We start from the raw sequence: 72089 nt of genomic DNA, 5'->3' as shown, positions 1-72089 counted from the left end.
ATAATAATAATAATAATAATAATAATAATAAAAGATAGGGAAGAAAGAGATAGAATCAGAAGTTTTAGACGATGGACATGAGAAGAGATCAGAACAGACTCACCTGATCTGTCCTCATATCCAGTGCGGAGAGTGAAGATCGAACACGTAATATTTAGATCTGGACGTGGTTCCATTGCGTCATAGACCAATATTTTTTTTTGGTTGAGCCTCGTCATGGGCTCGCGATTTGGGTTCCATGGCCGATCCCCTGGAATGCTTCGGTAGCTTCAGGCGATTGAAGATGGTCATCATCTTCGTCTTCATTTTCGTTTAAATCTCTTTCGAGCATAATCAATAAAACCGGATTAACACCTTTGGATTGGCTTGATCAAGATCTATTTTTCAAACTCTTCTTCTTCTGCAAATACCTTAACAGAAAAGATAATACCTTAAGAGAAGGTTTTAACAAAACCTTTGTCTTCTCATAAAAAGCTAATAAGATTTTTTTTTTTTTTTTATGTATGTTAGTACATCATAGTTTGATGCAAAACTGATGTTTGTTGTTATAGAACTGAGTTCAACAGAACTCTATTTTGTTGAAATAATGAATAAGTTTTTCTTATATACAACTGTAGTTGCATAACTAATCTATACTAAGTTCAACAGAACTCTATAATTATTGAAAAAAATGCATTGAATTGGGATTTTTTTAATATACAACAATAAGTTGTATAATAAATTGCATTGAGTTCAACAGAACTCTATATTTGTTGAGATAATGGATTGAAATGGGTTTTTAATATACAACAATAGGTAGTATAGTTAAATAACATCAGTTATAAATATAGCGCACCAATTTTATATTGATTATTATAAGGTGTAGCCTTAGAGCAATTTTTAATTCTAAGATTTTTTTTTGTACATCACCCTTCAAGGAATTATATAGATGCACTTTAAAATAACTAAAAGTGTTTGCTAATAATGTAGCACATACCATACAAATGTATATCTATGTATATATTTGTGATTAATTGTTTGATTATAATTGTTGAATAACATGATAACAATGATTTTATTGGCGAATTCGAGGTTATCAAATAGCCAAAGATATATGAGATGCTTTGAAACTATCTTTTGCGAGTACTTCAACCACCAGATTGCGCGCATAAACGTTTAAATTTAACTCATATAAGAAGGCTCCCAATGAAATCATGGTCGAGCATCTTAGGAAAATGTCTCAAATGATACGCGATCTAAAAATTGTTGGAAATATTCTAACAGATGAGCAGCAAATCCTTGTTGTTTTGAGATATTTACCAGATTCTCAGGAGCAGATGAAACTCAATACGACACACAATAAGAGTATTACCAACTTCTCTCAGTTATCGCAACATCTTGAATTAGAAGTTGAATGTCAGTCTACAAGGACTAACAGTGTCGTTTTCACTATTGAATCCAAAAAGCGTGGGAACTTCAGATCCAAGCGTAAGCCAAAGAAAAGAGCTCAGACTAACGAAATTGCACATAAGAATAACTCAAATTTCAAATGCTATAAAGGAAAACGTGGTGGAAAGAAAGACAAATCTAAAATGGCATGCCACAATTGTAAGAAACTAGGACACTTCGCTTGTAAATACACTAAATCAAAAAAGGTAAATACCAACTCTAAAACCCCCTTTCACTGTTTTGTTTGCACAAAAATGCTTGTTTTTTATTCTTATGATCCTGATTGGATTGTAGATTTCAGAGCAACCAAACATATAGCAAGCGATAGAGTAGGGTTCGTAGAGTTTCGTCGAGTCCTGCATGGTAACATGAAGATTTTCATAGGAAACAATTCCAATGAAGACGTAGTGGGAGTAGGAACCTACCAACTACGGATGCGCACAGGACACACATTATTACTTCACGATTGTCAATAATAAATTTCAACAGATCTACCTCGAGATTCGTAAAATAAAATCGTAAATGATTTTATTCATTTTTGATAAAAAGGAGATACAGATCTCAATATTTCCTCTGATTAACAGTCAAATACAAAAATAGTGATGATGATGTATATAATTTTTCTTCTCTCCGAGCTTCGTGTTTTATCGGTTGAGAAGGATGCTTTGATATTGGCTTTACGTTGTGCTTGATCTTCTGTATAGGCTTCTGTAGATCTTCTTCTCTCCGGACTTCGTGTTTTTATCGATTGAGAATGTTTTCTTGACTTTCGGAGAAGGGTTTTATGCTTGATCTTCTTTTTATTTAGAGTCCAGATCTCTGAAGAACCTTGTTTTGTCTCTGGAGGAGGGCTTGAGAGGTCTTCGTATCTAGAGGGAGAGCTTCTGTCTTCTGAGAGAAAGTGATCCAGATCCCCTCTCAATGAGAAAAGCTCTTGTATTTATAGACTTAAGGGTAATTTAGCTTTTCAATTATACCCTCAACTTAAAGGGGTTTAGTTGATTTGTTTAAAAGGTTAAATTTGTCCAAATCCAATTTTAAGAATTCTATGGATCATTATTGGGCCAAACTCATTTATTTAGGTGTAAGGCCCAATATTTAATATGGATCACTTGGATTTACTGGATCATGGGTTTTATCTGCGAAATCCAAATCCAAACCATATGAGGCCCGTCCCGATTAACGGACACCCGATTTAGATTAGGCCCAATTTTGATTTGGTGGGCTTTTTGGTTAACTTAGAAGGCTGCAGGGTCCGTTTAAATTTTGATGCCTACAAATGCCCCCTCAAGGATGTGTTATTGAAAACATAGTTAAAGATGATACATCCTTGACTATGTTAACAGATGTGTGAGTGCCTTGAATTCAGAGTGATTGGTTAATCATTAAAATTGACGTTCTTGATCATGATGTTGTTTGATTAAACAGATCAAAAACTCACTCACTTAGGCCCCTTTTTTTTAACTTCTCTTCACAAGCAGTACCAAAAGATAACAAGGCCATTCATCATATGATTCTGTCTATGTGAGATGTATGGGATCGCACACTCATCTCTTCATTTCCTTTGACTAGCAATATTTCCATGTGTATTGAGATGTATGAGATCAACCCTTAAAAAAAAATTCAAATGAATTGGTTTAGTTGCGAACACCATCTTTGGTGTGTGTGAGAAGCATGGGAACAAACCTATGTACTTGAATAAGCAACTTTTCTTTTTAACCAAATTTCATTAGAACTTCTAATTTTGTTAAGCCGTGGTGTGTGTGTTGTATAGGATCATGTCCCCCCAAAAATATCCATGAAATCCTATTCTGTTGTGGTTAACATATATATTCAAAGTTTAACTCATTTAGGATGTATGGGATCGATCCCCAAGATATACTCAAACGCAAGAATTTTGTCTTGAGCAACATGGGATCAAAACCGTGCTTTTCTTTTTGAACGTCATTCTTAGAATTGTTTTGAGGCTTAAGGAGTCTGACCGCGACGTGAATTTTGGTGCCACGCTGGATAGAGGCTGATTGAAACTCTATGTTTTTTTTTTTTTTCAAAACACCCACAGACGAGTTGAAGAAGGACTCTCCTTCTATAAATCGCTCGTACAAGTTTGGTGAAGCTTTCCAATCCTTCTTAAACACCAATAGCTAATTTCAAGAAGGGTTCCTCTCCAATAAACAGAGCACAAGACTGCTACTATTGATGCTTGATTCTCAAAGGGATTTGCAGCGAAAATCGTTTCTTGGAGTGTTACATGCCTGCCGTTAATGGCTGATCGTTGAAGTATAACCCTCAACGTTTGATGTTACTGACACTGTCAGGTAAAAAAAAAAATTTCTTCTTTAAATTTTCTTTACGGCTATTCCTTTCTTCCAAGCTTTCTTCTTTCTCTCTCTTACCCTCTTGGTTGGAGGATGGTCTTCAATCGATGTGAGCCTCGTTTATTTATTTATTTTTTTTTCAGATTTCTTGTTTTTTTTATAATATATATACATATATAACAGGATTGGTAAGGCTGGGCCTTAATTCTTATTAAGCCTTAAGAGAGACCGCAATGGGCTCGGTAAGATTGGGCCTTAAACTATGATAAGGAAACTCATGATTAGATCCGACTTCTTTCTTGGTTCATGTATTAGATTTCTGAACCTTGGGTTTATTTTAATAGAAACGCACGTGAAGAACTTTAGTTTTTTTCAGCCCAACGTGTTTGAGAAGGACTTCCCAAACTTGAATGTTGCTTTAACAAGTCACAAGAGAACAATTCTCATTCTTCAACTCGAATTCTACAATCTGATCAAGGAAGATTCTCATCACCCTTTTATAAATAGCTCCCGCAGCAGTAGTGGGTTTTGCGATTAGGTGCTTCAACGCCTTGGCATTTCATCTGCAGACCATTGGCCCTCCGATCAGGTAAAACTTCTTTCTTCCCTCTTCTTGATTTTTTTATTATTATTATTTGTTTTTTATAAAAGACATGAATCGATTCTCATTACTATCTTAGTTCTCAACGGATTTAGATATTGTATCTAATGCCATGGAGTCTGTTTTTCATTTCATACTAGGAAATAGAAGTTTGAGAGAGGGAAAGTAAGGAGGGAGAAAAGGAAGATGGTCCCTCGTTCTTGTTTTGTTTCTTCTTTAGATAAACAAATCGGCCGAATGCTTTTCTTCTCTTCTGATCTTTCTCTCTTTTTCTTTTTTATGAACTTTAATAGTTCGAACAACATCATCCTTTGTTATCACGATGATCCAAGATTTTCATCTATTTTTTTAGTAAAATCTGCAAACTCCTCAATAGAAGGCCCCCTTTTTTTTATAGCAGTTCTATTAACGTACCGACCTTTATTTGTAACACACCAAAAGGGGTGGCTGCTTGCACACCGACTTTTACTTGTAACAAATCACATATTCTATTTTTTTTACTTAGGAAACCTTTAGGATACCTCATTGATTTAAATAGGACTCTTGAATTGGAATCCTTTCATTATTTCGATTTGAACCTTCTTATTTGTAAGAAATATTCTTCTCAATTGAAATTAAAAATTTTCGGGCATCATAAACTTGAAGATGTTGTTCCCTTTCTTTCACTTTGTTTATACACATTTATTTTTTGCTTGATTCAAGTTCTCTCTTGATTTTTTTGGAACGTGAATGGCAACTAAGAGCTTTAATCCTTGTTATTGCTTCTCAGTCACTTAGAGTTTCTCAGCAACTTAAAGCTTTAGCCTTTGTCATTACGAAAACAAAGTAATCTCCCAAACTTGAAATCTTTAATACATTTTATTTCTTGTATACAATGATTTGAAACAGGGTGCATTGATTAAGAAATTAAGAAACCATGCTCGTCCGCTAATTTTTATAATGACTATATTTGTTAATCATGCTTGAGGTGAACATTATTGACTTGTCAGAAGCATTACATGATGTGAAATATGTACCCGTAGAAGAACCATGTGACGAGGAATTTGTCCAATCAGTTGGCCAATCTCTAAAGCAACTGTTCATCAGTAGTGCTTAGGAGGTGACAACGCCAACTGACTGACAAACGTCAACTGGCTTGCAGAATCACAGGACGCAAGATTTGTATACACAGAAGAACCATGCGAAAAACTATTTGTCCAGCTAGTTGGCCAATCTCTAGTACAATTATTCATCAGTAGTGCTTAAGAGGTGACGACGTCAACTGGCTGACAAACATCAACTGGCTTGCAGAATCACAGGACACAAGATTTGTATACGTAGAAGAACCATACGACGAACTATTTGTCTAACTAGTTGGCCAATCTCTACCACAGCTATTCATTAGTAGTGCTTAAGAGGTGACGACGTTAACTGGCTTGCAAAATCACGGGACACAAGATTTGTATATGTAGAAGAACCATGCAACAAACTATTTGTCCAGCTAGTTGGCCAATCTCTAGCACAACTGTTCATCAGTAGTGCTTAGGATATGATAACGTCAACTGGATGACAAACGTTAACTGGCTTGCAGAATCACGGGATACAAGATTTGTATACATAGAAGAATCATGCGACGAACTATTTGTCTAGCTAGTTAGCTGATCTAGCGCAGCTGTTCATCAATAGTGCTTAGGAGGTGATCACGCCAACTGGCTAAGAAACGTCAACTGGCTAAAAGAATCACGAGACTCTAGATTTGTATACGCAGCAAAACCATGCGACAACCTATTTGTCCAGCTAGTTGGCCAATCTCTAGCGCAATTGTTCATCAGTAGTGCTTAGGAGGTAGATGTCAACTAGCTTATAGAATCACGGGATGCAAGATTTGTATACACAGAAGAACCATACAACGAATTATTTGTCCAACCAGTTGGCCAATCTCTAAAGCAACTATTTATCAGTAGTACTTAGGAGTGGATAAAGTCAATTGGCTGACAAACGTCAACTGGCTAGCAGCATCACAACGTCAATTGGCTAACAAACGTCAACTGGCTAAAAGAATCATGCGACGAACTATTTATACAGTCGGTTGGTCAAACTCAAGCATCAGAGCATTATTGAGCATGATGAATTTTTTAGATTGATGTGGTTGAACCTGAGTAACTTTATAGGCTACCTACGTACCCAAAATGAATCAAACCATAATGTAGTTCAGATAGATAATGCTCTAAGTTTTGCCTAGATCGTCCTCTCAGGTTTTCAATCTAGCGAGCTCAAAATTTTATTTATTTTTTTTGTGGACCGTTCACAGTTTTAAATCATGCGGGTCAGGAGTATCATGTAGTTTAAGCTCGTACGATAAAGAACATTGTCAAATAGTTTAGGCTTATGCCGAGGAGCATTATCAAACAGTTTAGGTTCGTGCCGAAGAGCATTGTCAAACAGTTTAGGCTCATGCTGTGGAGCATTGTCAAACAGTTTAGGCTCGTACTGGGAAGCATTGTCAAACAGTTTAGGCTCTTGCCGAGGAGCAACATTATTTTAAGCATAGTATCTGTTGAGGAATTTGCTGTTGATTGGACCAAGACGTAATCCTTCTAGAATTACGAGAAGGTATGCACCATTAGTGTATACTTCTTTCACTACATGAGGCCCATCCCATTTGGATCAAACTTCTTTCCAGAACGGTGTGAGAGGATGATTGGTCGTTGTACAGCGAGAACTAAATCGCCAACTTGAAAAGAACGTGGTCGAACTTTCTTATTGAATGCACGTGACAGACGAGCTTGGTAACATTCTAGTCGTTATTGTGTTTCCAATCTCTTTTCGTCCAATGCTTCAAGTTCAGCCAAACGTAACTTGGCATTCTCATCGCAGGTTAGACCTTCTTGGATCGCAATCCTTAAGGAAGGTATCTGACGTTCCAAAGGGAGAACAGCTTCAACTCCATAAACCAATGAGTAAGGTGTGGCTTGCATGGGGGTACGGTATGAGGTTTTGTATGCCCATAGTACTTTCCCAATTCATTATGCTAATCTTTTTTCGATTTTGAAACAACTTTCTCAAGAAACTTACAAAGAGTTTTGTTGAAGGCTTCAGCGAGTCCATTTGCAGTAGCGTTTTACATTGTAGAATGTCTCTGCTTAATGTTAAACTTCATGCAGAATTGATCCATCAGCGTATTGCTAAAAGATTTCCCATTATCTGTCATGATATATCGTGGAATACCGTAACGGAAGACGATATTATTTTTGAAGAAGTCGACTATCATTTCTTTTTTGACCTCTCGAAAGGGAATTGCTTTAGCCCACTTAGAAAAGTAATCAGTTGCAGCAAGGATATAAAGATATTGTCTTGAGGATTTTGAGAGTGGTAACGACATCAAGTCCCCACCCGTCAAAGGGCCAAGATGCGATTGTAAGATGCAATAGTTCCGGTGGTTGACGAATGTAATCCCCATGAAATTGGAAAGCTTTACACCTTTTTGCATGGTCTAAAAAATCTTTCACCATAGTAGGCCCGTAGAATCCCATCCTCTTCAGACTGTGATGGAGTTTCGGCCTTGACTGATATGAATCACACACTCCAGAGTGTGCTTCTTCTAAAGCATCTTAGATTTCATCATCTCCAAGACATCTCATTAAGATGTCATCGAAAGAGTGGCGATATAACTTATCGTTGAAATATAAAAAATCAAGGTGTCCTACGACATATTTCGATTTTGTGCTTTAGGTCGTCTGGCAGCTTTCCATACTGTAGATAATCAATAAGTGGCTTTCTCCAATCTTTGACTTCTACTATTTCGACGGTGTTTGCTTCGTGAGACTCACAATTTTCATCTATCAAATGAGGTAGTACCCACCTATGGCAGATAGGGATATTCATTGTCTCTCCTTCTGGCATAGCCAAATTTGCAACAAGACTAGCTAAAGTGTCAGCCTGCTTATTTTCAACTCTTGGTATATGCCTAATGATGACGTCTTCGAATCGACTTACAAGTTGTACAGCATAGTAGTGATAAGGTACTAACTCATACTTTCAAACGTCATACTCTGTTGAGAGTTGGTTAATGACAAGTTGCAAATCCCCATACACATAGAGTTGGTGTAACTTCATCTCTAGCCCGAGTTCTAAACCAATGATCAGAGATTGGTATTCTGCAACATTGTTTAAACATAGCTTCATCAAGGTAAACAAGAATGGCAATACTTTATTTTGTGGGGTGATAAAAATTACACCTGCCCCCCCTCCATCATTTCTAGCGATCCCATCAAAGAACATTCTCCAAGCTGGAAATATATCAATAGAGAATACTTCTTCATCAGGCAAGTCGTGAGACAATTCTCATTCAGCCGGAATAGGATGATCAGCAAGAAAGTCGACTAACGCTTGCCCTTTTACAGCCTTTTGAGAGTTGTAAATAATCTCGAATTCTGATAAGAGAATTGCCCATTTAGCAAGTTTTCCTGACAAGACTGGCCTTGTCATAATGTACTTGAGTGGATCAGCTCGCACAGTGAGTCAAACTGTGTGCGATAACATGTAATGTTGAAGTTTCTTTGTGGCAAAGATGAGTGCTAAACATGTCTTCTCGATGGGTAAATAGTTTACTTCTGCTCCAACAAGAGTTCGACTCAAGTAGTAAAGTGCACCTTCTTTTCCTTCGGCATTTTCTTGAGCCAACAATGCTTCGAGTGACATTTTTTGCGCACTAATATGGAGAATCAGTGGCTTCTCGGGAATTGGTGCAAAAAGAACATGAGGCTTGAGAAGATACTCCTTGATACTTTTCAGAGCATTCTCACAAGTTTCATCCCATTCAAATGATGTATCTTTCTTCATCAATCGACTGAAGGGATGACAACGCCCAGCTAAGTTTAAGATGAATCTCCGAATGTAGGCAAGTCGACCTTGTAAACTTTTGAGTTCATGAATGTTCTTTGGTGCCAGCATTTTTTGAATGGCTTCAATCTTGTTTCGATCGATTTCAATACCGTGATGCCAAACCATGAATCCCAAAAATTTGTCTGAGGTAACTCCAAAAGCACATTTTAATGGATTCATCTTAAGTTAATACCGTCGTAATCTGTCGAAGGTATCACATAGATGTTGTAAGTGATCTTCCCTTTTCTTGGACTTTACTGCTAGGTCGTCAACGTAACATTCGACTTTGTCATGTAGCATATCATCAAAGATCTTTCGCATAGCTCACTGGTAAGTAGCACCAGCATTTTTAAGTCCAAAAGGCATAACTTTGTAACAATATATACCTTTTGGGGTACGAAAGACTGTAAGATCCTCGTCTTTTGACGACATTCGAATTTGATTGTAACCAGAAGATCCATCCATGAAAGACAAAGCTTAATGTCCTGTGGTCGCATCTACCATAAGTTCTATGATTGGGAGTGAAAAATCATTTTTTGGACATGCATTATTCAAGTCACGAAAATCGACACATACTCGAATCTGTCCATTCTTCTTTCTTACAGGAACTATGTTGAAAATCCGGGTTGGATACTTTACTTCTCGGATGAAGCTAGCTTCTATCAAATTGTTGACCTCTGTCTCAATCTGTGGTATCAACTCTGGCCAAAAATGACGTTGTACCTATTTTATTGGGCGAACTCCGTCTTTAACTACGAGCTGATGAACAGCGATCTTCGGGTCAAGTCCTGATATTTCTTTGTAAGTCCAAGCAAATATATATTTGTACTCTTGTAGCAACTTGAGGTACTTGGATTCTTCATGCTGGTTTAAAAGAGTACTGACGAATGTGGGTCGTGGCTCTTCAATTGTCCCAAGATTTATTTTTTTCAAGTCATCGACAGTGGCTTGTTCGTCTTCTTCAAAGATCGGTGGAGCATTTTCGAGTTCTTCATCTTACGACGTAAAATATTCTTCAGGGAATTCATCAATGGTAATATGATTTACCGAAACGACATCTTCAGAATTGTCTGTTCCAACAGTTGAAGCTCAGTTGTTGCTCGTTTGGTTTGTGAGGATGATGGTGCATCGCTTCACAATCAATGCATTTGATATCGAGACCTCTAAAGCTGCTTGTTGTTTCATGCAAGATAGAATAGTGTTTTGCAAGCCACTCGATCCGCGGGGTGCGCGGATCCGCTTTTGACCTTTGAGGTTTGGGAGTCGCCACCTAGTTGTTAAGGTCTAGGAACCAAACTGACTCTAAAAAAGACAAACCAATCTACGAAAGAGAAAAAGAGTCCGGGGATCACGTTACGGGGTTGGAAGGTGTTAGGCACCAACCCCGCCAGGCCAAAGCCGGTCTCTACTAACTTCCCAAATAAATCACATTGCTAAAAACCTAGATAAAAATAAAAATAAAAAATTTCATACCTTTCCGATTGCAAGGATTTTGCTCCCTCAGATCTGACAAAAATAGCTTCTTGTACCGTACTCCCTTGCTTCGTTCTGTCTCCGGATTTGATTTCGGATCTCCGAGGCAAGGTATCTCCTTATTTTTGGATCTGAACTCTTCAAGTCTGTTACGGATTTTGGGATGTTTTTGGAAGGCTTTTAGGCGTTTCTTATGCTAAAATCAAAGGAGGGATGTTAGGTAAGGAGTTGAGGCTCCAAAACTGGGGTTTATGGGAGGCTAGGGGGCTTTTAGACCTACTTCTCTTAGGGTTTATGATTTTATACGAAAATAGGGTGTGAGCACCTCTATTTATAGATGTTTTTAGGGGTTGATTTGGATAGAGTTAGTATTTAATTAGAGTTCTTTTAATTAGAGTTGTGTTTTAGTTAGACTTGTTTTAGGTAGAATTGTGTTTTAATTAGAATTATTTTAGGTAGAATTGTTTTTAAGTTAGAACTCTATTAGATTGAGTTATTATTTAATTAGAACTCTATTATGACTTTTGGTCTTATTTGATTGACTTTTAATGTTTTGACTTTAGTCTTAATTGATTGACTTTTAATATCTTGACTTCAGTCTTGCTTAATTGACTTTAATTTTGACTTCAGTTTCACTTGATTGACTTTAATACCTTGACTTCAGTCTTTCTTGATTTACTTTTAATTTTTGGAGAACCCCCCTCTAAAATATCTTTAATTCTTTGGACCCCCAAATGGAGGGGTCCTTAAAGAAATATCTCACGAACCCTCAACAATTTTACTTGAAACCCGATTGATCAATTTTTTTAATTCAAAATTTTAAATTAATTTCATCAATGTTTCACTTTAATTATTTAATTTTTTATTTATTAATTTCGAAATTTTTAATTATGAAAATTGTGAAATTACCGTTTTACCCCCAGAAAGGACTTTTCACGTTTTAAGTCGGTTTTTTATGTTCCAAGATGTTTTAGAATCGATTTTTCGTAAGGAATTCAATGGAAATATTAGTTTGTGTCATTTATAAAAATTTTTGTGTGAAATGGTCATGAACTTTATGAGGGGCATTTTCGTAATTTTGTCGAATTCTGTTAAAATTGGCGAAATGATTTATTTGGTTCCGATTTGTTATTTTATGTGTTCGAGAGAGTTTTTCTAAGCGTAACGTATGCTCTAGGGTTATTTTGAGGTTAGGGGTATTTTGGTAATTTGGTCAATTTTTAGTGATTTTTATCGTGAAACTTCTTTTTGCTTTGCAAGATGATGATTTCTATATTTCTGGGGTCGTATTTTCCTAACGTAGCGTGGTTTCTAAGGTTTTGTCAATTCGAGATACCTCATCCGGATTTCTGAAACATATCGGGTAACAAAATAAAGCAATGGAATACACATCCATCATTGGGAATCATTGCGATCGGGTTGACGAGTTGATTAATCAGGCGGATGCAAAAATGGGGTGTCTACAGTAGTATGTTGTGAAAAAACCGTCTTCATCTTAGAAATTTTGATTGGAGCCTCTAACGTATACCCTAGCCCTGCTCGTGTGAATGAAACTATTTCTCTAGCTCGACCGAGTTTGACTTGTGTTGCAGTTAAATCATAAATTTGATCAGTTTGTGGTAGTTCACCCAATCGCACAGGTTCACTTTTTTCATAACCGACAATCTTGAATAACTTTGAGATTTTAGGACCGAACTAACTTTTGGACTCTACTTTTGTGAGGTTATCTTCATGGTACTTCGCGATTGATGTAGTTGAGACAACGTTTTCCACGGGTGTCCTTACTATATAAGATTTTTATAGAGGTGTAACCGAAAAGGTTAACACTTCTTTCAATATCTCCAATTTGACTTTAGAGATAGAAAGCTTGGTTTCTGAAGAAATCTTTTCGAAAGGTGATTGTCCCGGCTTCCATCGTGATTGCGGCACCTAACGAAGCATTGGGGTTGGCAACACAATTGTGGATGACGCGTGCACTATTGATTGACTCACCTTAATCTGTTGAGTTTCTAGTTCTTACTTGTTTACTTGTTCTTTCTGAAGTTGAAGACCAGGAGAAATCTTTTCGACATAATTCGTAGTATGCTTTCATTTGTTGGGTTTTTTCTTACTAGAAGGAGGTACCAAAATTGGAAGTGCTTCTTGAATGACGTCCCCTCCAAAATAAAATTTCGCATCTACAAAATACGCTTCTGCCTTGTCAAACGGTTGATCTTTGGCTATTACATGTTTCTGCCCACCATCTTGGTAATACTTGAAGCATTGATGTAACGTGGATGGTACTACTTCAGTTTCATGTAGCCATGGTCAATCGAGAAGCAAGTGATATGAAATTTTACAATCAATCACGTGGAAGAGTGTTGTTGACTCCAAATCTGCGATAGAAAGCTTGACTTTTATCTTGTCGATAGCTCTTTGACCTCCTAAGTTGAAATCCTGAATCATCAACTTACTACGAGCAAGTTGATCTGATGAGATGCCAACTTGTTTCATAGTACGAATTGGCATGATGTTGACCGCAGAACCACAATCCAAGAGGATTCTTTGAATTTTAGTTTCCTTCACATAACCTGTAACATAAATAGGCCTATTGTGAGGTCGAGACCCCAATTGGAGATCCTCATCAGTGAAGGTGATTGTGGTCATGCACAGACCATCTTCTCGTAGATCTATGTTAGGTTGAACTTCCTGTTTTGAATCAGTTGAGCTTTGCTTTGAACTGGACAAATCCAAGTCAACCTGCGAATCTTCTATTTTCGAGGTGTTATTGTCTTTCTCAAGTCGTTGATCTCCATCATTAGAAGTAGTAAGATGTTCTTTGGACCTATCATCAATATTATCTTCTAGCACTTCCGCTTTCACTTGATGACATAACACCGTACAGACTTCCTTTAAGAGCTTCTTGGGTAAGAATTTTAGAAGAGTAACCGGCACACGGGGCGGTTGTTGAAAGATGTCTTCAGGGTCTGCGGGCGGAACTCGGTAAACCTTCTTCTTTGTTACTATCATTCGTTTCTTTGACCCTATACTTGGTTTTGACTTTCTTCTCTTTCTCTTTGGCTTCGAAATAAAAGGAGCTAGCACATATATAGGGCATCTTTTTCGACGAGTAACAACTGTCCACCCTTCGTCATCAACTGAAGCAGACTTTGAGATGTCTGACTTTGAATTTGAAGTCAGATGAGATTGTGGTCCTTGTTGAAATGAAGTGGGAAATGTGATGATTCTTCTTTGATTTGGTATTGCCCCCAGCGTGGGATGGGCCTTTTAAACATCGGAATGTACGGATATGAGTAGTGATGGTTTAAGTAAAACTTTGATGATCTGAGGAGATGGAGTCTGCGTAGCATACTGACTTGCCAAGAGTATTGGATCAAAAGATCCAAAAGTGACAGAGGTCATGTTGGAAGTAACAACATTTTCAACACAATCAAGTTCAATTTTTCCTTGACGTGCCAAATCCATAATCTTCTCTTTAAAGACGAAGTATTTTTCAATTGGGTGACTAATCACCCTATGATAGCGATAATATTTCGGATCATTGTTAGACCTGCTTCCTCGGGTCATTTGGGCACTGGAAGTTCAATGAGCTTTAATTTTAACAACTCTTCGAACTTTAAATGAACTTGCAGTTGTTGAACAGAAAGCGAAGCAACAGACCCCTGTGGTGGATCTTGAGTAGCTTTTCGTGAACCAGAATAGTATGCTCGTTGTTTTTCTTCATGCGGAGCCGTGTATGCTTCAGGGTGAATCCTGGAGGATGTGAGGGTCCAGCACTCGATTTATTCTCTTTGTTTTTCTACTCCAGACGGCTGACAAGAGTTGCAATTTGGATATATTTGTCTTCTGTTACTTTTGTTAACTTGTTGATGGTATCTGCCATCTGAGCAACTTGTTCCTCCATCGTTAGCGTTCCAGCTGTCATCACTGCTCTGATGGATGTGTAAGTTTGTGACGGAGAAGTGATCCATAAAGATCTAGACGATCCCTCGCTTGACTTCGAATCAAATCCAGAATCTGACGAGTCATCTTCTACCATGTCCGTCCACGATTCCTTCATGGAAAGTATCGTTTTTGTGGCCCATTTCTTGGAGTGATGCTGGAGAGCCTCCATTAGCTTGATTCCACCAGTCTTTGTCATTGTTCGTGTCACATGATGATCACAACTAATAACCTGAATAGATTCAAAATTGGAAAAAAGAATTTTCTTACATTTCTCAGTAGCGGCAGATGCGATAGCGTTGACATTGCGAGATGCCATCAATGCTTTAGTTGATGTTTTTGCAGTTGACTGAAAAATGAGAGGTTGAGATAGTCCCACCGGGAGTGCCAAAAATTTGTCGACAATAAATTTCAACAGATCTACCTCGAGATTCATGAAATAAATTACAAATGATTTTATTGATTTTTGATCAAAATGAGATACAGATCTCAATGTTTCCTCTGATTAACAGTCAAATACAAAAATAGTGATGATGACGTATGTAATTTTTCTTCACTCCGAGCTTCGTGCTTTATCGATTGAGAAGGATGCTTTGATGTTGGCTTTACGTTGTGTTTGATCTTCTGTATAGGCTTCTATAGATCTCCTTCTCTCCGGGCTTCGCGCTTTATCGGTTGAGAATGTTTTCTTGACTTTTAGAGAAAGGCTTTACGCTTGATCTTCTTTTTAGTTGGAGTCCGGATCTCTAAAGAACCTTGCTTTGTCTCTGGAGGAGGGCTTGAGAGCGTCTTTTTCTCTAGAGGGAGAGCTTCTATCTTCTGAGAGAAAGTGATCTAGATCTCCACTCAATGAGAGAGGCTCTTGTATTTATAGACTTAAAGGTAATTTAGCTTTTCAATTATACCTCCAACTTAAAGGGGTTTAATTGATTTGTTTAAAAGACTAAATTTGTCCAAATCCAATTTTAAGAATTCTATGGATCATTATTGGGCCAAACTCATTTATTTAGGTGTAAGGCCCAATATTTAATATGGATCACTTTGATTTGCTGGATCATGGGTTTTATCTACGAAACCCAAATCCAAACCATATAAGGTCCCGTCCCGATTAACGGACACCCGATTTAGATTTGTAGGCCCAATTTTGATTTTGTGGGTTTTTTGGTTAACTTAGAAGGCTGTAGGGTCCGTTTAAATTTTGATGCCTACAACGATATTCTTAATGCGTTAAAAGTTCGACGTAGTTTACTTTCAGTTACATCGCTATTAGATTTAGGTTTTGATTTCCATTTTTCGTTAAAAATAGTTAGCATTTCTTTGGATTCAATTGTTTATAGATACACTTTTACTTCAAATGGTTTGTTTAAATTAGATGTTAATTTTAGTAATTTAAACCCTAATGCTTATTCAATTTCCAATGATATTGTTTCTGATTATGTGAAATGACATGCTAGATTAGGCGATATTAGGCAAGATAGGATGAAAAGACTAGCGAATGATAGATTATTAGGTCCACTTTCAAAAGTTGATCTTTCGATCTGTGAACATTGTCTAGCCAGAAAGTCGAATAGGAAATCATTTGGAAATGTGGTATGTGCGTCAATTCCTTTAAAGTTAGTCCATTCTGACATCTACAGACCACTTAATGTAAGGGCACGCCATGGAGTGACCTATATTTCATCACATTTATTGATGATTAAATGTAATTTAGATATATTTATTTGATTTCACATAAATCTAAAGTATCAGATTGCTTTAAGAAATTTATGTTGGAAGTTGAAAATCAATTGGAGAGGAAAATTAAGACTCTCAAAATTGATCGAAGACGTGAATATTTATTAGAGACTATGAAGAGGCTCTATGAAGAAAAAGGTATCTGTAGGCAATTAACAATTCCTTTTACTCCGCAACAAAATGATGTAGTAGAAAGAAAGAATAGAATCCTTTTAGACATGGTGAAACCGATGATGACGCAAGCAAACCTTCCTATTTCTTTCTAGAGAAATGCTCTTTTGACTGCAGCCTACATCCTCAATAGGGTACCTTCCAAATCTGTTACATCTACCCTTTATGAGTTATGGACAGGTAGAAAATCTGATTTGAGTCATCTACATTCATGGGGATCATCTGGTTTTATTCATATTCCTTCCCATCAGATTGAAAAGTTAGACATGAGAGCTAAGAAATGCACGTTTATAAGATATTCTGAGCATTCTAAAGACTTTGTGTTTATTTATGAACGAGACAATGGTGGAATGGTATAGATTGAATCGCGAGATATGAATTTCATTGAGAATGATTTTTCAAGCAAAAAAGAAAGTTCATATTCTATGAGATGATAGAACCAAATCCGAAATCAAAAGAGGAACCTCTACCTATTCTCGATGAAGGTGGGATAACTAAACCTTCTGATGATCCGATGATCGTCAAAGATAGTGGGAATGTACCACTAGATATTACTAATAATGATCTTGAGTTACGTAGGAGTAAACGTGGAAAAATACCCCATCGTTGATTTGAGATTGAAGGGGAATCATTCATGTCTGCTCTACTAGATAATGATGAACTTAGGAATTACTAGGAGGTATTTTCATCATCTACTTCTAAAGAATGGATAATTACTATGCTATATAAATTAGTTCTATGATTAAGAACCAAGTTTGGAAACTTGTTGATCTTCCACCTAGACGCAAGATTGTTGGAAACAAATGGATTCTAAAAGTCAAGTAAAAAGTCGATGGAACTATTGATAAGTATAAAGCCCGTCTGGTTACTAAAAGATATACCCAAATATAGGGTATTGACTATGATGAGACTTTCTTACCAGTAGTGAGACTCACATCTGTTCGCCTCATTTTAGCCATTGTCGTATATTTAGACTCATATATTTAGACTTAGAATTCTTCTAGATGGATGCTAAGACAACATTTCTTAATGGAGATTTGGATCAAAAAATCTATATGGATCAACCTATAGGCTTCAAAATAAAAGGACATGAGCACAAAGTTTGCAAGCTTAAAAAATCCATCTATGGTTTGAAGCAATCATCTAGGCAATGGTACTTTCGTTTTCATTGAGCCATTACTACAATTTGGTTTACGATGATGGAAGAGGACCATTGTGTGTACGTTAAATGGAGTGGAAAGGATTTCTTGATATTGTCTTTGTATGTTGATGACATTTTGTTGGTTGAAAATGATTTGGAGTTGATTGTCGCCATTCAGAAGTGATTATCCTCAAATTTTAAAATGAAGGATACGGGTGAAACGAATTTTGTACTTGGAATTAAGATCACTCGTGATCGCTCCAAGAGACTTCTTTGTTTGTCTCAAGAGACTTATATTAAAAGAGTGCTCTTGATCGCTCCAGAATGGGCATTTCTTACATCTTGGTCTTTGCCCTATGACGGATGCAGAGAAGGAAAAGATGACACAAGTGACCTACGCAAATGCAATTGGGAGTCTAGTGTATACTATGATCTGTACTCGACCGGATATTTACTTTGTAGTAGGATTAGTCAGTCGTTATTAAAGTAATCCAAGAACTGCTCATTGGAAGACGATAAAAAAAAAATTTCGATACTTACAGGGGACTACAGATTATTCACTATGTTACTAGGGAGTAGATTTACGAATACAAGGCTATAGTGATGCAGATTGGGCTAGTGATCTAGATGAGCGTAGATCCACATCAGGTTATGCATTCTTGCTTGGAGGTGGTGGTGTTTCTTGGTCTAGCATGAAACAGTCTTGTGTTGCATTATCCACGATGGAGTCAAAATACATTGCATGTAATGCTGCAGGTCAAGAAGCTGTCTAATTAAGAAGGTTCTTTATTCAGCTCAGTATAGTGCATAGTGCCTCACATCCTGTATTATTGTATTGTCATAGCATGGAAACACTAGCATATACAAAGGATCTTAAATACCATGGAAAATCGAAGCACATCGACATTCACTACCACTACATTCGAGATATGGTTGCATAGAAGGAAGTAGCCTTATCACATATTACTTCAGGACAGATGGTAGCTGAAAGCACCCTCGATCCGCGGGGTGCGTGGATCCGCTTTTGACCCTTGAGGTTTGGGAGTCGCCACCTAGTTATTGTGGTCTAGGAACCAAACTGACTCTAACATGGATAAAAAGAACTAATCTACCACAAAAAATCTGAATTCGGGGATCATGTTACGGGGTTGGAAGGTGTTAGGCACCAACCCCACCCGGCCAAAGCCGGTCTCTACTAACTTCCCAAATATATCACATTGCTAAAAACCTAGATAAAAATAAAAAAATTACATACCTTTCCGATAGCAAGGATTTTGTTCCCTCAGATCTGACAAAAAGAGCTCCTTGTACTATACTCCCTTACTTCGTTCTGTCTCCGGATTTGACTTCGGATCTCCTAGATCAAGGTATCTCCTTGTTTTTGGATCTGAACTCTTCAAGTTTGTTGCGGATTTGGGGGTGTTTTTGGAGGGATTTTAGGTGTTTTCTAGACTAAAATTGAAGGAGGGATGTTAGGTAAGGAGTTAGGACTCCAAAACTAGGGTTTATGGGGGGCTAGGGGAGCTTCTAGACCTACTTCTCTTAGGGTTTATGATTTGATACGAAAATAGGGTGTGAGCACCTCTATTTATAGAATTTTTTTAAGGTTGATTTGGATAGAGTTAGTGTTTAATTAGAGATCTTTTAATTAGAGTTGTGTTTTAGTTAAAATTATTTTAGGTAGAATTGTGTTTTAATTAGAATTGTTTTAGGTAGAATTGTTTTTAAGTTAGAACTCTATTAGATAGAGTTATTATTTAATTAGAATTCTATTATGACTTTTGGTCTTATTTGATTGACTTTTAATGTTTTGACTTTAGTCTTAATTGATTGACTTTTAATATTTTGACTTCAGTCTTGCTTAGTTGACTTTAATTTTGACTTTAGTCTCACTTGATTGACTTTAATACTTTGACTACAGTCTTGCTTGATTGACTTTAAATTTTGGAGAACCCCCTTCCATTATTTCTTTAATTCTTTGGACCCCCAAATGGAGGGGTCCTTAAAGAAATATCCCACGAACCCTCAACAATTTTACCCGAAAGTCTGATTGATCGATTTTTTTGGTTCAAATTTTTAAATTAATTTCATCAATGTTTCACTTTAATTATTTAATATTTTATTTATTAATTTCAAATTTTTTAATTATGAAAATTGTGAAATTACCGTTTTGCCCCCGGAGAGGACTTTTCACGTTTCAAGTCGATTTTTAATGTTCTAGGATGTTTTAGAATCGGTTTTTCGTAAGGAATTCAATGAGAATGTTGGTTTGTGTCATTTATGAAAATTTTTATGTGAAATGATTGTGAACTTTATGAGGGGCATTTTCGTAATTTTGTCAAATTCTGTTAAAATTGGTGAAATGATTTATTTGGTTCCGATTTGTTATTTTATGTGTTCGAGAGAGTTTTCCTAAGCGTAACGTAGGCTCTAGGGTTGTTTTGAGGTTAGGGGTATTTTGGTAATTTGATAATTTTTTAGTGATTTTTATCGTGAAATTTCTTTTTGGTCTACAAGATGATGATTTCTATGTTTCTGGGGTCGTATTTTCCTAACGTAGCGTGGTTTCTAAGGTTTTGTCAATTCGAGATACCTCATCCGGATTTCTGAAACACATCTGGTAACAAAATAAAGCAATGGAATACACATCCATCATTGGGAATCATTGCAATCGGATTGACGAGTTGATTAATCAGGCGAGTGCAAAAATGGGGTGTCTACAGTAGCAGATCCTTTGACTAAACCTATTCCCTAAGACATTTATCATACTTATGTTAGGAGTTTGAGACTTTGTAGGTTTTGATTTGTGATTGTAATAAACTTCTTATTTTATTGGATATTTCTTTTTACATATAGATATTTGATCCTTCCATTCGATTATATCATCATTATATTGCATTCTTTTTTTATTATCTTATGCCCAGACATTTTTTATTATGTTTTTCAACATGGACTTGTTTTTCGTCATCAGGTTAAGGTCATTCACTTACACAATGATCGTCCTGACGCATAAACTACGAGTAAGAAGGTATTATTTAAACAATTAAACCTTAAGGGTTGAATCAATTTTACAAGGCACAATGATTACGAGCTTGATAATTGTATTATTGTCACCTCGGATATTATCGAGATGAGATTTATAAAAATCGATTATGATTCATAAACTTGTAAAATCATAAAACCTGAAAAAATCGGATGTAAACTCTAATCAGGTGTTTTGGTAAGCAATTGGATTGAGAAGTTTAGGTTAGATGCTTACAATGTGACTAGACCTAGATATGTATGGTGTTGAGGTTGACGAACTCTTGAGGTGCTCCACCATAGTATGTAAGTCATACTACATGCGTTGTTTATTTTTTACCTATGTTTACCTATATGAGTAAATAAATGATTTCATGTTTTCTTACTGTGTAAGTATTTTGAATAATTAGGTAATTATTGTGTCCTTAGTGACTTATGACTATGTTGTAAAGTAGAGGCCAATGTTTACTAACTTTAGCATGTTACTTATGATTAGGATTGATAAGATCTAATGGAACATGACTGGAAAAAAATCTTAACCAATACTAAGCAACATGAGGGCTTGAGGAAGATTATTTAACATCACATTCTATTGATAGATTGTACACAATGACTAGAGCTTGTGCCGGCACTGATATTTATATTTTCAAAAGTTTTTTTTAATGTATACTATTGTATATTTAACAATATATATATATTTACAAATTGTTTTATTTTTGGAAAGAAATCTCGTGTATTGTGTACAGGGTTGAACATTGTTCTGAGCTTAGGCTCATGAAGGTTTGGAAAATGCTCAATCCAATGTGGCCAAATAAGTCTGAGGCATATGTGAGTTATAGGAGATGAGATGTGTTTTGTCAATTAGATAGAAACTTTGCATAATGCTCTCTCCGGAAGTCAAACTCTCGTTGGTCGCACCTTATTTCCTTGTATGAAGAAAATACATGCATAATTTGAGATGAGGAGATAATTGTTGAGTCTTACCATGGACAAATGGGAGATGTTGGTTGTTTTGGGCGTCCATGTGGACTTAACTCTTATTTTTCAGGTATTATGACTCCTCTTGGAGTTAGGTCCTTATTATAATAGAAGACTGCAACCCTTTTTTTATTTTTTATCTCTATAAATAGATGAGATGTGGGGATGTGAAAAATATAACAATAGACTACAGATTCTCCCAAAAAGAAACTTCTTCTCTCTAAGTAGCAGTTTTCTGGGTTTCTATAAAAAGGACCTTAGGATTTAAGGCGTGGAAATAGCGACTGCTCTAGAAGCGTCGACGTGACCAGTATTTAGACTTCCAATCTCCTGCGATCGACTCAACGTGACACGACTCAATATTTGGATATCCACTACGACTAAAAAGGTACGTTCCCTAAATCCTAACATGATTCTTAGGGATTAGCACTCTTTCGATGCCACCTTATTAACATATCGAATCCACGCAAAATTCAACTCCAACATCAATATTACTATCTCTGACTCATCCAAACGAAAAATGGATTCTCAAAAATGGAGGAAGAAAAACCCTTAAAAATTGAACTAGTAATCGAAAATCAAGAGAATGTAAGATTTAATCTCTCTCTCTCTCTCTCTCTCTCTCTCTCTCTCTCTCTCTCTCTTCTCAAATAATAATAAAAAATAGTTTTTTTTAATAAAAAAATTCACTATTACCGTACCTTCGTATAAATTTTTTTTAGAAAAATAGAAAGTTTTGTTTTAAATTCGTGAATCTTTCTACTTTTCTTCTCTCTTTCTCTCCCCACATAAATCTGTTTCTTATTTCATTATTTTTTGAAAATTTTAAATTATTATAAGTCATCAAACGTAATCTTTGATTAAGACCCTAAAAATATCATCGAAAAAAAAATGCCTACAAACAATAAAAGCAATCAAACAATTCACAACTATGCTAAAAGAATTAAAAAATAAAATAAAAAAGAAAAAGAAGAAAAAAAATTAGGCTAATTTTGCAATATACCAATATTTTGGATTTTTCAAGTTTTATCCTCATCCTATCCCTAGTGGAGTCACCACTAAAAACATTTCTATCCGTGGGTGCGAATCCACTTTTAATTTTTTTAAGAGTCGCCACCTAATTTTACAGTCTAGGAATTGAAACATGACCCTAAAAAATATGCGTTACTGAATCACGAAAAAAATAAACTATGGGTCTGAAGATCACATTACAAAATTGAAAGGTATTAGGCACCAATCCAGCTTGGCGAACGTCGATTTCTGCCATTCTCAAAATTTTGCATTGCAAAAAAAGGCCTAAAAAAAATTTTAAAAAAAAAAACTTACATTATTTTACCTGAGTGTTTACAACGGTTGATTCCTTCAAAAATTGACAGATAACGTTTCTTGTATTAATCTTCTCGTTTTTGTCTCTATTACTAGATCTGCTTCCGATATCTGAGATGAGATTTTCGTCTCCTAAATCTCAATATTTTACGGACTTTTCGGGGTATTTTTAAAAAAATTTAAGTATTTTTTAAGTAAAAAATTAGGACTTGGGACTTCAGATTTAGAATTTTTCGTAGTATTATGAGAGTTTTTAGTCTCTCATTTTTAAGATTTTTCTTGACCTATGAATTTATGTGGTGGATGCTTATGTTTAAAGAACTTTTAGATAAAATTAGGACTTGGATTAGGTCTCTTAGAGATAAGATTTATCTCTAATTAATCTGTTAAGTTATTTAGATTAGGATAATATTTTAAATAAGTTTTTATTTGAATTTTAAATTTTTTTATTTACGTAAAATGAGAATTTTTTAATTTTTAGAGAGTCTCCCAATGGAGGGTTCTTTATTAAATTATTTTTTTAATTCTTTGAGACCCTAGGTAGAGGTTCTTTTATTAAATATCATGTGGGCCCCACTTAAAATTTGGCTTATGGACTTAATTAATTGATTTTGTTTGTTTGAGAATTTTAATTTAATTTATTAACATTTTACTTTACGTTAATTTATTAGCTTCAAATTTTTGAATTTTGGGGATAGAAAATTATCGTTTTGCCCTCAAAGAGGGCTTATATGTTGAAAGGTTATTTTTTCAATGTTTTGAAATGTTTCAGAATCAATTTTTCGTAAGGAATTTAATAAGAGTATCGATTTGTATCACTTATGAGTTTTTGGAATAAAATGATCATGGACCTTATGAGGGGTATTTTGATAATTTTATCAAATTTTTTGAAGATTGACTAAACAGTTTATTTGATTTTAGTTTGTTATTTTATATGTCTGAAAGGATTTTCCTAAGCGTATGTAGGCTTTAGGGATGTTTTGATGTTAAGAGTATTTTGATAATTTGATCATTTTTTATGATTTTTCTTTTTATCTGAATATAATGATTTCTATATTTTTGAGTCATATTTTCCTAACGTAGCGTGATTTCTAAAGTTTTACTTATTTGAAATATTTCATCCAAACTTTGGAAACACATCTAGTAACAAATAAAAATATTAGAATATTCATCTATCATTAGGAACCATCACAATTGGGTTAACGAGTTGATTAATCAGGAGAATGTGAAAATAAGGTGTCTATACATGGGGCTTCATCATTTTTTACCACCGCACCAGAAGTTTCAAAAAGATAAAAGATCATTCGATGGTACAGTGGAAGATAGGACTTCACCATTTGTTATATCTGTAAACAACATTATAAATTTGTTGATCAGGATTGCATTTAAGTTTGGAAAAAAAGTTGAGAAAAAACGATCGAGAAAATATAAAAAGACGTCATGCTAGATAATTGAAAAAAGTTAAGCATATTATTCGAATTGTCATATTGGAAGAGAATTTTATTGAGGCATAATTTGGACGTGATACACATCAAAAAGAATATGTATGATAATATAATCAATACGTTGTTAAACCTAGAAAGGTAAATCAAAAGACAACTTAAAGGCTCGTTTGGACTGGGTGGAAATGGGTTTGAGGAATACACTTTACCCGCATATAGTGTCTATGATGAACAAAGTTTATTTGTCAACTACCTACTTTTCCATGGACAAGCACGAGAAAAAATTATTTTGTAAGGTACTGAAAAGTCTGAAAATTCTAGATTTGTACTCTTCAATATCATAAGATAAGTCAGTATGAAAGAACGTAAAATTATTGGTTTGAAGAGTCATGATTAGTATGATGCAACAATTATTTTCATTGACTATTATTAAATGATGATTGTCCAAGAATATCATTACATTTAATATTAAATTGTGTTGTTTCTTCTATGAATTATGTAGTAAAGTATGTCATGTGCAGGAATTACATCAACTTAAGGAATGCATTACACTCACGTTGAGCAATTTAGAATGAATCTTTCCGTCTACATTCTTTGACATTATGGTGCATCTACCAATCCATTTGGTTAAAGAAACAATATTAAGTGATCTTATTTAATGTCGCTGGATGTATCTAATCAAAAGGTGCATACTATTAAAAGTAATTATGACCTCAGCTTAAATTATTCAAACAATTATCTCATATACATTATGTTTGTTTTTATATACGTATTTGTACAGATTAAAATCTTATGTGTGAAATAGATCTCAATCTGAAGGATCCATAGTCGAAGGATACTTAGCTGAGGAATGTCTCACATATTCAAGATATCTACATAATATTAAGATAAAATTCAATCAACCAATTAGAAATTATAATGATTATGCGATAGGAGGCATCATTACATTTCATTTGAGGAAATTGGAAAAGAAACAGACACATCGCTGCATACTATTAAACAATAAAAATATTACGTGTTATGTAGAGTAAGAGATCTTTTATTGAATCATTTACATTATGGACATACATAATGTAATTTAATTTTGTGATTATGCAGACAACATATATGTTCTCTTATAATGCATTTTTCACGTAAGAATTCTCATAAATTGTAGAAGTTGTAAAATAAATTATTTAATAGTTGGTTCAAGGATCCTGTAAGTGAAATAGATTAGATATGATGTTGTAAAGTGAAATTATTTACTTTTTCGCTTCAATCAAGTGTAATTATTGAAGAAATCAAATAAAATCATGTCAAACGAAATTATGAGCTTAAACTCAGGTCTATAAAATTTTGCGAAAAGATTTATGGGGTATATTTAGAATTATGTTTTATTTTGTGTATGGGATAACGACAAGGTCGTAAAAGTCAAAACAGTAGTGTTGCAGTTACTGCACCCACTATAAGTTATGGAAACGTTAGAAATAAAAAATTTGTTTCAAGATCAATAATATATTATGGGCATTTAACAAATACAATTGAATTGATATATTCTCATAGTCTTAAGTTCGTATTGTTCAAGTGTGATTGGATTGATGTTATGCAATGGGAAAAGGAATAAAATTTGATGTTCATGGGTTTATACTTGTCAATTTCACATGAATTTTATTTCGCATTAACATATTTAATGTCAAACCTAATCAAAGACCGAAAGTATGTTTCAGCAAGACTAGACAACCCTATGGTAAGCATGTTCAAAAGTTTTCTAATTTTTGTAGGGTCTTGGCTAAATACCCGCATCTACTCAGATTAGATGTCCTATTATGGAAGATAATTGATAAGGATGTCGAAGAACGGGTGAGGTAGAGCATTTTGGAATCTTAGATATATTTAATAAAAGAATGTAAGTTTCTTTATCGATATACATTTATGAATTTTTTATAATAGATTTACATATTTCCTTAGTTTTTATGATAACTGTCATTGATTCATCACATCGTAAGCACATAATAAAAAAAATTAACAAGTTATGGAAGGATTATAAACATACACTAAAGGCTCGTATTTATGATGTATTTACGGATAATAAAAATCAAGTTGAAAAATATCCAAACGATATTCTTGTTGAGCAGTAGATCACGTTGATAGATTTTTGAAATTTTGAATTGGGTCAGGTATGTTTTGTATAAAAGAACTTAGTTTTTTAACATTACATAAGAAATTGTTAATTATTTAATTGATCATAATGTAGCATCGCAGTACTACTAATTGAGAAAACCATTTATACCAAACGATGCTTCATATATCTTGTTAGAAGAATTTCTCACGTGTACTTCATCAAGAGATATATCAATTCTATTAATATTCCATTGCTTATAAATATAGTCACTATTCTGTTTGATATATCAATTCAATATATAACTATGCTAATCACTATTATCTTATTTCTGATATGTGAATAAGAAGTGTAAAATCCAACAAAGGGTCCACTTAGTCGGACATAATTATTTAAGAAGACCCACACCAATGATGATAATGTGCCAGTAGATGATATTACTTCTAAGAAAATTGTAAATGCAATTACCTTGTTATTGAAAAATGTCAATTATGTACTATAATTATCCATTGTCAATAATTATTGATTAAAGTAGTTAAACACATAAATATTTTTGTAGGATGAGATTAAAAAACTCATGAAAGATTTACCAACGGACTCCCAAGACACCATCGAACCAAATGACATATTTGGTAAGGTTATGGGTCCGACTCTAACATCATTGTTTAGATCATTATCTAGTCAAGGCGCCTCCTTATCCAAAGATACCAATGAGTTTATTACTTTGAAAGATAAAGTGAAAACTTTAGAGGGTCAACTAGTTGAAATGGAGAAACAAAGTGAAGTTGATAAGGTCGAAGCTGCGCAACAAAGAGAGTCTGATAGTCAGGCGCAGAAAGAGCTCAAACATTTTTTTATGAGAAAGGAACAATTAATTAGTATTTATTCTAATTGTTTAAGTTTTATAATAAAGTAATACAATATAATTTTTTTTTTTTGAAAACTCGTACAAGATTCCACGTGACTCTTCTACCCAATCTCCGGACGATGATTACTTTGTCGTCACTTTTACAAGTTACTCTTTCTTTTAATGTTTTTAGTAAATTATTTTATTTAAAATACTAAACAATATTGGTAACTTTTGGAGTTTTTTAAAATATTTCAACATAGGTAAGAACTAGTTTTTGCATATATATCATACTCTTTATTTTGGTATGTGTAAGCTATACATACACTAGTATGTTAGTATAAGATTTTATACACTTTTCCTAACTCATATCATTTTCTTTTTGCTAGTATCTCATATTTTTTTATTGTTAATATCTCATATCTCATATTTTTTGCTTCTTAGTAAATCATTTTTTACTTGTTAATAACTCATATATTTTTGGCTTGTTAGGTCCCCGCCAATGTAAAGTTAAACATTTCATATTTCCGGTCTCAAGCCCGGATAAAGGTGGAGGGAAAAAGATAAAGCAAGGAGTCAGTTTGCTTGATGCACCTAACCAAGAGGTAAATCTTTTATCTAACCTAAAATAGATATTAATTTATTATTAAAACAATGATATTTTAGTAGCTTGACAATTCTAATTATTATTAACTACCCATTTATTTTTTATTTTTCCTTGGTGAGGAGTTTGAGGGAAAGTTGACGGGAATATTGCGTTGAACAGAACACTGCCTTAGGTGTACTTGCCGCAAAAGCTTTTGTTGGAAAGGTAATATGTACACATGTATGAAATTCAACTCACTTATTACAACTCTCAAAAATATATGCCCATAAATGACTTTCTATGGTTATCGATTCATTATTGAATTTTGCAAGTGAGAATCGTAGATTTTTTGCTTGTATCTCGAGGAAAATATCTATGGTTATCGATTCATTATTGAATTTTGCCTAATAGATATTGCTTGGAAAATCAAAAGTGTAAATACAATGGGAATGATGGGAGAAATTTTATATAAACAAAATTTAGTAATATGTTGCTATTTTCTTTCTTTGTCTTGAATCCGGATAGTTTTTCTTGAGGAATGATTGATTTTTGTGTTTATGTTCATGTTTATAGATAAGAATTGTAATATAGGGGGTTAATCTTTATTCACTTTCCTCATCGGTGGTCAACTTAATTATCGATTACTAAATATATATTATAGTTATATATTTCAGAATAGAAAAAATAGTTGTTAATAGGGCATATTTGTGTTTTTTGATCAATTTTAAGATCCTTAACAGTGTTCAAATTTAGTGTTAATATCTCATTAGAAAGTGTTGCATTTGCATACCATTCATGTAACACCTAATCTAATTGCTTTGAGATATAAAAGTTGGTGATAACTGATTATGTTATTGCTATGGGGAAGATATCCATAGCTAAAGTTAGTAATGGATTCCATAGATGAAAATTGGAGGAAGCACTTGAGAGTCTCTCGAGGTATACTAGTACATAGTTTCTACCATTGACAACATATGATACCAATGCTGGTACAAATAGGGAATGTGGATACTTGTATGATTTTTTCTATTATGATCTTTCTTATAATTAATATTAAATTTATCATATTTTTTAATGAAATAAAATTTACAAGGGAAATTGTATAGACAGAAACTAAAATTATTAGTTTGATTTCCATCAAAAGTTAGTAAGACCAAAAAAGACTTAAAACTTGGTTGTTAAAAACTTGGCAGTGGTAGAATGAAGCTAAATTTTTTATGATTGTTTTGCAGTCTGTTTACAACTATGGACCTACTGTATTTGGAGAGAGTCCTACTAATGTTTAAGGTATATTGAATTTTTGTTGGCTTAAATGATCTCAGCGCATTTGTGGATGTGATGATGATTGTCTGTCTTTGCGTAGGAACCCCTAGTGATGTTTAGATATTTTGCATAGCTAACCTGCTACTAGTGCCAAAGTACTTGCTTGCATAGGTATGGCTGGTTGAAATAGCTTGTATTTAGGTGGAATTAAAGATCTTTGCAAGTCTCAATCATGCTAAATAGCTTGTATTTAGGTGGGAATAAAGATCCTTAGGATTTTGGGGTAATGGTTTAGGATTCTTGGGTTGAGGTGACATTAATAATTGTTTTTTTTTTTTTTTTGTTGGATGTTATTGTTTGGACCATCTTAATCATGGACTTCATATTCCACATTATCTTTTCCATTGATATTTTTGTTATTTGTTAATCATATTTTTAGAGAGTGGCCTGCTAGTGGGTTTGGTGCTACACTTTCTCCTATCATCTTATTACAGTATTTGGTATCTGATTATCTGAGTTATTGGCATGCTCTTTCACATGGTTGATGTTCTGAATGTATTTTTTTTATCTATCTTGTCAAATAAAACCACTCTCAGTTAGATATGGACTAGGCATACTGGATCATGATACGGAAAGATGTCTTGTGACAGTGGAGTTTTATATATTTTATTTGATAAGTGGATATGTCCCTAATTTTGGAGATGGATTGAAAAGATTGGTATTAGCATCTATCCATTTTCTTTAGAGAAATTATATATGGGTCATAATATAACAATTTTCAATAGGAAATTTTCTTGGGCTAATAATGGATTTTCTTTTGGAGCTAGACATATAGGGTTACATAATCGGATCCATTTCTTGGCAATTACATGAAGGTAAATGCAAAGTAAAATCATCAATCTGAATTTCACCTTTTCCTATGCTTTGTGGTTCATATTTTTCATACTAGTTTCGTTTTTCTTCCACCATAGTTGTCTCTAATGACTAATTGGTCCTATAATTTCAACTTGAAAACATTAGATTTACCATGTAATGCAATCTCTGGTCATTTGCCTAATGAATTTGATCGGTTTCAAAATCTAAAATTCCTTAAAAAGTATTATATTTGAGGTTCACTTTGATAAACTCTCTATGTTACAATATTTGGATATGAATTCCAATATTTGAATAAAGTTGTATAGATCTGATGCTTCAAAAAGTGGTTTTATTACATGTTCCCAAACCTTTTGCTTTATAAAAAGAAAAAGCATAAGATCCTAATAACGACATACACTCAAGTTTACACTAAGGTCAAGAACATTATATAGTTAGCAATCATCTAAGAAAAAATATGTCCTGTTTCAGTTTATGCTTATACTAGTGTTGACATTTACCTGTATTTGTGTCACTAATGTTTGCACCTATCTAGAATGGTGATTGTCAAGTTGTAGAATTGAGGGTTCCTGTAGCGCCCCGCCAAACGCTAACACAAATCCCAAGGCCAAATCCCAAGGTACTAGGTGGCACCTCGAAATTTCGGCATAGTCTCCTCTATTTATGTTAGCGTTTCACGGAACTCAAACCTGATAAACCAATTTATAACAAAACCTGTATATAAAAATGTAGATACAGGAAAATAACAGCGGAAGACTAATTACATCTAACATGTAAGTAGATCAGAGTGCGGAAGATTTATCAATATACAGGCTTACCAAAACACTCTCACTCTAACAGAGGCCTAAACTCTCAAATCCAAAAACTACATACATCCTGGATGAAACTGACAACACTAAGGGATGTGGCCCTAGTGCTCACCAGGCAATAAAATCTGATCGTCGATCTGATCGACCAGATACTCCTCAATTACTGCCTCTACTCCTGCCTCGACAGCTGCAAGTGCTGAAACTAAAAAAAATAGGAAGGAAAGGGTGAGTAACAATGGTTACCCAGTAAGTCCACAGCCAATTCCTACTAATAACCCTTCCTAAGCATGATCGAATAAAGCATACTGAACATTTTAATACATGCAAGGTTTTACAAGATAAAATACGATCAACTGGTACATATAGCCAGGGATGAGCAACTAAACAATTTAAAAATAACACATAATATCAACCATTCATACGCATTATACGTTTTTCATTTATGCAAATACGGTTGGCAACATTGAAATAGTAGACATGATTTTCAGTTTATAATCCGAAATATAACACATATACATAATACAAGTGGTGGAGTAATGGAATTTGAGCGTTGGGATTCACGACTGGATCGCTCCCAGTCGGGACATGATGTTACAACATAAATCTGGCTTTTAGTTCCTGATTTTGTGGCCGATCGCTGCACTTACCACACGAGTGACCATTTATCCAGCTCAGGCTGGCCGTTTGACGTGACCGTAAGCAATGGGTCTCTTTTCGATGTGTCAGAACGTTCGACTACTACTAGATTGTTAGTGATCACTGACTAATCATCTTCGTCTATGCCTATCAAGCGTGCATGTGATTCCCAAATGACACTCCACTCGTATACGACCACCTTTACAATACACGTTCACTGGTAAAGATAAGAAAGGAATGGACCCGGATTCCAGTTGTGACTCCACTCTCATACGCGTCCCATACCACGTATGAGTTTGGTGGTCCCTACCGTACATCCCAGGATAGTGTACTCCTCCGGATGATGTGACACAATATCCCTTCAGGCATTCACAAACCCTTTAACAGCTCACAAAATAGCTACGTACATATATGATTTTTCATTTAAAACAAAAGAGAAATTAACAGAACAGGGTTGAGAACGGATATCCAGTTCCTACCATGCAACCGTGGCCAATCGGCCTAAAATAAATAACAGTACTCAGCGCAAGCGCTAACATAATCGGAAATAAACATGCAACCCTTTCATTAATAACCTGGATATCCTTTCACCAACCTACACACAACATACAATGTAAAATGCAAACATCACCCCTCGGGTGTGATTCTGACATTTTACCGTTCATTCCCTTTTCCCATTCTCTCAACATTCTCATTTTTCATCCTTTCAAATCAACCATTCATTTTCAATCTTTCAAAGTCATTCTTTTGGTCTTTCCATTGAAAACCACCGAAGTTTATTCAAAAACAAGGTCCCAGCGATGCTCGGGACCAAAGCTGTTAAAAATAGAGAAAGCTGGTGAAAATTTGGCTAAGTGTCAGAAACTCAAATTTTCAAAGTTCTCGAAATTAAAAACGGGTTTTTCGAAATGAAAGTCTTGATCATGAGATTCGACACCATATAGGTTTTGTAATCTAATTCAAAGAAACGCGAAAGTTATTTCATTTTGAAAACTTGTCGAAAACGTCGAAAATTACGTTTTGTTTTTTAAACCAAAATTTGGATTTTGATCCTTTGAGATTTGGATCTTAAAACCATTCCCATTGTTCCGAAATGGGGGGTAAAACCTTAATTTCATTAAAGAACTTAAAGTAAATGGAAAGTAAAAATTAAAGAGGACATTTACTTGAATGTTTTTAATGAAATAAAGGGTGAGAAATAGTGTATAAGGTGTGAGGAGGTCAAGCCAAGAGTCAGAACACTGTTCTGATCAAAAACTGTGTCTGTCGGTGGCTGTCGGTGGCAGAATCAGGATTCTGTCGGTGGAACCGACAGTTTACTCATCGGCAGGTGTCAGTGGGACCGACGGTCCTGCCGACAGAACAAAGTTTTTGACGGCTTCTTGATTTCGTCGGTGGCAGAAGCAACATTCTGTCGGTGGGACCGACAGAATGCCTTCGATAGGTGCCGGTGGCACCGACCCTTCCCACCTACAGCCTGAACCTCACTCGCGATTTTTGGGTTTTTCGATCCCTTTTTCGATTTCTTCTTCTATTTTTCGAACCATTCGACCCACCCACGATTTTGTTATCAAAATTCGATAAAGCATAAACAAAACACCTACTTCTACCATGAATTTGAAATCAAACACCAATTTCTACGATTTAAATACAAACAATAAGTTTTGTTTCAAAACCCTAAATGCACATTTCGGAAATCTAAAGCTACCAATAAGAATTGGAAGTCCCTTACATGGTTGTGGACGTCGAACGTGATAAACTCGCACAATGATCAAGGTTGGTGGCTCGAGAGTTGAGGTTGGGCTAACTTGGACGCGAAACGAACGAGGGTTTGTAAGGTATCCGACAATGACGTTCTCCTTCGCTTCTACAATGAAGTATAGACCTAGCTCCTAACTCGATGAAGCCCTCGGATGGAATGTATTGAGGTTTACTCGAGCTACCCGACTGGTTTTGATGGAGGATGGAGAAAACGAACAAGAATGAACAACCAAAGGTGGTGAAGTTGTAGCCCTCGTCGTGGCCGACAACTTTGCCTTCTTCGTCGAGGTTCAACTCGGCTTCGTTCGCTCACAAACTTGACGGAAATGGGTCGAAACCCTAGGGTGGAGAAGTGGCTGTCGTTTGGGGTTTTCTTAGAGAAGAAGAGGAATGAATGAAATAAAAGAAATCAGATTCCTTTTTATAATAAAGCTGAGGGGCATACTTGTAATTTCCCCCTTATTTCTAGTTTCGATCGTAACTTAACTATTCGGACTCGGAAAACGACAAACGAATATACCATTTCGAATAATTTTTCGCTACGGATCTAATGGTATCTCAAATCTTTTCGATTCTCTCTCTAACGAAATTCCACTGTTTTGGATCCCACTTAACACGAAATTCGAGGATTCTATAACTTCTCTATCCGAATTCGAATTCGGACTTGCTTACAGGCTAATGTATATATTTCGATCCTTTTGAATCTAATGGCGAAGTTGATTTTTCTCGAAATTAATCATAACAAAATCGGAGTATTTTACTCTAAGTCTCTCCTTCGATATTTTCTTCCAAATCTCACCATTTAATTTTCTCGAGATATGAGTTGAAAATCCGGGGTGTTACAGTTCCTTTTAGTTTTGTATTCTTACTGCTTTCATGTTTTGATCACTGTGTATGACAATATATTTTCTATTTTCTTACAATTTATCTTGGGTACATTTTTGTTCAATTTGTACAACTAGCATCAGTTACTTTGCATAGGTCAAATGAGGCACATAGAGTTATCCATTTTGAGAGGTTTTAAACTACTTCATATATGAAATGATATTTTCTTACCATTGAACTGTATTATTTGTTCTAAACGACGATTCAATCTTTTTTAGTTTTCATATATTTCCCAGATATTAAGAGAGCATTAAAGCATTATTTTTTTAATTTTCAAATGTTACTTCATGCACAAATAATGCTTGGTATTGTGCAGGTTCTACAAGCCTCAATCATGCTAAATAGCTTGTAAGGATTTTGAGGTAAATGGTTTAGGATTATGGGTTGACACAATGTGGTTATTTAAAATTAGCTAGTGAAATTGTTTGAAGAGAGTGTGATAATATTTTGTAATGTAAATGTTGTGTTCTATTCTAATTATGGTGTGATAATTAATTGAAGAAATTGAAGTATAATAAATAAAATGTGGAGTGCCGATAGCATTTCTTAAGAAATTGAAATGTGATAAGTGAAATTTAGAAAATTTAGCCTAGGTATTATTAGAGGTAGTTTTGTAACCGCCATTACTTTGCCACTAAAAGTAATTGGTGACACCACTATAGTGGGCGTATGACTAAACCTCCCTTATATTTATTGGAGGCGGTTTTCATGATTTTGGAAGGAATTTAAAACCACATCCAAAAACTTCATATTTTGCAATGATAGAAATACCAAAAATTCCCACCTCAAATTGGGATTTCTTTACGATAAGAAACTTTGATCCACCTTTTTGTTTTCTATGTTGCCTGGTTTGACTTCTATGAAATCGTCTTCTATGAAAACCAAATTAATTCCATATTGAGTTTCATCTCTTAGATCTTGATAAAACATTTATAAAAAATATTGATGATGAAACTAGGTGATGACTAGTGATAAAGAAACTTAAGAAAGTATAAAATTACAATGAGATTAAGGGTATGTTTGATTGCATGGAAAGTCACTTTCCATGGAATTTGAAATCCATTGAAAATTAGTTGTGGAAAATGAGTAGGGTTGGAAAATCAAATTCCATTGTTTGATTTCACTTGGATAAAATCATGGAAAAAATATGAGAAAAAAGAAGAGGAGAAGGAGGAAGAAGATGAGAGGAGGGGGAGGGGGAGAGGAAGATGACGAGGAAGAGGGAGGGGGGAGGATGTGGCGATGGTGGCAACGAAGGTGGTGGCTGCGGCGGCGGCGGCGACGGCCACGATGGCAGCGGTGACGGCGATGGAGGTAAGTGAGGAAGATGGGGGGAGAACGTGGTGGTGGTGGTGGGGGAGGAGGTGAGGGATGGAGAAGAAGGAGAAGAAGAAAAATAAGGAAAGAGAGAAGGTGGTCGGAGACGGAGCCGACGGCGACGGCGATGACGACGACGACGAGGTTAGTGTAATGGTGGTGGTGGTGGTAGTGGTGGTGGTGGTGGTGGTAGGGAAGAATTAATGATGGAAAATATGGGTGGATTTCATTTTTTCACCCATATAGGTGGGAAAGTGAAATCCATGATTTAGTGGACTTTTTGAATGGGGTGGAAAATGAATTTTCATTTCCATGTGCAATCAAACACTTGAAAAATGTCATTTTTCATGGAAATTGATTTTCCACCTTATTTTCCATGTGCAATCAAACATACCCTAAGGCTTTTAATAAGTATTTTCCATGAGATTTTAATGGCCACATGTCTCAAATTGGGTTTTATTAACGATAAGAAACTTGAATCCACCTCTGCATTTTCTATGTTTTCTAATTCGTCTTCTATGAAGCCTGAATTAATTCTCTCTTGAATTTCATCTCTTAGACCTTGATAAAACATTTATAATAAAAAAAATAGGATTTCGATGATGAAACTATCAGCTAGTGATAAAAATACTTTAGCAAATAGATAACTACAATGAAATTAAGAATTTTAATGAGTATTTTCTATGAGATTTTGATGGTCACGTGTCTCTCACCTAGGAAAAAGAAGTTTTGAAATAATGAAACATTTGGTACATGGGATAACAATCCTCATCTTTTATAGTCTATGTAGCTACTAAAATAGGATTCTCAAGCCCTACAACTAAATACCCTATAATTCTATTTAATTACAACCTAATGTCATGTTTACATTTAATTCATTCAAATTGACAAAACTACTCTTAGGTCTTTATTTAATAAGTCTGAATTAATTAAAATTCTCGATTTACCCTTTAAAATAATTATTTAATACTAGGATATTATAAGTCATCGGTTGGTGGTTATTCCGGATTTTTGCATACTTATAAACAAATGTTCTGTAATTTTTACTAGAAGGGTCTCAGAAGGCTACTAAGACTTTTATGGCTAAATGTTATGTATGCCAACGTAATAAGGCAAAAGAAGTATCTCCTCCGAATCTCCTTCAACTGTTGCCCATTCCAAATGGCATTTGGAAGGATATCTCTATGAATTTAATTGACAACCTTCCTCCTTTGGCTAAAAAGACTTCTATCATAATGGTAGTTGATCGACTCTCCAAGTATGCTTATTTTAGTGCTCTTTCTCATCTGTATTCAGCTTCTAAGGTTGCTCAAGCTTTATTCATAATATTGCTCGTTTCCATGGTATGTCATACTTGATTATGAGTGATAGAGACTTGGTTTTCACAACCAAGTTTTGGCAGGTTTATTTTGAATTTTAAGGCACAACATTATGTCAGAGTTCGACTTACCATCCTCGGTCTAACAGGCAAACAGAGATTGTTAATCATAAATTGGAGACTTACGTACGATATTCTACTAGCGAGCGACCTTCTTAATGGGTTAATTGGCTACCTTGGGTAGAATGGTGGTATAATACTTTGTATCATTCTACAATTAAAATGTCCCTTTTTCAAGATCTCTATGGTTATCGTCCTCCATAGGTTGCTTCTAATCTTTTGAGTTCTACTAATGTTCATTCAGTAGATATGGATTTAAGGGATCGAGTTGTGATCAATCGACTTCTTCTTGATAATTTAGAAGATGCTCAATATAGAATGAAGTTTTTTGTTGATAAACATCGCACATATCATTCTTTTGAAGTTGGTGATTAGGTTTTCCTTCGACTCCAACCATATCGACAATTATTGGTTCAACCAAGGATTACTGCAAAGCTATCACCTCATTTTTATGGGCTTTTCCAAATTTTGCCTCGCATCAATTCTGTAGCCTATAAGTTACACCTACCCAAATGTTGTCTTATTCTTCTCATTTTTCATGTTTCTTGTCTAAAGAAGAAATTGGGTACTCATGTTCATGTTCTTGCCCAGTTACCACTAATAGAGGAAAGTGGCAGTTTTGTTTGGTAACCGTTGGCCATTCTAGATCGTGGTTTTTTCAAAAAAAAAATAATCAAGCTGTTACAAAGGTGTGCACTAGACGAGACTTCCAAAAGACTATGCTACGTGGGTTGAGTTTGAAGAGTTTGTTCATCGTTTTCCGAATTTTTCAACTTGAGGACAAGTGGGGGGAGGGGGAGGGGGTGTTAGGACCGTCTACGGTTCAGTCCTTCTTGTTTTATTCTTTTGTTAATTATTCATGGAGTCATTAAATTAGTTTTGGTGTATTTGATTATTACTAATTATAGCCAAACACAATCATTGATAAGTTGTTAGGAGTCCAAGATTATTAGGAACTCTTTGTCTTGAAATTCCAAAATGTAGATAACTATTTTTTATAAAATAAAATTAAGAATTTAGAGTAGAATTAGAGGAACGATTTCCCTCAATGAAAATCGGCAACATAGGATCCCATCACTACTCGAGGCCCGTGACCCTAAAGCTACTCAGGGGGGCATGATCGAAATGCTATTCAAGGGGGATAAACCATAGTTTGGGGCATGGCATCAGATTTGTTGACGCTATTCGGAGCGCAAAATTGACTAAGACCAAGTTTATGAGAAAATGACCAAATTTAAAGATTTGAAAAGGATTTCAGAGGACAAGATAACCGACAATTGATGAAGTTCAGGATTATCAGTAGGCAAAGACAAATAAAGCTTAGGATTACTATTGGAAAGGTTGAATAGGGGGGTCAAGATTACAATTAACAAGGGTTTGTAAGTTGGTTCTTTATGGGAGCACTTAACCTTATTTGGAAGATTTCGAGGCATGTTGAAATGTGATCTTAATTTCCATTGCAGATAGGGATTTTTTACTAAAAACGTACCCCTAGTTAAAGGGATTAGTCCTTTGCAACTTTCCAAAAGTGTCGTTAGCTTAAGGGAACACTTTGATTGGAGTAGATAACTACCAAGTTGGTGAAGCACATTATAAATTTTAAAGTGACAGACAGGCCTGTGCGGTGCAGATCTTTTTTTCATGTGTATCTCGAAGAAAAAGATTTATGATTATGTGCCCTTACCACATTAAAGTGCGTATGCATTCATCACGACTCTTTGGTAGAAGATGATGGATTTGGGAGAGAAAAATAAAAGGTTCTAGGCTAAGCTAGAGTTCGATGATAAGGATGCTTAGATAATTTTCTAACAACTCTCTCAAAGAAGACCGAGGTCAAAGGGGTATGTCTTCAATTTGAAAATACAGTTTGTCAAACATTCCACCGAAACCTGTCTAAATCACCTAATACAACACGATCTAAGTTCTTAAAATTTGGAAATATAATCAAACTTTTTATGAATATGTGTTAGTCAATGACTATCTTAAAAATGGGTCAAATTCCAGTGAATCATGGAAAATGATTCGTTAAAAAACACAAGATCTCAAAGATTTAAACATGAAATTTATGTTTTAGTAAATGATTTAATAGTTTTTCTTACAAAAGTGGTAATCTAATACACTACGAAGGGTATGGAGAATTGACGGTTTGCCCTTGTATCCTTGAGTAGACTGAAAGGGAAATTAAGTAAATGGCAATGATTCGATATATAACCATTTTGGTAAACCTAAATAATAATGAAATAGGATATATGATTTGTTTCTTACATATTAAAAAATTTTGCCAAAATTTCAACTATTTTCGTAAAACACCCAGGATAAAATAGAGAACAAGATTCACTCAACCAGCCATAAATCATTTCAAAGAAGACAACAGTAGTGAAATGAGGTCCAGAAAGTAGGGCATCAAAATGGTTTTGACTTGACCCAAAAATCAAGTAATTCGAAAATCAAATTTAGCAGATTTGGATTTTTGGAGTCAATTCAAATGAATAACGGGATAGATATGATTTAATGTCCCCCCTGCCTGACATCACCCATCCCAACTGACCCAAATGTACGGATGTTTCTAATGTGAAAGTGAATTCAACCTGATCCGACCCGACCCAACCCAATTAATTGGTCAACCTGATGGATTCAGATATGATCTTAGTTAGTATGATTCGAGTCAGATCTAAAACTTAATTTTTGTCGGATTTGAATATGAATATACTTAGATTCGACCCATTTTATGCCCTACTACAAAGAGATAACTTCAAAATTAATGGAGTATTGGATATAGTGGCCAAGGATATCTTGAGTTCAAATCCCGTCATTTGTAAAGATAGAAATTTATCCTAACTTACTTGGTATGTGTGGTTTGTGAGAGTATTTCATGTACTGGGGGGATTTTAGTGAGATTTGATATCTTAAGAGACTAGTTGCCTTGCCCATGCTAATTGGGCCTACAGGTTTAACTACTCTGCCATTTAAAAATATCAAATTTAAATGTAAATATTATGCTACATGGCAAATTTTCAGTCATGCAAACATATTTTGTCACGCCTCGAATGCTGGAAATTTCAAGCTTAGTCTACAAAGTATGATTTGACTTGTTATCCAAAATTTGCAGTCATGAGAAGAAATACAAAATAAATACAAATCAAATCATAGATTAAATCTACATTTTGGTACATAAAATTTATTATTTAAAGCTAAACATTGACCTTATATAATATATTGTTAATTGTCTACCAAGTCCTTGTACACACTATATCGAATTTTTAAAAAAAAATTAGAAATGAAAAAAAAGAACTTTAGATAATAAATTTTTTTTTATTCAATAGCAAATTCTACTCAGATAAAAAATTAAAATTAATACTATAGGTTATCGAGCCAATGTTTTCAAATCATGTCTCGCACCTATTCCAAATTTTAAAAAAAAAATTGATAAATAGAACACGAGCTTTACGAAACCGTGAGTTTATTTTAACACCCTAAATATAATTGTTAATACTTTCAAAAATTATCAACTAAAACAATACACTATCTTCCAAAATCTTATATGTATATAATAATAAAAAATTTCAAAACTACAATTAAACAAAGCCGTCGTTCAAATCATCAAATTCTCTTCTTTTTTTCTTCTTTGTCTCCCTTACACTGAACACCTCACAGATTTACCTACTCGATAAACATTACTGTGGGGTGAAATTTCACACCTGAGGCCAAATAATCCCTAACATGTGTAACTTCTATAAGATGCCGCATGATCATGAGTTTTCTTGGGTCTTACACTCCAGGGTTCTCCACACCCTCATTATCCTCGCAACTCAATCTTATCAATCCACCTTATATAAGTCATTGGAATCAAGAACCAATTTTTATACATATCTCTCCATATTGAATTTTTCTTCTCAAAAGGGTATTCTTTCTCTCAAATTAACAATGAAAAACAAACAACTAATTCAATGCCAACATCCCATGGCATGATTAGGGAAAATTTTATAATAAAATTTATAAACTATTACTAATCCAATAAGATTTTAGAATATCAATAATCATGAAATAATAAAAATAATTATTCATATTACCAACACAAACAATAATTGGTGTTAAAATTAGTATTGTAAGGGGATAATAATTAACGTTCTTTGTAAAAAAATAAATTCAAATATCTGAAATTCTTTTAGTAAAAGAACTTGACATGATTTTAAGCTCAAATATCTCATAGTAAACGACGTTTCCTAGTCTTAGTTTCTTTATAAAAGTTATAGAACTCTTCGTTCTCTTTCCATAGAACCTAATTTACCCAAATCTAATATCAGCGTAAAAAAGTTGTGCTCTTTTTTCGAATGTTGCGTAGATTCTGTATTTTCTATATTATCACTTTTTTTATATACAAAAATATAAACACAACATGATCAATCACCACAACATCGTCAAACATCTATTCAAAAATCAAAGAATGAAAGTACATGATTTTCATATAAATTAATTAAGTATTTACTTATATTTAAGGGTTAGAACAATTCAATTATTTTCCGATGACTTTCATCAAGAGAATGAGTCTTTCTTAACACCTCCGGTATTTAAAAAAATAAGTAAAAAATCTTTTCTTTCTTCTTAATTTATAAATTCCAACAACAATGGAGGTTAAGATTTAGAGAAAATATTAAGTTATTAGAAAGGAGTAGAGTTTCTTGGTGAGAGAAATTAGGGTTTTATATAGATAATAATTATAGGGATTCCAATCCATAACTATTTTGTGGAAGGGGTCTTTAAAAATTTTTGAAGATTTTATTCATGGTTCCTACCATTCCTTCGTGCCCACACTCAAGTTTTCTCAAAAAAAAAAGTTCCCTGCTTTCTCACATACCAAGTTTCAATTATTCCAACAAAATCCTAAATTACAAATCAATAAGATGGTGCCAAATAAACAAGGTGTCCTTATCAAAGATCTTCTAAAATAATTTTTTTTTATTAAAATACATTTTTGGTTCCAACAAATTTATTAAGGACTTTTAAAAATAATTTAATTTAACTTTAATATTAATTAAAATCCTTAATTAATTTATTCAAAAATTAGTCTTAATAAAATACTAAATAAATAAATACTTTTTATGTATCGTGGGCTTTGGGTTTTAAAAATTATTAATCACAGAATCAAATTTTTTTATAACTCATAAAAATCCCAATTATTACATATTTTACAGTGGTCCCTGGGTTGTGAAATGTTTAATCATTGTGTAATGATTTTCTAACTCAACTTTGACAAAATAGCTCAAAAACTCACTGATGTGGCATGTGAAAGAATCATAGATTTTTTTTCACTTGAGATACACAGCTACACATCCCCATAAACATGTGTAGTTATGTACTTGAGGGAAAAAAATCTATGATTCTTGCACATGCCATGTTAGTGAGTTTTTGAGTTACTTTGTCAGGTTGAGCTATAAAATCAGTATTCTTATTTTATTTTTTTTCAAAAGAGTGCTGATTTTCTAACTCAAATCCAACAGAATAAATAAAAAAAACTCATTGATGTGACATGTGCACAAATTGATACACAATTGCATGTGTTTATGGGGATGTGCAATTGTGTTTTCCAAGGGAAAAAAATCTACAGTTCTTTCCCATGCCACGTCAATGAGTTTTTGAGTTAAAAAATTGTGGAGGATATTTTTCATTGGATACCAAGGGATGACACATGGCACCTAGGGATTCGAATTAGACACAGATATCCAAGTCAACTCGTCCAAGAGAAAGCTCAGTGGCTCGATCACAAATTAATCGTGGTTTGACTCTCGATTGATCAAGGAAATATTTGGTTAAGGACACATGGTAGAGCCGTTCAATCAATCCAAATTCTTAAAAAATTAAGGATTAGATCAAAAGTGGTTAAAATCTTGATAAAGAAAAATCCCAAGAAAGAATGAATGTATGAGGACGAGATATTGATTAGATACGTTCTAAAATCACCAAATTAGATAAGGGTCAAATTGGTAACAAGATTTAAAGAAATTCTAGAGTTTTATCTCTATAAATCGATGAATAAAATACTAAAAAGGATGAGATCTTCTCCCTCTAAATTTTATATTATTTTTGTACTAAGATTCTAATTTGAATTTTGGAGAGGTATTGTTACAGGTACACTCAAGATACAAAGAGAGAAGAATGCGAGGTATTATCACAAATCTACGAGGAGAGAAGATCTCGAGGTATCATCACAAATCTCAAGATAGTATAAGTTTTTCCGTCTACAAAAATCATTGTCCTTTTAAAATGATTTTGATTCTTTTACTTGAATGAGCCGTTGGTGAGTAGTACTCTTGTGACTTCGGCGGCTGCGCTGTGTCTCCCTCTTAGTCTTCACTTGTGGGCTTAGGTGAGGAGAAAACGAAAAAAAAAAAAAAAGAGGATAAGATCCGTCGTCACCACCCGATTAATCCATCCAAACTGAAAGCATTCAGACAGCGACAAGAGAGAAAGAGAATATAGGGACATTTTTAATAAATAAAAATATATATTTTTACTATTGAGTTTGATAATCACACCAACGTTCTCCAACACATGAAGACATATGTGGATGAAAGACAACCCATTTCCATGATCAGATGCGGTTTCAAATCCTCACCTCGAAAAACTGATCCACAAAACTGTAAATCCCTTTTAATAATTCCTACCCATTTGTCCTCACTCTCTCTTCATTTATCTACAACACCTCTCTTCTTTTCCTTTCATTCATACACTCTCCATCTGCTTACCAAAGGAGCCAACAAGGTCTGCTCCTCTCTTTCTTAGCAGTCTGTTACTCTTCTTTTCTTTCCATCTCAGAACGTTTATTTAGTGTAAATTCCACTATCAGATTGTTTATTTACTTGTTTTTGTATCTGGGTCTTATTGCAATTTGATTAGTGATTGAGTTTTTATTCTTCTAAGAACATTGTTTGAGGAACTTTTTGGTCTCATTTTATTTTTTCAAGATTGGGTTTATCAGATTTGGGTCTGACATTCAATTTGTTTATGAATTTAGGCTCCATTTTTCGCTTTTGTAATAAGCTTAAGAGATAACTTCATCTTCAATTCTCCCTCTCTTTTTTTCTTTTTTTCCTGAAAGTGGTTCTTATCGCAGAATCTTATTTCAAATTCATTGCTTAAATTTCTTGCTGGGTATAAGAGTAGATTTTTAATTAGTGTAAGTTTGGGTTTGTTTTCTGTGTTTTCTTGTGTGAAAATTAGCAGAATTCAGTCTCAGACTCTGTTATTGGTAATTCTACAAATTCTGTTTCTATGTATCTGATGTGAGGTTCAGAGTTTCTACTTTCTTACTGGCAGATAAAGTGGATTTTGATATAAATTTGTGCAATTTGTGCTTGTTATCTTTTGTGGGTTTTTGCAGACTGATATATCAGATGAGTTTTTTATGTATTTTTCCTCATGGGGGTGGAAACAGAATTTGATCTGTTACTGCTTTTTTTTCTTTTCTTTTCTTTTAGATTTCATCAAAATTATTATCTATGCCTTATCTCAAACAATGGGATGGGAAACAGAATTTGATATCTGTTACCTTTTTTTTTCTTGTATATTTCATCAAAATTATTATTATCTATGCCTTATCTCAAATACTGGCATGGGAAACAGAATTTGTTATATGTTACTTTTTTTATTTTTCTTGTAGATTTTATCATAATTATTATCTATGCCTTTTCTCAAACAATGGGATAGGAAACAGAATTTATTATCTATTATTTATTTATTTTCTTGTAGATTTCATCATAATTATTATCTAGGCCTTATCTCAAACAATGGGATGGGAAACAGAATTTATTATCTATTATTTATTTATTTTCTTGTAGATTTCATTATAATTATTATCTAGGCCTTATCTCAAACAATGGGTTGGGAAACAGAATTTGATATTCTTTACTATTTTTTTTTAATTTTCTCGAAATTTTCCTCATAATTATTATCTACACCTAATCTCAAACAGTGGGATGGGAAACTAGATTCCTATTTCTGTTTGAACCTAGAACTCCCTTCGCAGTGATCTCGCTACTTTATACCAGCGTGGTCTTCACTTTTATAACTAGCAAGATTGCCACTTTTATAACTAGGTCGGCATTAATTTTAGTTGGTTGGTTTGATTTGCATCTCTGTTTTCTACATGGGTTTGAGCAGAATTTGATTAAAAAACTATTTTTTGGTTGTGGGTACATCTTATGAGTAGAATATGGATCTCATATACTCAGCATTTCCGATATTTTTGTAGACTTTGAGAAGTTTAAATAGTCGGTCGTAAAGATGGAGATAACCAATGTTGAAGAGTATGAAGCCATTGCAAAGCAGAAGTTGCCAAAGATGGTGTTCGACTACTACGCATCAGGTGCTGAGGATCAGTGGACTCTCAAGGAGAACAGATATGCATTCACAAGGATTAAGTAAGTTTCCTATCCATATTTTAGTCCCCAAGACCCCAACTTCTGTACTTGGATAGTTAAGAAAGTGAATTCTGACTAGAATATTGATTTATCCTGTTTTTAGATCATAAGTGCCATCGTTGAAAGATTGTTTTTATTCACGTTTCCTTATTTGTGAGTGAAAGAGGACTTTGATTTCATTTCTTTGACGATCTAAGTTCTAGAAAGAGTTTCTTACAATTATGTAAAATAGTTATACTGTGAGCCTCTTTTTTTGCTTTAAGTGCATTTTATTTTAATTTTTAACCATAATTGCTGCATGTTTCTTCTAAGTGTTCTTCTCTCACATTATTATTTAATTGAAATACAGGTTCCGACCTCGCATTCTTATTGATGTAAGCAAGATAGACATGACCACCAATGTATTGGGTTTCAAGATATCGATGCCTATCATGATTTCTCCAACTGCCATGCAGAAAATGGCTCACCCTGAAGGTATTGTTCTTTCTTATGTTTGAAGCTTGGAAACAAGAAATGTGACTCAGATTTGATGAATGGTTAAGAATATAAATGGTACTTTTCGGGGGGGTTTGTTTGAACTCAATTTATTTGATGAAGAAATTATTGAATGATTGATTGAATTATAGAACCCAGGTTCTGGTCGGTTAAAAATGAGAAGAAGAAAAAAAACCGTGTGTTTTTTTTTTTAACCCAAGGTTTGATTTCCATGCAGGAGAGTATGCGACAGCAAGAGCAGCATCAGCGGCTGGAACAATTATGGTTTGGCATTTCATCTCTTATGTTCTATGTGAAGTAATCTTATTCAGGCTAAACCACGGAATCTACAGTTGCAAATGTTTTTGACCTTGTTGGTTTCAATCAATAAAAGATGTTTGAGTACGAATTAATTTTGTTTGAAATTCGAATTCGCCCATAAAATTTTCATGTTTGATCAAGATGTTGAATTTAAAAAAAAAAATCGTATGCTATGCTCCAATCCTGAAATTATGTACATTTGATCTCTATTTAGTATCTGATCTTAATTCAAATGTTTTTGCAATTGATCAACCTTCTTTTCTGTGTTTTTTTTTTTTTTTTTTCTCATGTTTGGTGATTCTTTCATGAAATAAAGTGAATCCACTCATGCATGGATGGTTGGTTGTTCCAGACATTATCTTCATGGTCTACTTCCAGCGTTGAAGAAGTTGCTTCAACTGGACCCGGGATTCGTTTTTTCCAGCTATATGTAAGTTTGGGTGATCCTCTTTTTATTTTCCTTTCGTTCGGTTATATTTGGTTAACTATTTATGATTCCTCCGTTTGTTGTTCAGGTTTACAAGGACAGGAATGTAGTTGCACAGCTTGTTAGAAGAGCTGAAAGGGCTGGATTTAAGGCAATTGCCCTCACTGTTGACACTCCAAGACTCGGCCGCAGGGAAGCTGACATCAAGAATAGGTGTACTTGAACATTCTTTAAATACACCAATAGCTTGAAAGATTTGGTTGAACCACTTTGCAACTCGTGTGAGTCTATTTTTATTTTTTTTGGGATAGCCGGGTATCCCTGTAGACAGCAGACCGGGTCCGTATCTGGGCTTTGCCCAGTCCATAGACCATGGTCTTGTCCTAGGACACATGCAATGCCCGCACATCACACGCACCAAGTAAGTGAGGGTGTGCCCTCATGGGTGGCCCCTGAGGAATTATTGCTCATACTGAGCATCAACTGCTTTTCGGTCCGAAATTGCCATTGAGCCAACCCCTCAGGGTTAGACCCGTGTGAGTCTAATTTGCTTGGATACATAAATTTTCTTATGAATCTAAAGTTTAGTTTGAAACAATGCTCTGCAGATTTACCTTACCACCTTTTTTGGCATTGAAGAATTTCGAAGGGTTGGACCTCGGAAAGATGGACAAAGTGAGTAACAAATAGAAATCTGTGTTTGTTTGTTTTATGTAGATTGAGGATCTTCGTTGCATGTTATTATTTTTGTTCGTGATTTGTTTGTCGGCCCATGCAGGCAGATGACTCTGGACTTGCCTCATATGTTGCTGGTCAAATTGATCGATCTCTAAGCTGGAAGGTATATTAGGCGGCACACCAACTTCTGTTTATAACACACCTTCAATGAAATTACTGATCGGGCCAAAAAGGGTTGCGACAGTAATTCAACAGCTGCCAACCTTAGGCTTCTTCCTCTCTTATTCTCATAACCAATTCTTCGGAGCTTTTCTCACCCGAGTAGAAACCCAAATCGAAGAACTTCAGAGAAGAAATAGAAATGGAAAGGGGGTTTTGTAATTAAAAAAGAAATGTTTACCTTCAAACACCTTATTTAATGTCATGAGTTGTTGTTATAAACAAAAGTTGAAGTGGCAATGTAAGGTCTGTTATTCTAGCAGAATAACATCCTTTTGAGACAATCTTTTGGGTTTGGACAGGATGTGAAGTGGCTTCAAACAATCACCCAATTGCCAATTCTAGTGAAGGGTGTGATGACTGCTGAGGATGGTAAGCAATTTGAACACCCCCCTTCCCCTCTTCATGTTCTTTATCCATAGAAAATCTCCAATATAACCCTTAATTAATTTTTTTCATACAGCAAGGTTATCTGTACAAGCTGGGGCAGCAGGGATTATTGTGTCCAATCATGGAGCTCGCCAACTCGATTATGTCCCAGCCACTATAAGCTGTTTGGAAGAGGTACATTGCCATTCTCACAAAAAAAAACATTTATTTGAGCTTGCACTTTCATTAAACTTGATCTTGTATTCTTAGATGATGGGTTTTGTTTGAAATGGAATGAATTGTACTTACTGTTGATGTGATTAGAAGAACCCTCTTAAGTTTATATGGAGAATGATAGAAAGGAATACTAATTAAAACTAGACTCTAATTAATAAAAGGTAAAAAATTCTAATTAACAACAGGTTTTGTTTAAAATGGAATCAAATTGTAGTTATTGTTGAGATGGTTACAAGAACCCTATTGGGTTCATATAGAGAATAATAGAAAGGAATACTAATTAGAAATGAACTCCAATTAATAAAATGGAAACAAATCTAACCTAATCTTCATGTGAAGATGATCTGATCACCCACACCAACCCACCAAAGTCAAGCGAGCTGAATAGCCTATCTTTTTCTCTTGCCACCTTCTCTCACTCACACGCCACACGCAACCCCCCACCCCCCACACACACTGGGATCAAAGGTCATTGTGAGTTTGATAAAAATATGATGCTTAAAATCAGTTGCATCTAAGGAACATATCGACACATGAAGAGGCATTGAACTATATTAATTCTGCTGTATCAATATCCATTCGACACATAATAGAATGGAAAACTTTTTACAAGTAGGGAAAAAAAGAAAGTTAATATAATCTAATCTAATCTTTATGCTGTATTGATATACATCTAGCTACAATGCACCATATCTAATACTCTATTACTGTTGAGATAATTTCAGGTTGTTAAAGCGGCTCAAGGCCGAGTTCCCGTGTACGTGGATGGTGGTATTCGTCGTGGGACAGATGTCTTCAAAGCATTGGCATTAGGCGCCTCTGGCATATTTGTAAGTAAATAAATAACAACAATCCAAAACACTCCAGCCTACTTGTCCTTGGCATCTTACCCTATTATCAATTTCAGATTGGAAGGCCTGTGGTGTTCTCTTTGGCTGCCGAAGGTGAGACTGGTGTTAAAAAGGTACTCCAAATGCTTCGCGATGAGTTTGAGCTGACTATGGCGTTAAGCGGCTGTCGTTCACTCAAGGAGATCACTCGTGATCATATCCTGACTGAGTCGGACCAACCTCGCCTCCTACCCAGGTTATAAAAGGTCTACGAATATCACCAATGGACCATCAAATCTTATCATACAGCAATGATATAGGTTAAGTTTATGTGTTCATGAGCAAACTCATTCACTGTCTAGAAATACTTCCGATGAATTTATACTTTTGCAACAATTTAAGGATGGTATTTTTATAAATGGCTACTACAGTTTTCAATATATATTTTGTGTTTAAAGCATAATGTTTCTTAGAAAAATATAGCTGTTGAAATAGTTATTACCATTGCTCGTAATTGTGGATTGAGCCTGAAATATGATCAGGGTTTCCTGAAGAAGAAGTTGTCGGGGCAATCCGTACGGCATATACACTTCGCTCATTCCTCACTTTTTCACCTCAACCTTGCATCTTTTTTTATGGAAAATCCAACTTTTTCTTCATATTAGAGATCAGACTTCATTTATCTTTTCTAAAGGTGGTGAGGCAATGTAGATTGAATATCAGGAGTCGTGACAATCTGATGAATCAGAAATGACAATGTTTGAGGGAATATAGGAAAAACCTCGACGAGAATAAAATATAAGAATGTTAATTGAGATGGTTTGTATATTACAACAATGAGGAAGGTAAAATTCGCATGGAAGTAATAAGAAATGATGTGAAGATATAAGAACTAGCCAAGATATTGTTAAAGTTATAATAAGTTTAATCAGAATTTCTGGATTTACTCATTTTCTTTCCAAATGGCTACTGACTTGACTTCCCGATAACACAATCAGTTCGTCGATCCATTTTCTTTCACCAGATCGAATGGATGCAAAGCTTCCTATTCTAAAGTTGGAGTGATTCTTGATTTTGATAGCAACGAACCAAGTAGCTCAACCACCATGTTTTAAGTGCCCCCAACTGTTGAAAATTGACCAGAAGTGTGTGTGTAGGGGTGTTTTTCGAAGATTTCTTCGTTGGATAGGAGGGGGTTTGTTGCATTTCTTCCAACACTTAGTGGGCTGGTTTTCTATGTTTCTTTGTTATCTGTTTTCTGCCCGTCATCTCGACCACTTATCAATAACTTTTGATTCAATCTATTTGCCCACACCACCATGGCCAATTGTACCCACTTGCTTGTGATACTCACCTTAACTTTAAATACATAATTGCACACACCTAATAAATTTACTTTAATCTAAATTACTGATTTCACCCACCTAAATGTACCGAACGAATTCTTCTTCTTCTTCTTCTTCCTCTTCTCTTATTCTTCATCTATCCTCTCCCTCCTTCATTTCTTCTTCTTCTTTACATCTAGAAAAGGTTTCAATGAGGATTTTAAACTTTGATCTTACTTGTTTCTTCTTATCCTAATACTTCCAATCGAGTCGAAGTTGTTCACATGATAGTAACTCCTGATATAATAGTAAAAACAAGACGTGTAGGCGAATCAACTCATCAAGTTCCCATTGAACAAGTTGCGTTCAATAGGTATCTACCGAATCTATTTTGTAAGATTCGATAAGTACCAGACGAATCAATTTTGTAACATTCGGTAGAAAGCTTTGTCTGATATATACCTATTAGACATGTTTGATAATATTCAGTAGATACTTATTGAATTTGCTAAAACAAGTTCAATTTGAACCTATTGAACAAAATCTATCAAAAAATTTCAAAGTTCTTCAATTCAAAATCATTGTTTTGAAGGTTTTAAAAGTGATTTTTCCATCTTCCTTAGAGATTATATACCAAAAAAATTCTAAAATCTAATCTCCATTTATTCAACCTCGCACAAAACTCAAAAGAAGATGAACATGAAAGGGGGGAGAGAGAGAGAGAGAGAAGGAAGGAAGGAAGGAGAAAACACAAAAGGGTAAAAATGCAATTGGCCTTTTTTTTTTAAAACTCACTTAATTAGTTGCAATTAGTCATCTCAGTGTGCTGCAAATAGAGTTACCCACAAATTTTGCTTATTAAAGAAGAAAGGGAAAATTACTTATGGACCTTTCCATTAACATTTTGGTTGACCAACATTGAAATTTGAACCAATGACAAAACAAAGTGTGAAAAGCAACACGGTGGCTGAAAAGGAAAATAAAATAACTCCAAACCCTCAATGCAAAGTTGCAATAACTAAGGTAACCCCTCTAATATATATTATACATTATAAGAATTTTGTTCAAATCTGCAAACCAAACAAATAATTTTACCATTGATGGAACTCGTTTCCCAAATTATGGGAAAAAAAGAGGACAGATACAATGGTAAAGATTTTATAGAGAATAATAGACTATCTCCGAGAACATATCCACATTCTCTGGTCAAGATTTTTCCAATGATATCCAATATTAACTATTAATAGAATTTATATTTAAAATTTAACATAACTTAACCCAATAACAACAAATAACATTTAGATGAGTCGCAGAACAACTTAGCAGAAAAAAGGAGTGCAAAATTTACTAGAAATACTACCTTTCTTCTCACAGATTTAATCAGTTTGTTACTGACAAAGCTTCTCGACAGCAGCCACAATCTGTGCCGGCTGAACAACAGTCCATTCTTCCAATGTTCCCGCATATGGAGTTGGCACGTCCTGTGATGACAAGCACATAATAGGGGCATCCAAGTAATCATGAAAATTCTCGTTAATGGCTGCCGTCAAGCTAGCACCAATCCCACCTGTCCGCATACATTCCTCCACAATCAGCACTCGGTGAGTCTTCTTCACTGAATTCCCGATCGTGTACAGATCGAACGGTTTTAATGACCTAATATCAATGACCTCAGGATCGTACCCCTTGTTCACGAGTGTCTTTGCAGCCTGCATGACATGGTACCTCATGCGAGAGTAAGTGAGGATCGTTATGTGCTCCCCCGGCCTCACCATCTCTGCCTCTTCGAGTGAGAGTACATACTCTTCATCCGGGATTCTCTCCTTGAGATTGTAGAGCAAAACATGTTCAAACAATATAACTGGATTCTCACTCCGAATGGCAGCCTTCATTAAACCCTTTGCATTATAAGGAGTTGAGCACGCAACCATCTGGATTCCCGGGATTGACTGAAAATAGGACTCTAGCCGTTGTGAGTGTTCCGCTCCAAGTTGACGCCCAACACCACCAGGCCCACGGATGACAACCGGGATGGTGAACTGGCCACCTGAAGTGTAGTGGAGCATACCACAGTTGTTTGAGATTTGGTTGTAAGCCAAGAGAAGGAAACCCATGTTCATACCCTCGATGATTGGGCGGAGGCCAGTCATGGCAGCCCCAATAGCCATGCCTGTGAAGGAGTTCTCGGCAATGGGAGTATCAAGCACCCTGAGATCCCCGTACTTTGGGGCCAGACCCTTTGTTACCTTGTATGAGCCTCCATAGTGACCTACGTCTTCCCCCATGACGCATACTCGGGGATCTCTGGCCATCTCTTCCTCCAAACCTTCTTGAAGGGCTTCGAAAAGCAAGAGCTCATGCCTGAGTAGGGTACAAAAGTCAAGCAAACATATTAACGATTGCTAATAGAAAGTGTTTATATATAACAACTATGAACAGAAAATTGGAAGTGCAAGAAAACATGGATGTATATCACACAACATGCTTTGTAGTCTAGCTGATCTAGTGTTGCACAAGAATTTCCACTTTCATGCTTCGAAGATAGAATTAGATGGAAGACCATTTTTAGCGGTGAATCTTAAAATCAAGTGAAATTATATAAACATGAAATTATGTGAAATGCAGGGATCATTGAAATTATGTGTCTAGTTGTTGTATAAAGAATATAAAGACAAAGAAAACTTAGAGAAACCAACTCAACGATAAAAATTAATTCAAAAATTGCAATCATGCGTCTTAGAAAATATTTAGAAAATGAAGCCAATTCACTTTCGTCGGTAAATGGAATGCAAGTAATTTGTGAAAGAGAAGCAGCATTTATGCTGCAAGCACATATAATCTTATGGTAGTTCTATATTGGATATCTTCTGAAGTAACCTCTTCAACATCATCAAAGAATACTCCATTATGTATAAATTTTAATTTGTGATCATAAAATATGAATAATGCTAGAACCAGCAACCGATTATGCTATTTACCCAGATAGATGACATTGCTACAAAGTAGTGTGGCAACATCAGCGGTCAACAACATACAAAGTTTATGTGCAGTTAAAAACAGTGAATTTTGAGAAAAATAAAAATAAAATATATAGAAAGATTAAACTGATACAATCAAATTAAGATGAGCATTGACTAACTAAAATTTATTGAAAATAAATAAATTACTGTAAGCCTTTGGGAAATAGATATGATGCATTTGTCTAAGTTAGACACTGACAGGAAGGGTCGACTAGATTGACTCCCGATACACCAACACATCTATACAGTTGATTCCATTTGTTGATTATGTTTTTGTTTAGAATATTTTTACAAATGTTAAGTAGAGTATATAGAAAAATGAAGAAATAGGCAATCTTGGCATAATCGGCGTTGGGTCCTTATCCAACACAATATAGATGAACTGCCATATATTAAATAATATAAACAATATTCATATTTAATAGCTAAAGACTAAATATTGAAATGATCAACATGGAAAATCTACTATTAGTTTAAAGACAACAGTTGGGGTTCACATTCACAGCTTCATTTGCTCATGAAATAATCTGCACACCATACTTGGGCTTCATGATGGTACTATATATATAACCCCATGAAAAATGGTTACAAATTAACAGTCCATGATTCTTCAATTATAAACTGGGGTTAGAAAATTCAGAATAGGCTGAGTTTTTGTGAGGATGGTCTCCTCACCATAGAGATCATCCTCACAAAAAAGCAGCCCATTCCAAAACCTTTTAGCCCATATAGGACAAAACACTTTGGCTAGGACTTTGGCAAAAGAACGCTTCCCTATATATATAGGGTAAAAGTTTCGTTCGGTTGCCAAAGTGTTTTGTCTTATATGGGCTAAAAGATTTGGAATGGGCTGATTTTTTTGTGAGGACGGTCTTTATGGTGAGGAGACTGTCCTCACAAAAAAAACAGCCAATTCTAAAACTTCTAACCCCAGTTTATAAGTTGAAGAATCGTGGACCGTCATTTTTTACCATTAGTTTATAAATCACTTTTGATGGGGTTAAAAGTTTCGGAATGGGCTGATTTTTTGTGAGGACGATCTCCACACCATAGAGATCATCCTGACAAAAAATCAGCCCATTCCAAAACTTTTAACCCATATAAGACAAAACTTTGGCTAGAAACTTTTAGCCCATATGGGTCGGGCTCAACAGCCAAAGTTTTGTCTTATATGCATCAATACATTCGAAATTTAAGCGCACCTCACATTACATTATATATTTCCAATCACATGCACCTGCTACAGTACAGGCACATGTGTATTGGATAACTTAGTATTGGTGGATGGAACTTGAGAAGTTGGAAAACTCAAATCTAGAATTAAGGAGGGATACATTAGAAACTGAGGGTTTTAAGTTAAGTAGAACCAAAACAAAATATATGTAGGGCATCTTTAGTAGGAAAATTCCTAAAAAAAATATTCAAATGGAACCATTTCAATTATTTAGGTTCAATAATCTATAAACATAGAGGTTGGTAATCATCTGCCATAGAATTACGATAGACTAGACAAAGTGAGTATCATGGTTTGCATGTACCAATCAAACTATTGAAAAAATTTAAAGGACAACAATAAGAGAAGTCGTACTTTGTAGAGTTGAATGTTGGACAATTAAGAAACAAAATGTTTATAAAATGAGTATAGCAAAGATGAAGATATTGAGATGGATGAATATATCAGAGGAAATTGGGGAATAACCCAAAGAAGAGATAAAATAAAAGAAAGTCAATTGAGATGATTTAGGCAAGTACAACAAAGACGAATAACAACACCAATGAGAAAAAGTAATTGTTTCTGAAAAGAGAGAGAGAGAGGTCGAATGTGGTATAAGAAGATATGCATATGACTGAAGAAAGAGTTGAAAAGCAAACTAGGAATCATCACAAGTTACAACCTAAAAAAAACAAACAACATTTAAATATAATATTACATAAAAAACCATTCAAAAATATCAAACGAATGCTTCTCGGGTCAAAAATTAAAATACCATGGTCTGATAAAATTGTTTGATGTGGCAAATTATCAATATTTAAAATTGAAGAGGAAAATTCAAAAAAAAAAAAAATTAAAAATTAAAAATTGCAGAGTCTTACCCAGATTTAGTTGCCGTGGAAGCCTCGGCCTTTGCCTAGAAACAATTGCCAAAGAAAACATCAAAATTGATCGATAACAAACATAAATTGTTAACCAACATTTAAATTTTTTTTTTTTTTAATTAAAAAAAAGTTTAGAACATTAAATAAAGATGGTAAAAGGTTGAGATGTCTAACTGCAACTGCATTGGTAATCAACTTTCCACTGCGACCTCCAGAATTAGAACCAGCGGAGTTGGTAACCCTTCCATCAGATCTAACAACAAGAACGCTTCCATTCCTCTCAGAAACTAACAAAAAACAAAGAACGAAATCAAGAAATTATAACAATTAGATCAAAAACTTTGAAAAAATAATAATAATAAAAGCATCAAACCTGGAGTTGGGAAGGATTTGGTGGAGAAGAGCTGAAATCTCTTGGAGTCGAAAGAAGAGGAGGCTGACAAAGCTGTTGCAGCTCCAATTCCCTGAAAAATCGCTGCCATTTCTAGAGAGAGAGAGAAAGAAAAAGCGATTTAGATTGAAGGGAGCGAAGGAGGAAAAATCGAGAAGGTTGAGAGTTGTAGACGAGGAGAGAGGAAGAAATGGAGTTGGGTTTATATGAGATTGGCGATGTGGGACGGAGAGATCGAGGAGGTTTGGGTGAGCAGTGAGCTGCAAAGTTTTTATTTGGGTTTATATGAGATTGGCGATGTGGGGCGGAGAGATCGAGGAGGTTGGGTGAGCTACAAAGTTTTTATTTTTAAGCACCGCAACATTGACCGAACCGGTTTGGGCGGGTTGATTCGACTCGGTGCCCTGCAAAAAATCATAAACGGAAATTTTTACAATGATTTGCCGAATGCGATTGGTTGGATGTAAATATTTTTTTGGGCCCCACCATAAATAACTATGACATTTCACAAAAAATCATCCAAAAATATCGTCAAATTTTATGGAGCAAAAACCTTCACAAAACTTTACGTTTTTATCTTCCTCTTTTCCACACGATCTAAGAACGATCCAAGCTCATCTCTCTCTCTCTCTCTCTCTCTCTCTCTCTCTCTCCCCAATATGATTATTCATATTTTGATAATAAAAATGAAAAGTGGCTAAAATCATAAATAACTCATTTTCAGCTCACGAAATAGTAATTCACCCTATATTTTTGTTTTGCTTTGGTGGGCCGCACATATCAACTACCCTAACATGTGTTAGCAGTTAAATATAACCACTTTTTAAGTAGAGGGGCCTATAGAGATTCAAATGTATGACCTGGGAGCATACCCAATCGTCCTTACCATCTCAATTAGCCACTGATGGTATGATTCACCCTATATGAATAGCTTAGTTGACAATGAAGGTGCCACTTAATTAATTCAAATTAGATTCAAATGTTGGTTCAAATGGGTAATCATCTTTCAAATATTAATCTCTTATGGAAATGAATATTAATTTGTAATATTTCAATTTGTTTAAAAATGATGGAGCCAAATGCCAATTTCTTTAAATATTAAATTAGATTTTATAAGAAAAATTGGGTTTTTCAAAGAAAACATAAATTGCATTTTTTTTTTTTCCGAAATAACCAAGCAAACACAAAATTCTGCATTGGACACAACCAAGCACTCTAATTATAAAATTACTTAAAATTCAGTAAACGTAAAACTCTGTAACCACAAAATTTTGCGTTTGCATTAGTTTGCGATGCAAACAAGCAGGGCCTAAGTGTTTTAATAATCAAAAGAATCGTGATAATCTGACTATCCTGCGTGGCATACTTTATCGACTTCCCCTAACATGACATGACATGTACAAGAATTGAAAATCTGTACTTCTCAAGATACACAACTACAGTACATATCTACGATCCTTGCACATTTCATTTCAAGTACTCAAATTATCATGACTTTAATCAATATGAGATTTCTTTGTCATTCTTGGCCGAATTTTGTAATAAAATTAGGGCTAAAACCTGGATGAGTTGGAGGGTAGATCCAAGTTTGACCCAAGTAGCAAACCTCTCAATTCAAAATCAATTCAACTTTAGCATTGAGCTTGGGCTTATTAACCCGACCTAGAGCTTTTAAGTTTGGGTTGAGTTTGAAATAGCCCGAGCTAGATGGTGTTGGGTTGAAAGAAGCCTAATTTTTTATTTCTCTTATTCTTTTTTTTTCTAGAAAAATTAAATACAAGTTCTTTTTTTTCTTTTTGAAATCAAAGTATTTAGGCCTCTTAGAGCACCCGACTAATCCTCGAAGTATTTGCAATCCTCTCCCCATATGCACCACGTAATTTCTAGGATAAATCCTTGAGGATGGCCCCTAAGGGGGTTCAGACACAAAACTTCTACTTTCTAAAGCGTAGTCTTGGCCATCTCATTAACCCTTAGACGGTTAAATTCGGTAAAAGTTAAATTTTCATCTTCAAGAAATCTATATGTATACATATATATTGTGATAGACTCACATTGAAAGAAAAGTTTAAAAAAAAAATCCCCTATCACAAATATATATATAAAAAGAAATAATTCAAAAATAATTTAAATAATATATATAACTAATGTAAAAATACTTCTATATATTATAATATATTCTGGAGTTTAGGTTGTGTTCAGCTCAACCTGAAATATGATGGGATTAAGTTATTCTAATTCAAATTCAACTCATGTTCTACATAACTTGGCATTGGCTCACTTATCGATCAGATTGATCCTAGGCCAATCCACCCAAATTGCAGTCATAAATAAATTTGGTTTGTCAGTGTTGGAATTGCTATCTTTTTATGAAAATTGGATCTTTGATGGATGTTGATTTGGACAAATTTGGAAATGAAAAATGTAAAAGATGAGTTAGAGATTAGGGCTTGTTATTTGATGTTAAGGTTGATGAGAAATTTCCAAAGTACCCTTTAATCAAAGAAAAATGCTAAAACTAATCTTATAATGAAATAAACACTAATTAGCTACAAGAAAGAATCTAAGGAAAGAAATTACTGAAGTACTCCGCGAGCATGATTATAACAAAACTCTAAGATATTGGCTAACTCACAAGTTGGAACACAATGTCTAATAATCTGGTCGGGATAATACTTGAATAAGTTCGATTCGTCCCAAAAATATCACTTGGCTTTCAAAAGAAAACAAAGTTTCTCTTGCCTAGTCATTGAGATTTGCAATTGATCTGTAATTAGGTAGTTGATAATGTCAGTATACCACGGAATGTTAAAATTGGATATTTGTATAAGTTTCTCATCAAGAAAGGATTCAATAATGGGTAAAGATTTCTCAGACGACTCAATAACAATCCTACATAGGTGGTCAGCTACGACATTTTTTACACCATTTTTTTCATAGATTTCGAGATCAAACTCTTATAAGAGTAGAATCCAACGGATTAACCTTATTTTAGTATACTTTTTAGACAGAAGGTACTTTAAAGCAGCATAGTCTGTGTAGACCATGACTTTCAATCCTATTAGGTAGAAGCGGAATTTATCAATGACATAGATCACTTCTAGCATTTTTTTCTTTATTGTAGAATAGTTTAGCTAAGCATTACTAAGGGTTGTACTGACGTACTAGATAACGTGAGGATGTTTATCGATTCGTTGACCCAAAATAGTGTCTATCGCATAATTCAAAGTGTCAAACATAACCTCAAATGGAACATTCTAATTTGGAGGTTAAATGATGGGTTTTAAGATTAACTTTGACTTAAGCTTGTTAAGCAAAAAGACATGACTCTGAGAAATTGAAAGTAACATCCTTGCTTAAGAGTTTATATAAAAGCTTCAAGATCTTCTCAGAATCTTTAATGAATCTATAGTAGAAACCTGCATGGCCTAGGAAGGACCTAATTTCTTTGACAACCTTACGAGGTGGTAACTTTTTAATAGAACCTATCTTCATTTTATCTACTTCAATCCCTTTTGCAGACACAATCTCGGATGTTACCATAAAATGGCATTTTTCCCAATTAAGTATTTGATTGACTTCTTTACAATGTACAAGGACCAAAGTTAAGTGATGGAGACATTCCTAAAATCTTGTTCCAAATACTAAAAAATATTGATGAACACTTCGAAAGATCTTTCTATCATGTCTAAAAATATACTCATCATACACCGCTAAAAAATAGCTGGTGCATTGCACAACCCAAAGGGCACGCTGTGATACGCAAAAGTTCTGAAGAGACAAATAAAAATTATTTTCTCCTGATCAGTATGAGCAATGGGTATTTGATTGTACCCAGAGTAACTATCCAAGAAGTAATAGATAAAATATCCTACTAGACTAGTTGATATTTGGTCAATGAAATGTAGCAAAAAAGTGATATTTGGGAGTCATTGAGTTGAGTTTCTTATAATTGATACACACTCTCCATCCGATTTGGACTCGAGTGGGAATTAATTAATTGTCTTGGTTCACTACCACTGTGATACCAAACTTCTTAGGAACAACCTAAATGAGACTCACCCAACGACTATTATAAATGAAATAGATGATACCTGCATCTAATAGTTTTATTATTTCACTTCAAACTACATCCTTCATGATAGGATTTAATCGTCTTTAAGGTTCTAAGGAATGTTTAGTGAAATCCTCTAGACGAATGTGATGCATTACCACAGATGGACTAATTCCCTTAATGTCAATTGTGGTCCAACTAATAACTTATTAACATTCTCTCAAAACTTTTAACAACTTTTCCTACTATATTACACTGAGGTAAGATCACAGACAAAGTTTGACTTTTACCAAGAAATATGTATCTCAAAGTCTCTGGAAGTACTTTGTGGCGCCCCGCCGAACACTAACACAAATCTCAAGGTCACCTCGAGGCACTAGGTAACACTCTGAAATTTCGACATGATCTCCTCTGTTTATGTTAACGTTTCACGGAACTCAAAACCTGATAAACCAATATCCAAACAAATCTTGTATATAACATATGTCAACAACATACAAGATATGGAAGAGAATAAGTTACGAACGGCATAAGGTGAGATTAGAGTGGCGTAAAATAGTAAATATACAGGATTACAAAAAATGTATCACTCTAACACAGACCTAGCACTCGGCCCCAAAAAGAACGTATACCTTCTCCTAGGACAAACAGACTCCCAGTAGAAGTAGTCATGATGCTTACCGAGTAACGGACTTTGGTCGTCGGTATGACCCATCAGATAGTCTTTGCTAGACGGCTCTACAACTGCCTATCCGGCTGCAGGCTCTAAAGCTCAAAAAAATAGGAAGTAAAGGGTGATTACCAATGGTTACCCAGTGAAAGCGCCCTCTATCCGCAAGATGCGTGGATCCGCTTTTGATTTTTGAGGTTTGGGAGTCGCCACTTAATTATTGCGGTCTAGGAACCGAACATCGACTCTAAACGGATAAAAACAACTAATCTACTTAAAAAATAACTGAGTTCGGGGATCACATTATAGAGTTGGAAGGTATTAGGCACCAATCCTGCCCAACAAAAATCGATCTCTACTAATTCCCAAATAGAACTACATTGCTGAAAAGACCTAATCAATAAAAAAAATTTACTATTTACCTTTACGAAGACAACATTCTTGTTCCCTCAGATCTGGTAGAATAGTTCTTCGTACAACAATTCTCGCTTCATTCTGTCACCGGATTCGTTTCGGATCTCCAAAATAAAGTATCTCCTTCTGAATTTTTCTAATTTTTTTATTGTTTATAGGGTGTTTTGGAAGGGTCTCTAGGTGTTTTTTGAGCTAAAGTTGGGGTATGGATGTTAGGTAAGGAGTTAGGGCTTCAAAATCAAGGTTTATGGAAGGCTAGGGAAGTTTTTTGACCTACTTTTTTTAGGATTTCTTTTTTCATAAAAAAATAGGTTGTAGGGACCCCTATTTATAGATTTTTTTAAGTGTCTTTTAGATAGAGTTAGTGTTTAATTATAATTCTTTTAGAGAGAGTTATTGTTTATTTAGAATCATTTTATATATAGTTATTATTTAATTAGAATTGTTTTAAATATAATTATTATTTAATTATGATTATTTTATATAAAGTTATTATTTAATTATGATTGTTTTAAATAGAGTTATTATTTAAATTAGAATTCTATTAAGATTTTGACTTTTAGTCTCACTTGATTGACTTTAAGATTTTGACTTTAGTCTTACTTGATTGACTTTAAGATCTTGACTTTAATCTTACTTGATTGACTTTAAGATTTTAATTAAGATTTCACTTTACATTAATTAATATTTTAATTATTAATTTTAAAATTTTTAATTATTAAAATTATAAAATTATCATTTTGACCTCGGAGAGGATTTTTTGCTTTTTAAGTCAGTTTTCAATGTTCCAGGATGTTTTGGAATTGATTTTGTATAAAGAATTCAATGGAAATGTTGATTTTTATCATTTATAAAAAATTTTGTGCGAAATGGTCGTGAACTTTATGAGGGGCATTTTCATAATTTTGTCAAATTCTGTGAAAATTGGCAAAATGATTTGGTTTCGATTTGTTATTTTATGTGTTTGAAAAGATTTTTCTAAGCGCAACGTAGGCTCTATGGATGTTTTAAGATTAGGGGTGTTTTAGTAATTTGATCATTTTTTAGTGATTTTTATCGTAAAGCTTCTTTTTGTCTAAGAAATGACGATGTCTATGTTTTTGGGATTATATTTTCCTAGCGTAGCATGGTTCCTACAGTTTTGTTAGTTTGAGATACCTCATCCAAATTTTTGAAACACATCTAGTAACAAAATAAAGTATTGGAATACACATCCATCATTGGGAACCGTTGCAATCGGGTTGACGAGTTGATTAATCAGGCGAGTGCAAAAATGAGGTGTCTACACCCAATAGGTCCACAAACAATTCCTATTAATAATCTCACTAACGTGATCGAGTAATCATACTGATACATTTTAAAATATGCAAGCTTTACAAATCAAACTACAGTTAACTGATATATATAGCCAGGGATGAGCAACTAAACAGTTTAAAATCCCACATAGCATCAGTCATCCATACTCATTCTACATTTTCATTCTTATGCAAATATAATTGACAACATTGAAATAATAGACATGTTTTTCAATTTATAATTCGAAATAAAATAACAGATACATATTACACAAATGTGGATTACTATAATTAGAGAGTTGGGATTCATGATTGGATTGCTCCCAATCGGGACATGATGTTACAACATAAATCTGACTTTTAATTCTTAATTTTGTATTCGGTCGTTGCACTTACCACACTGGTGATCATTTATCCGGCTCAGGGGAGCCGTTTGACGTGACCATAAGCAATGGGTCTTTTTTCGATGTGTTAGAACATTCGACTACTACTAGATTGTTAGTGATCACTGACCAATCATCTTTGTCTATGCCTATCAGGCATGCATGTGATTCCCAAAATAAACACTCCATTCCTATACGATCACCTTTATAATACACATTCACTGATAAAGATAGAAAGGAATGGACCCGAATTCCAGTTGTGACTCCACTCTCATACGCATCCCATGCCATGTATGAGCTTGGTGGTCCTTACCATACATCATAGGATAGTACATCACTCTGGATGATATGACGCACTATCCCTTCAGAGATTCACAGTCTCTTTAACAGCTGACAAAATAGTTATATATATTATTATATATATATATATATATTTCAAAATAAAAGAGAAATTAACAAAACAGGGTTGAGAATGAATATCCAATTCCTACCATGCAATAGTGACCCCCTGACCTAAAATAAATAACAATACTCAGCGTCTCTACGCTAACATAATTTAAATAAACATGCAACCCTGTCATTATCTCTAGATATCCCTTTACCAACCTACACACAACATACAATCTAAAATGTCATCACCCCTTGGGTGTGATTCTGACATTTTACCGATCATCCCTTTTCCATTCTACAGTGTTTTCACTTCTCGACTTTTCAAATCAAATCTTTCTTTTTCAAACTTTCAAAGTCACTTTAACCATTCGATCGACAAAACCATAAAAAAAATTTAAAGCGGAGCCTCAATGGGTACGCAAAGGCAACCTGTCAAAATTGAGAAAGCTAGTGAAAATTTGGTTAAGTGTCGAAAACTCAAATTTTCAAACTCCTCGAAATCGAAATAGATTTTTGGAAACTAAAGTCTTTAACACGATATTCGAAACCATATAATTTTTATAGTCTAATTTAAAATAACGCGAAAGATATCAACTTTTGAAATTTTGTCGAAAACTTCGAAATTTACGTTTTGTTCTTGAAACCAAAATTTAGATTTTGATCCCTTTAGATTGAATCTTGAAATCATTCCCATTGTTCCAAAATGGGGGGTAAAACCTTAATTTCATTAAAGAATTTAAAGTAAATGGAAAGTAAACATTTACTTAAATATTTTCAATGAAATAAAAGGTGGGAAATCATGTATAAGTCATAAGACATAGCCCAAGAGTCAGAAGATGTTTTAAAGACAGTTTTGTCGGTGGGACCGACAACTCCTGTCGACAGTACTGAACAATCTAGCGAATTTTGGGTTTTTCGATCATATTTCAAATTTTTTTTCTTCTATTCTTCAAACCCTTCGACCCACCCATAATTTTTAATGTTAAAACATGTTAAAATATTTCAAATCTCTATTTCTAACATGAATTTCAAATCAAGCAAAGATTTCTACAATTTGAAACAAACAACAAGTTTTCTTAAAACCTAAATGCATATTTCAAAATCTAAAGATTACTACTAAGAATTGAAATTCCCCTACTTGGTTTGTAGACGCAAAATACGATGAGCTAGCATAAGAATCAAGTTCTACGGTACGAGTGACGAGTTTGGACTGACTTGGGTGCAAAACGAACGAGTTGGTCATGAAACCCTTGAGGAATGTGTCCTTCCTTTTTTAACGATTGTGGACGACTCATCTTCTTGTAGGATGGGCCTCCAAGTGGGTAGGCTCAAACCGTCATGTTGTTTTTGGTGAGAAGTTAAGAGAAAGAAACGAATGTGAGAACGTAGAGTTCGTCGATGCCGATGTTTTTTCCTTCTTCGTCGACGATCAATACGGGCTTGATCACGATGGAGGTTGGTGAAAATGGGTTGAAACCCTAGAATAGATAAAGGGCTGATTTAGGGTTCTTTAGAGAAGAAGTGAAATAAATATCAAGTTATATTTGTTTTAAACAAGGGCTGGGGCATTTTTGACATTTCGTACTTGTTTCTATCTTTAGCGGTAACCCAACCATTCGGACTCGAAATATGACAAATGAATATTCTATTTCGAATCTTTTTTCGTTGCAGACCTATTGGTGATATTGAATTTTTATGATTCTCACTCTAACAAAATTTCACTGTCTTGGGTCCTACTTAACACGAAATTAGAGAATTTTATAATTTTCTCATCGGAACTCGAATTTGAACGTGCTTACAGGCTAAAGTATATATTTTGATCATTTGGAATCTAAAGATGAAGTCGAAATTCATTAAAAATGAAAAGACTAAAATTTGAGTACTCTACCCTAAGTCTTTTTTCTAGAATTTTATCAAAATTCACAATTAGATTTCCTCGAGATACAAATTAAAAACTCGGGGTGTTGCACAGTTTGAGTTCTAATATGGGAGGTTCAATTTGGAAATGAATGAGAGTAAAATAAGAACATGAAGATTTTCTATTTTTTGTGCCAATGCATAGAGTCTATGTAAGGAACGGATTTAAGCAAATTATTGACTTTGCTTATGAACTCTTCTATGTTAAAATCTTGACCGAAATGAGTTAAACATCTTTCTAGGGGATCAAAATACCCTAAATCTTTACACGTTTGATTGACTAGCGTATCTAACATGTTCACTTCCTCCACATCATAATTTACATCAATTCTTTGAAACTTGTGAAAGACATTTAATTTGACTTTCATATTTCCAAATGCTAAATTCATAATTTTGTTTCTACAATGAATGACTGCGTTAGAAGTTGTTAAAAATAGACGTCCTAAAATTATAGGAACATGACTATTTGAACTGATAATTGGCTCTATGTCCAAGACAACAAAGTCAACTTGAAAATAGAAATCTTTGACTTTCATTATCACATCTTCAACTATACCTTTGGGACCTTAATGGACCTATTGGCTAAGCTCAACGTGATATTGGTAGGTTTCAAAACCCCCAAACCTAGTAGTTTATAAACCAAGTAAGGTAAACGATTCACACTCGCTCCTAAGTGTAGACACCCCAATTTGCACGAATCAGTTAGGAAGATCCAAATTTCCTCGAATTGATTCCGATTTAAAACTCAAGATTTTCGGCGGACCCACATTGCTATTTTGCATCATTTTCATGCATACATGCATCATGTCATATAGTTTGCATACTCAACCTTGTCCCTAACCCACTCCAAATTCGTATTCATTCTCCATTAACCGATCCATCATCCATACCCTCACCATGGTCCGCTCCCTAACCAACCTAAGCCCAAAACCCAATGCCATTCTAAACCCAATCACCATGGTCCACTCCTAACCAACCTAAGCCCAAAACCCAATGCCATTCTAAACCCTAACCTAAATCTATTTTCTAGCCTAACCTAAGCCCAAGACAAAATCCAAATCCAAGCCCAAACACCAAGCCCACTCCAAGTCCATTCTCTCACCCCTTCACAAGATGACACATGTTGATACCTCATAAGCCTCCAACACCCAATGCATCATCTAATTGGAGAGTCAACCTTTCTTTTGTGAAAACTCAAGAATGCCCTTCTCAAAAAGTCTAGTCAAATCAAAAAGGTTATTTGATCTTTGGTAATAATCCATAAAGGTGAGAGAACTTCCCATTATGCCCTCAAAAGGTGGGAATCTTCAAGTACATACATGGAGTTCTCCCATTGGTCCATTTCAAAATTATACTTCTACCCTTGCTTTATTTGTTATTTACAAATGAACCAAGATCTACTTTTCACCTACCACTTTATCTTTACACATGTCATGCTCTCAAGCCCCCATCTCTCAACCTAAAACTCTACCAAATTCTCTACTCATCTCTCATCTCTCAACCTTCAACTCTCTCAACCCACCCTCAACTACATCCTTCAACTCTCAAGTTCTCAAGCTCAAGTTCTCTCAAGACTTCCAAAGGGTCAAGGTGGGATAGTAGTTAGCTATTTTTTTCTTTTATTTTTGCATCTTCTTCTTCTATCCCTCTCCTTTTATTTTTAGAAGCCTCTAGGATGTAATGGAGAACCCCTCCTTCATCCCGAGTAGATTGAACCTCAACCTTGGGCATGGAATGCTTGAGGCGGTTTGGTCGAAAGGATGGAGGTTGAAGCCCCTTCTAACCCATTATCATATCATGCATCATAATGTACACTATGCACACACGTCACACATGTTGGCTATGATGAAGAAATGTGTAACTCTCTTGATGGGGTTAAAACACTAAATTTTTAGCTAAACATGCATGCATTAAGGTTATAGATCTAAGAGAACTCCATTCATGGAACTTCTCTAAAATCATAAACCAACATTTCAACTCATGCAAAAGTGTATTGACTCCATAGGATGTCTTTTTCCATAAGATATCTCTTATGTCAACACCAACATCAAAACCTCTTCCAATGAGGTACATACACACTATATGCACCCACCCACTTCATGCATCTCATGCATTCTACTTGTTATTCTATTCTTTTCAAAAATGGCCAAATCTAAAGGTAACCACCTTAGGTGGAGAGAATGGGGTGCTTAACACCTTCCCCATTCTCTAACTGAATCCCCTTACTTAGATTCTAGGTAGACCATGCCTTTTCCATGATTGAGAGTCACTACAATGCCATAAAAAATGATTTTCAAAATAATTGATTCGGGTGCCCATTCACACCCATTTACAAAAAAGAATGGTGGCGACTCCAAACCACGTAGCATTGAGGTTCAAAGGTGAACATTCTCATGTCTACAACTTGGCGACTCCACTGGGGAGTTTGCGGGTTCAAACCATGACCATTTGGCCATTTTTACAAAAAAAAAATTTCAAAATGTGTTTCTAACATTGTTGTTGTTTGTGTTTTGTTTGATATTTTATCTTCTATTTCTTGGGGAATGGTTGTAATATGTTCTTTAATATTTTGTGGGTTGAATGCTTGTAAAAGGGGGTTGATACTTGTTTTTAAAATGCACTTGTGCACTTACGTTTGCATAGCCCATTACACAAACCTCCTCTACCTATAAAAGTTTAAACCCGGATGCTTAGTAGTTTCACGACTCGAGATCGCTTATTTCGAGTACGGGGACGAACACATCCAACCCAATCACCAACCTAAGACATGTGTACTTCGGTATGCATTGAGGTTTGAAGAATGGATAACCGTAAGCACCTAAGCCACCTATAGCCGCATGCATTCACTACGATTAGAGGCGTAGGACACAATTTTGGAAAAATGAGTTATCAACCCTCTCATTATTGTAATTTTTCCAATCCAAGGAGATGACTTTGTATTTTTTTTTTAGCCACGAAGGCAAGTTGTATAGGTTTTAGGCTTGTTTTTTTGTTTTATTTCTTTACATGTCCCCCTAGGTAAAGGGGGGAAATCTTTGCTCATGCTTTGCATCAAAAAAAAAAAAAAATTTCGGCAAAAATTAAGGTTCTGGTCCGTTTTTAAAGACCGGACCAGTACAAAAGTACTTCGGTCCGTTCATTAAAAACGGACCCCAAAAAAAAAAAAAAAAAAAATTTTTTTTTTGCTCATTTCGTCGTCCGTGACATTAGTCTTGACAACTTTTCTCTTGGACTTTATTTTTCTTTTGAGTTTTAAGGCTTGAAAATGATTAAATACATCGTTTTTATCATTAAACTTAGGGCCTACCACTCGTAGTTTGTATTTGATCCAAACGGAGCTCGCTTACACTCTACCTATCGAAATTGATTTCAACCCAACATGGCCCACTATCAACCTCACCCATGTCCATATCCAAATGGGTCCACAACCCATATCCACTCTCAAAATGGGTCCACGACCCATATTCGTGTCCAAATGGGTCCACGACCCGTATCCACTCTCAAATGGGTCCACGACCCATATTCGTATCCAAATGGGTCCACGACCCATATCCACTCTCAAATCAGGTCCACGACCCATACCCACTTCCAAATGCGTCCACCACTCATATCCACTCTCAAAATGGGTCCACGACCCATATTCGTATCCAAATGGGTCTACGACCCATACCTACTTCCAAATGGGTCCACCACCCATATCCACTCTCAAAATGGGTCCACGACCCATACCCACTTCCAAATGGGTCCGCCACCTATATCCACTCTCAAAATGGGTTCACGACCCATATTCGTGTCCAAATGGGTCACAACCCATATCCACTTTCGAATGGGTCCACGACCCATACCTACTTCCAATTGGGTCCACGACCCATATCCATATCCTAATAGGCTTACACCGCATATCCATTTCCAATTGGGTCCATGACCCATATCCATATCCTAACGGGTCCACGACCCATATCCACTTCCAATTAGGTCACGACCCATACCCACTGTCAGATGGGTTCACGACCTCTATCCACTTCAAGTCGAATTCCCAACCCGTACCCTATCAATCTTTCAATATCAACCATGTCCATGATCTATGGCAAACCTCCGGCTCTGTGCTGATGAACCCTCAGCTCCGTGCTGACAAACCTTTGGCTCCGTGCTGACAAACCTCCGGCTCCGTGCTGATGAACCCCCAGCTCCGTGCTGATAAACCTTCGGCTCCGTGCTGGCAAACCTCCGGCTCTGTGCTGATGAACCCTCAGCTCCGTGCTGACAAACGTTTGGCTCCGTGCTGATAAACATTCGGCTCCGTGCTGACAAACCTCCGGCTCCGTGCTGATGAACCTTCGGCTCCATGCTGACAAACCTCCGGCTCCGTGCTGATGAACCCTCAGCTCCGTGCTGACAAACCTTTGGCTCCGTGCTGATAAACATTCGGCTCCGTGCTGACAAACTTCCGGCTCCGTGCTGATGAACCCCCAGCTCCGTGCTGATAAACCTTTGGCTCCGTGCCGACAAATCCCAGCTCCGTGCTGATCAATATCTGGTTCCGTGTCGACAAACCCCAGCTCTGTGCCAAAAAAAAAAAAAATTCCAACCTCAACCAAATTCAAGGCTTTCTTAATGCAACTTTACCATTTAATCCAATCTGACCTAAATAAATTATCATGCATTTTCATTGTGTAAACGATATATTGACGCCTAACTTTTTGCCTGCAGGTGGCCAAACGACCTAGAAAAAAGTACTTACCACCCGATAATCCTCCGTACTTTCTACGCTCGCAACCTACCATGAGCACTTCAGAACAACCTCAGCAAACAACGACCGAAGTAGTAACGGATCTCGCTTCAAAGCTCGATTTGGTGGTGAAGGCACTGGAAAAACACGATAAGATTCTTGATCTGCTGATGGCCAACCCAAGTATCATCCAGGCCGTCCAACATCAAGCTTCTGGCTCAAATCAGGCCATACCCGAACAACCACAACAACAACCTCCGCAAGCACCGAATACCTTACCACCCACCATTCCTGCCAATCAAGGGCCACCGATTCACATTCACTGCAATCCACCACGACATGAAGTCATTCAAGAAGAAGAATGTGAATTCAGGGCAGCCGAGGTAAGGAGTACCACAGAGGAGAAACTCGCAAGCAAGCTCGAGGCAGTCGAGGAGAGATCCGAAGAATGAAAGGAAATGATTCTGCAAGCGGAATGAGGTTCAGAGATCTTTGCCTCTACCCAAATGCATCATTACCACCAAAGTTCAAATGTCCTGACTTCGAGAAATACAATGGCATTGGGTGCCCTATGTCCCACTTAAAACTCTATTGCGGATCTATGTGCCAGTTTGGGGACGATGACAGGTTGTTGGTCCAGCTATTTCAGAGGAGTCTAACGGGAGCGGCTCTTTCGTGGTTCTCTCAATTAGATCATTCTCGAATCAAGAGCTGGCAAGATCTAGCTACATTGTTTTCGGAAGAATATAGGTTCAATACAGATATGGGGTTAGACCGGAATGACATGGCCAAGATGACTCGGAAGCCAAAGGAAAGTGTGAAAGAATATGCCCAAAGGTGGCGAGAATCGGCTTCTAAGGTTAAACCACCTATGACTGAACAAGAGATGAACACCATATTCATCTCAACTTTGGGCCATTCATTCTATACGCATCTAGTGGGTCATACGACTGCAAGCTTCTCGTCATTGGTCCAAGTGGCGGATCGAGTTGAAGACGGTATTCGGTCAGGTCTGATCTACGACTTGTCCAGTCTAGGGGCACCAGTAGGGGGGTCTACTCAACGGAAACCGGTAGTCTTGAACAAGAAGAAAGAAGAGGCACAAGTTAACAATGTACAACCTGTTCAACCTTTTTTCATCTCAAACCAGAGGCCGCCAATACCTCAGGTCCCTTTCAAGGTGAACCCACCCCAAGCTGCACCGGCTCCACCAGTATTTCAGTTTGGTCAAAATCTAGTATTTGGTCAGAACCCACAGTTCGCCCAGAATCATCAAACCGAGCAGCGTAGACCCAATAGGGTCCCTCGAGTCTTCACTCGTCTGCCTATGACTCTATCCGAACTACTCCCAGCACTACTCAGGGGAGAATATCTTACTAAGAGGCAGCCAAACCCAGAGGCGGTAAAGGGACCAGGGTACAATCCCAATCAATTCTGCGAATTTCACATGGGGGCACCAGGGCATGCCACTGACCAATGTTGGCAACTCAAGCACCAAGTCCAGAATCTAATCGACAGGAAAACAATCATCTTGGATGGTCCGGCAACCCAAGCACCTCAGCAGAATATCAATCAGAACCCGCTACCGACGCATAATGGGGGAGGTAATGGGCCGACAGTCAATGCCATAGAGAGGGATGAACCAAGCTTCAACCCTTCAATTTTGATAGCACCCATTGGCTCTAAGGTTAGAGTCAATTTGAAAAAGAACCAACGTCATCAAGCATCAATGCATTACCACAAGACACAACAAACCAGTTATCATCCCAACTCCCAGTCAGAATGGCCAATCTCTCCATTCATTCCAACTCCCAAACCTCAATTCTTCACGACCACCTCTCATTATACCCTACACATCACCAATCTCAAGCTCTACCGCTCGTCCACCTCTCATTATACCTTGCACCATACCAACGTCAGGCCCTTCTTCCCGACCACCTCTTGTCATACCCTACACTGCACCGACCCCTCAAACTTCAAGCTTTTCCTCCCGACCACCCCTCATCCTATCTTATACCAACCCACAAACCCCAAACACCACTACATCAACCGTCAAACCCAGTCCGCCACCTCTTATCCTCCATGTAAAGCCAGACCCTCAACCCATGACCATCATGTCCCCTAAATCCTTCCCATACCGCTCCAGCCAAACCGTCCCATGGAGTTACGAGACGTTGATCGTAACATCTGCAGGGATTGAGAAATCGAAAGAGGCCATGGTAACAGACATTGGTCATATGACCAGATCAGGAAGATGCTACAAAGTAACAGAAAAAGAACAAAAAAGGCAGAACGAAGAAGATGATAGAAGAAAAGAAAAAGGGAAAGGAAAGTTAGTAGAGGAGGAACAAACACTTCAAGGGGAACCAGAGAAGAAGAAGAGCAGGGTAACTGACAAGGAAGCAACGGACCTCCTCAAGCTCATTCGAAAAAGAGTGAGTACAACATAGTAGAGCAGTTGAACAGAATGCCAGCTCAAAT

At 35.4% G+C, this 72089-nt stretch overlaps 2 protein-coding genes and 2 long non-coding RNA genes across 4 annotated transcripts; 3 read left to right on the top strand and 1 right to left on the bottom strand.

The window, feature by feature from the left end:
* The first annotated feature begins 3406 nt into the window (after positions 1-3406).
* LOC147387974 (uncharacterized) lies at positions 3407-20932 on the top strand. The gene is made up of 4 exons (XR_015171520.1): positions 3407-3746; positions 3930-3988; positions 4091-4335; positions 20643-20932. It is a non-coding gene; the product is annotated as an uncharacterized LOC147387974 (long non-coding RNA).
* A 5160-nt stretch (positions 20933-26092) lies between these two features.
* Positions 26093-34726, top strand: LOC147387973 (uncharacterized). Its single transcript, XR_015171117.1, has 3 exons — positions 26093-26164; positions 27876-28194; positions 34513-34726. It is a non-coding gene; the product is annotated as an uncharacterized LOC147387973 (long non-coding RNA).
* Positions 34727-43526: 8800 nt separating this feature from the next.
* Positions 43527-49363, top strand: LOC147387972 (glycolate oxidase 1). The gene is made up of 12 exons (XM_086421784.1): positions 43527-43710; positions 45200-45368; positions 45718-45842; positions 46081-46127; positions 46516-46593; positions 46679-46803; positions 47199-47265; positions 47369-47431; positions 47790-47859; positions 47951-48051; positions 48819-48923; positions 49001-49363. Exons 2-12 carry the CDS (start codon positions 45232-45234, stop codon positions 49184-49186), a joined length of 1104 nt encoding a protein of 367 aa, XP_086277910.1. The 5' UTR covers positions 43527-43710; positions 45200-45231; the 3' UTR covers positions 49187-49363.
* A 2118-nt stretch (positions 49364-51481) lies between these two features.
* LOC147387971 (pyruvate dehydrogenase E1 component subunit beta-3, chloroplastic-like) lies at positions 51482-56073 on the bottom strand. The gene is made up of 4 exons (XM_086421783.1): positions 55739-56073; positions 55540-55652; positions 55363-55397; positions 51482-52609 (listed from the first exon to the last, which is right to left on the bottom strand). The coding sequence occupies exons 1-4, from the start codon at positions 55845-55847 to the stop codon at positions 51637-51639; spliced, it is 1230 nt and encodes a 409-aa protein (XP_086277909.1). The 5' UTR covers positions 55848-56073; the 3' UTR covers positions 51482-51636.
* Positions 56074-72089: the final 16016 nt, after the last annotated feature.

The sequence above is a fragment of the Akebia trifoliata genome, chromosome 13 (assembly GCF_017979445.1).
Source record: "Akebia trifoliata isolate Shusen 1 chromosome 13, ASM1797944v1, whole genome shotgun sequence".
Taxonomy (NCBI): domain Eukaryota; kingdom Viridiplantae; phylum Streptophyta; class Magnoliopsida; order Ranunculales; family Lardizabalaceae; genus Akebia; species Akebia trifoliata.
The sequence above is the reverse complement of the archived record's forward strand: the minus strand, read 5'-3'. Positions and strand labels throughout refer to the sequence as shown.

Bases quoted from the DNA above. Each gene is read 5' to 3' on its own strand.
- LOC147387971 (XM_086421783.1), bottom strand. From the start codon at position 55,847: ATGGCAGCGATTTTTCAGGGAATTGGAGCTGCAACAGCTTTGTCAGCC. The intron at 55,398-55,539 runs GTTAGACATCTC...AATTGTTTCTAG, and splicing joins TGATTACCAATGCAGTTGCA to GCAAAGGCCGAGGCTTCCAC. The intron at 52,610-55,362 runs GTAAGACTCTGC...TACCCTACTCAG, and splicing joins TCCACGGCAACTAAATCTGG to GCATGAGCTCTTGCTTTTCG.
- LOC147387972 (XM_086421784.1), top strand. From the start codon at position 45,232: ATGGAGATAACCAATGTTGAAGAGTATGAAGCCATTGCAAAGCAGAAG. The intron at 45,843-46,080 runs GTATTGTTCTTT...ATTTCCATGCAG, and splicing joins GAAAATGGCTCACCCTGAAG to GAGAGTATGCGACAGCAAGA. The intron at 46,594-46,678 runs GTAAGTTTGGGT...TTTGTTGTTCAG, and splicing joins TTCGTTTTTTCCAGCTATAT to GTTTACAAGGACAGGAATGT.